General features: G+C 37.4%; 1 protein-coding gene across 3 annotated transcripts; it reads left to right on the top strand.

The window, feature by feature from the left end:
• The first annotated feature begins 19,950 nt into the window (after positions 1 to 19,950).
• LNPK (lunapark, ER junction formation factor) lies at positions 19,951 to 69,069 on the top strand. Of its 3 annotated transcripts, XR_005257535.1 has the most exons (14): positions 19,951 to 20,019; positions 23,796 to 23,877; positions 25,121 to 25,165; positions 26,342 to 26,529; positions 29,775 to 29,833; positions 33,061 to 33,101; positions 39,059 to 39,139; positions 39,226 to 39,277; positions 46,362 to 46,580; positions 52,149 to 52,254; positions 52,960 to 53,030; positions 54,324 to 54,494; positions 61,955 to 62,214; positions 68,600 to 69,069. XR_005257535.1 is itself a non-coding variant. In XM_038142247.1 (13 exons), exons 2-13 carry the CDS (start codon positions 23,851 to 23,853, stop codon positions 62,149 to 62,151), a joined length of 1,257 nt encoding a protein of 418 aa, XP_037998175.1. In that variant the 5' UTR covers positions 19,951 to 20,019; positions 23,796 to 23,850; the 3' UTR covers positions 62,152 to 63,349. The 3 variants fall into 3 exon arrangements, 2 of the variants coding, with proteins under 2 accessions (XP_037998175.1, XP_037998176.1); XM_038142247.1 differs by lacking the exon at positions 68,600 to 69,069 and having other exon boundaries at positions 61,955 to 63,349; XM_038142248.1 differs by lacking the exon at positions 68,600 to 69,069 and having other exon boundaries at positions 19,953 to 20,019; positions 25,124 to 25,165; positions 61,955 to 62,916.
• The last annotated feature ends 3,020 nt before the right edge of the window (positions 69,070 to 72,089 follow it).

The following is a 72,089-nucleotide window of genomic DNA, read 5'->3' as shown; positions in this document are numbered from 1 at the left end:
CCTAGCCTGTGCAAAATGTTGCTCTCCCTCTGTTTTATTAAATCTGCTTTAGGTACTGGAAGGACACAATGAGGTGTTCCTCGAGTCTCCTCTCCTCCAGGCTGAAAAACCCCAGCTCTCCCAACCTCCCTGAGAATGCTTCACAAAAAGTGCAGCTGCCCTGGGGGGCGTCGGGCAGGTGCTCTCTGGTGTTACAAATGCATTGCATTCCAACAAAAGGTTCTTTGTAACCTGAGATGCAGATACACCAGGTGTAACTGAAAAAATGATTTAATGAAAGGTATTTCATGGATTAGAATAGTATTCTGTCCTCATTGGGGAGTGCAAAAACATACATTTAGCTCCAGGCCAGCAGATGAAGCAAAATCTGGTTTACAGTTGCTGCAAGTGCCTTCATAATTTTTTTTTTTTTTGGTGGAAAGATCATTTTGTCTCTGTCCTCTCACTTCTCCCAAAGACAGGGTGGCCTTTTCCTTAGCTGATACCACTAGAGGCCAAATCCAACTGCCCTGACAGCTGAAGCAAGACCACAGCTCACCACACCCTGCCTTGGCATGGTCCTGAAAAACCTAAAGGATATAACCGGACATTTTGATTTTTCTTGTTAGGCTGATATGACCTTAATATTAAACTAATAATTTTCTCAGAATTTATGCATTAAGCCCTCCTTCTTTTTTCCATTAGTAGCCCCTGGAGACCTTTTCCTGTTCAGCATGTTTCGGTATGGAAATAGCAGGTGCCTGAGATTCCTTGAGATGAGTTTTCCTGGTGGAAAAGGAAGCATCAGTTGTGTTGCTAAAAGACTGCCTGGGCTGTCTTGTGAGGTTTTGAACAATTTCAGCTTTTGAGCTATTATTGCTTCTTTCAGAAGAGTAATTCAGAGTATCCAGCATTTGGAAAACACATTGTGCTTCATATAATGTACCTACAGTACAAAAATAGAACAGGAAAGTCAAATCTAAGCAGAATCCTTAAAGAATGCAGAACATTACAGGGAAAGTAGGAACTCAATAATTCTGTGAAGTGAGTATGAGAATCATCCTTCCTTTTGCTTTTTAAGTCAGTAGGTTTTCCTCACATATACAAATAATTTTCCATGCATGTAATGTAATTGAGGAGTATTTTTTCTTTTAGTATATTATTATCAAACTACTTGTCTAACAATGTGATGTCTCTATTTCTTCCCATTTCTCATATGGAGAGTTTAAGTTATGAAATACGTTATTTTTTGCATTCTAATTACAGTATCACTCTTCTGAAGCCCTCTAAATGCAATAATTTCAGTGAAATAGGCAGAAATGGTAGGGGTTTTTTAAACTTATTATCTTCCTATGATACAATTCTTCAGTCAGTGACACAAAACTATTTCTGGAAAATTAGAAATTCTTGCAGTAATGGTTGAAAACAGATAAGTTGTATTATTATTATCTGAAAAATGGAAAATGAGTGACCTGCCCTGAGTGACTAGACAACAACAGAAATTTCACAGCAAAACCAGAAACAACTTTTGAATCTCAAGGGGGTTCTACTTTCTTGTAGTAAACATCTTAAACCTTTTTCTGCCAAATAATCATAGCAGGGAAAAAAAATAGAAGACAAGCTGTATGTACTGCTATGAAAATGTTCAACATATTTGTAATGTTGGAATGTTTTGTAAAGTTCAAGATTTGTGAAATCTTGTTAGAGGTTTCATTTGTTCATGGCATGATCTGTTTCCATCAACTGCCCAGAACACAAGAAAATGTAGCAAAGGCAAAACTACAATTGAACATTAATATTTGTTAACTTTATTTCCCTCCCTGAAACTGAAGATTATTTTTTACTATTTTTATTTATTTCTTGTTTGTGAGCCCTTTCCCTGTAAATTTTCTCTGTAGCAAGTGGCTGAAGCACCCAGCCCTTCCAGAGAGCTCCGTGGTGTTGTAGGAGCAGAAGTGAGCCTTGGGAGAGGTGACACCTCTTGCTGAGGGCCTGAGCTGCAGCCTGGTGAGAGCAATGGGACCTCAGTTACACATCCTCCTTTGCAGAACACTCACCCAAGGGTTAAGCACAATTCAAAGCACCTAAAGAAAGCTTTAACAAGTGTAAGCAAGGCACAGTCCTAGGTGAGTCCCTTGCTAAAGGGAGAAATTTCACTCCAGGGAGAATCCTCCTACACTATAACTCTTTGTAACCCAGGGGAAAAACTAAACCTGTTAGTGATTCCTAAAAATTTGCATTCACACATGGGTAAAAATACAATGAATTTGGAATGAGCCATCTGAAATTATTTTCAAGCCCACTTGGCAAGCAAAGAGTGTTTTTTTTCCAAGGCACTTTATTGAAGGAAACATTCACTGGCCTTTTATCCTTTAAAGTCTGGTATTTACAGGGGAAGCTGCTGGCTGTCTAATTGCAGCTCACAAAAACATCACACAGTCTCATCCAATCTCTCTCAGTTGTTGCAATATTTAGTTTTCTGTAGGATAATTCACATATACCTGAACTGAATTCTCACTCAGGTTAGAGGAAAGAAAGAAATGAAAAAAACTGAAAAAAAATCCCTAATATGATTTGCATGCAATTTTTTCCTGAGCAAAAAGGAAAAGAAAACACTTCCATGTGGAGATACAAGGCTATCCATCCCTCCACTATATAGCAACAAATTAGATCTGGTGCCAGTGTCACCTGAAACAAGTGATAACTCTCCCTCAGAATGGACACTTTGATGATACTTGGAGTGGGAACAACTCCCAGTCACACAAAACTATCCTACCCATAGGGCTTTAAGTCAGGACAGATGCATTTTGCAGACCGGCACCATGTTCTGATCCACGTGAGGGTGTTACTCAGCTGGCCCCCCACAAGCTCTCCCTGGCTTCTGCCTTGCACCTTAGCACCACATCCTGCTTTCTGTCTGGCTTTGGTCAGCAGGAGCCCCAAACTTGGGTTATCCAAGTGAGAGAAACTCACTGCTGGTAACAACTGTATAATGAAGTTGCAAGAAACAATTCTCAGGGGTAAATACAGGGATCACCTCTTCACTTGCAGAAGGGAATTACTTTTATTCACCAAGGTCACATCTTCAGCTCCATAAATGAAGAAAAGCTGTCTGGACTTGAATTGTTCTCTGTACAGATGGAAGATGATCACTATCACTATTTAAAACCTTTTTCTGTCTTAACAGTTCTCAGTCTGGGGAAATACACATGGTGGGGAAGAGGGAGATGTCATGGCAGGGAAAGGATGGTTGTGGTATGTTCAGGGAGTTCGAACCCTGTGGTGTTCAGCTGTGGGGCAAATATTTCCCCCTGGAAGAACGTCTGTGTGTGGCAAAGCTGGTGGGCAAGAGAATTAAAATTTTAAATTCCACTAAGCAATCAAAAGACAGATGAAGAGAAACAGCAAGTGGAATCAAGAATCTGGCTTTTTGCTCTGTTTTACAATAAAATACCATGTAGTGGAATCAGCCAAGGTGTAGATAAGGAGTAAGAATCTAAATCTGAATGCTTTTTGTTTTCCAAGATTCAAATACCATTCATTAGTACTAATAACCTTTTGAAACTAGTTGATTTTCCTGGGGTATCTCTTTCACAGTAGGCAGTTTCATTTGCAGAGTCAACACATGTCAGTAATACATGAGAAATGCAGGACAGAAAAAGTATTTCACAAAACACAGTGACATGTGCTTACTTTTCTTTTCTGAATGTATGTTATCAGTTTGCTTTCTGGATGTTTGTGATGTTTTCAGACTTTCTAACTATGCATTAAAAATCTAGATAAGCCATGTGTCCTTTTGTTTTTCAGGTGCTGATTTTTTCCTGGTCTTCACCTAATTATTATTTACTTACTTGTATTTCTTTAACAGTAAATTCTGATTTATTTTCTAACATAAATTAGGTGATGCATGGTTATAAAGCACAATAAATTGGGAGATTATACGTGCTACATGAAGACTTATTATAGCACTTCTATTTCCTGTAAGTTCATCTTTGACCATTACTGTTTCTGTAATTAATACTTTAAAAGATTCTGGTTTATTTGCATTTACTACTGCCATAAGGAAACATTTAAAAGCAAGCTTTCTACTATTTTTTCCAACGCAGTTGTGATGCATTGATGCCTCCCCGTGATAGCTATGAAAGTTACTGTTCAGCATTTTGTCAGCATTCCATTTCATGACACTTCAACATCTACCTATCCTTGTTTTATTGGCCTTTAACTCTTTCCCCAATAACATACCTCCTAATTCTTTCAGCCAAAGTTTCTGACCCACCAGCTACTTTAACCTTTTTTTATAAAGACTAAACCTGAACTCTTTCGGTGCTCTCTAGTGCCATACGTTGTTAAAGTCCTTTTTCTCTGACAGTACCTGAAATGGAAGTATGAATTCTAGTATGTAGATTCTTCCTGAAGTACTTCCCTGAGATAATAGTTCTGTTGTAGAACACTGTGTTTCATAACTGCATTTTGAAATGATTTGGTAAACTTTCTCAGGAAATGCAGAAGGCCTAGTGCAGCTTTATTGCATAGGAGCTCAGCCTGTTGTCCATAATAGGAGTTTCGATTTATGGGCAAAAATGCTCTTAATGACACATATGATTTCAGCATACACATTTGCTTTTGATTAAACTCTGTAACACATTGGTACACCCATGTAGAACTGACATTTGTCTTTATGAATCTCATGTAAAATGACACTTTGAGTCATGCATAAGGAATTTACAAGAAGAACATGACAAAACAATGTCCTTTTTGTGAATAGAGCCCATATTGTAAGCTTTTATTGCTTTACCAGTAATACATAATTAAATATGTCTACAAAGTCTGGCTTTGATCCTGGGGCTTTCTTCCCTGGGTTTAAGCTAGATACAGTTCCTGTATCCACGATATGACTATGTAGTAGGTAAGGTTTATGCCCAGCCTGTACTTTTAAAATCAGCTCTCTTGTGAATTCATTGTTCTCTAAACATAATCCCAAAGAACAGTTTAAAGCTACAATGACATTAAGATTTTGAGTCAAAAGGTCTAAAAAGAGATTAAGAGTGGAACATGATGACAGATGGACGGCACAGCACACAGCAGTTGCTAAAAGACAGTACGTCCCATGGAGAATGTCCCTGCACAGCCATACCTGTTCAGAGCCACCAAACCAGCTCTGCTCCAGGGCTCCCTCCACTTACCCCACAGCTGAAACTCATTCCCAGGGTAGTTGTGGAAAAGCTGAACTCAGGTAAAATAATGTGGAATTCTGTAGAAATAGAGTGGAGGATGCATTGAAAATTGTTTGTGAATCTTCATCCTTTCCATGTCACTGTTTTGCCATATATGTTTTAAACTAAAAACTTATTAATAGCTGACACTTATTTTTGTTTTAGCTTGTCCTGAGCAATCTTTGCTGAGAAATTATATGGGGTAAATAAGAACACTTTTGAGAGAAAGCAACTAAGTGTTGCTACAGTGAGATGTAGCTTCATTTTCAAAGATATTCAGCATCTGGAGTTCCCGTCATAAAACCTCTGAAAGAAATAAATATCTATTATTTTCTCAAGAAAATTTAGTCTCCATTGCCTCTATTATATTTTGCTTTGTCGTATTTACTTTCTAAGGCTAACTGATTATTACTGTTTGATTCAGACTTATTGATCAATTAATGCCTCTTAGAAAATTTTGAGGTATCTGCCTATGGAACCTGATCCTCACACATACAATGACTGCAGGTATTTTGAAATATTTGGACCAAATTCCCTGTTTTGAAAATATTTATAGTAGGACAGGCAAGAGAGCAACCGGAAGAAAGGATTCAAATACTGCCAAGGAGAATTTGTCCAAGTACTAGAACATCTGAAAAATCCTGTCCCATACTTTCAAGGCTGTACTGTCTCCCTTCTGACCTTAGAGACAGGCAGACTGTGTATGGCAAGGTGGGGAATAGGAAAGGTGGTGGCAGCAAAACTGAATGAGAAAGACATTTGCTTCACAGCTGAGACATCTGCATCCAACGGAGACATTTCTGCATCACTGTAGAGTTGTTTTTCTCAGTTGGTCAGATGGATAGGAAGAACCAGAGGCTGGGAAATTCAGAAGTACAATCAGAGGCAAATGGATGAGTATTCATAGTTTTCTTTCTCTTCTAGGGAGAGTGTGGCAGCTCTTAAGTAAGATCTCAGACTCCTCAGAGCAGCAGCAGCCCTCTTGCAGAAAACCATTGCCAGCACTACCTCTTTGTACTGCAGGAAAGTCAAGGGTGTTTGATGAAGTTAAAACACTCATTTATTTTTATGTTCAGGGTCCAGTGTTCAGTTTCTAATTTTCTCTAGAGAGACAACCCATGGCACCAGCTCTATTGGTCTATGGCAAAAGATAGAGCCTAAAATGGAGCTGAAGGCTAAGCTTGATGGCAGAAGAGGAAAAACAAATTAACAAATGAAAATTAATTCATGACTCCGGGAAAACACCTGAATTTGTGCAACTACAGCCATCTCTGCATAGGAGTTTGAGTTTTCATTTTTGGTGCTGCAAATAGTACTTCGCAGAGCTAAGTACTCCTAGAAGATCGCACTGTCTGTTGCCCCCGATACTCAGACTTACACTGTTCACACCCAATCATCCTGAATCTGCCTTTGACCAATGTTTGAAAATTTTAACACCAAAATTGAAACTCTTGTATAAATCAAAAATATGTTGTTTTCTCTAAAGTAGATAAATAAATCCCAATCTTAAATCCTTTTGTTGGACAAACAAGACTAGCAGACTTGTCCTCAAATTAGGTATGTGCTTTTTCCAATTTGACCAATAAATATGCCTCTTATTTCACACCTCCTGAGTGGCAATGTGCAAGGGCTTGGTAAATAATTTCTCTAGAGATCTGTCAGCAGTGGATACATTCCACCTTCACATGGCAGACCTGCTTGCTTCACTGCATTGGTAGGTTTTCAGAGGTGCTTTGAATAAACCTTCCCCTTCAACTGCAATTGCTTGTAGCTGTAAGTGTGAACCACGTGGATCCAGGCCACAGGACTGAGACCTGAGACACTTGAATTTCCAAGCACTCAGGTTTTGTGCAAACAGTACAGGACAGGATGGATGAGGGTATAGGAATGCCTGTGGAGGATGTTTTGTGTAGGAAGAAAAGAATGAATGTGATACCAAAAAGATTGCCTTTAAAAAAAATCTTAAATCTTCATGTTGTCTCTCAAATGGTGTCCTGGTAACCTATTCAGATTACAATCATCAATTTTTGCCCTTTACTCTTTCCTTTGCCATCTATATCAGATCTTCCAGACATAGTCAGAGCACCACGCTATTGCACACAGCACTTCCTCCTGACTGCATTGCAATGTTTTTGCTGCTTTTTTTTTTTTTTTTTCTTTTTCATTGGACTTGCAGTGCTTTTAACTTTTTAAAACCCTCATAACGGGGATTAACTATTTATCACTATTTTACTTGATGAACAAATATATTGCTGGGATAATGGAGAAACATCAACTTAAGATATTTTGATAAGAGAAACAGTACAAGCCATGTGACCATTCAATTTTTTTTAGCATAGTTTATTAATTTTATAGGAAGGTGCACTTCCTATAGAAGTTATTCTTCTAACTCCCCAAGCAAGCAGATTGTTGCAATACCACCTTTTTTTTCAGTGCATAGCTTCGTTTTCTAGTCTAATACTTCGGTTTTACTTGGCCTGGATTCAAAAATGTTCTGATTTTAGCTTCTTTCCTTTAATCATTACAGTCCCTACTGTAATGATAAACTGGTCAACTCCTATTAACATGGCAACAGTCTTCAGATCAGGCATTTCTTTGCTAGGTGAATATTTTCTAGAGTCCAAGGGATGCTGCGTTACTTACACCCCTCCTTGATTTAATTTGTGGATATATCTCTCTGTCATCACATTTTTCCCTTGGAGTCTAAGCACTATTGACACAAGTACTTTCTCTTTACTTTTTCCTGCATCCAGTCTATTACAGGACTTCCCTCATTCCTCCATAGACTTTGTAGTTTCTCACAACTCTTGGTTCTCAGGTTTTGTGAAAAGGAGGCAGGATGCTGAAGGTTGACAATGAATTTTGGGCTGACTTCTAGTATGTCTTTATATGTAGGTCCTTTGTTATTATTGCTTTTGATTGAAGAGATGTTTCCTCTTAACATCTTATTATATTATGTATGTAGAGTGGCCATGGGGGGAATAAAAAAAAGTAAGAGACTAAAATTTGCCTGGAAACAGGAAAAGCAATGGACTATACAACAGAGAGATGTATTATGTTGTGAAAAGTACAAGATTTAATACTAGTAGTTTAAAAGAAGCTGCAGATAAAGTTGTCTTCCTTCTTATAGAAATCTGAGTCTACAAGCAGCGTGTGTGACATCTTAACAGTAGCAATTGAACCACATGTAGGCTAAAAACACTTCCAGAAAGACCATGGTTTTCCCAGAGGAAAATTTTTGTTGCACTAATGGCTGGCACTTAAAATTAAGGACAGTTTAAGAACTATGGATAAACCTGAATTAGTTATTTCATTAGGAATATTTGTTTTGTAAAGACTGCAAACATACCTGTGATTTATCCTAGATAACTCACACTGAAACTAATAGCTAAGCCTTGATCTAGCGTTTTTTTTGATAGAACAAGAAATAGAGAACTTTTCAGCTTAATTTGAGTGTGGGTATTTCAAAGAGTGTGAGTATTTGCAAACTCAGGAAAAAAAAAGACCTTTTCATTAATCCATCCTTTTGGAAACAGTCATACTAACCCACAACCACATACAAATACAAAAATCCTAATGGGACTATTTTCTTACTAAGCCTGTAATAGTTTACATTCACCTAATGGCCTGGGGTTATAAGCAAACTACTCAATTAGAGAATTTAGGCTGGTTGCCCACATATTTTAGAGCAAATTATCCCTTCTCAAATGCAGAACCCCCTATATAAAATGCCTAAACAGTCTTTCCTGTTAAAAAAGCAAAAATACTATTCCCTAAATTCCCACCTTGAGTCTACTAAGTATTTTTCTTTACGCTAGTGCAGCCATTTTATGGAGAAATATTTGTTTTTGCCTCACATACCTCAATCTAGACCCTTTTGTTGGAATGTTTTTAACCTATCAAGCAGCTAAAAAATGCTAATGCAACTTGGTTTTTTTTCTTCTCAGATTAAAATTTTAAAGAGTGGTTTCCCACTCTCTTTATTGGTGATACTGGAACACAGAGGTCATCTGAAGACTGGGAATTTTGAAGTTTCCAGGATAAGATCTCCCTCTTCTAAGGGCGTTCTGAATTTGAATTATCTTTTAGCAATTACGATTTCTTTTACTTCTTTTTTTAATTTAAAAGAGAGGTTGATGCTTTTAACCTATAAACACCCATTAAAAGTTCCTCACCCTATTATGCCAAACTGCTGCTCTTAATTGTATGCAGCTGGGTGGATCACTGAATTCTCATGTCAAAGACAAAGATTTAAAAAGTACAATTAATTAGGTATCAACTCCTCATAACATACCCGTTTCTGACATGTAGATAAGTGGTTTTCCCCATGTGCTGGGAATTAAAAGTCTCCCTTGCAGTGTTTGACCACAGCAGGGCAAGACCAGCTCAGGCCCAAATTGGGTGACCAGTGCCATGAACCTGGTTTTGGCACCAGTCTGGTTTTGAGGCTGTGGATGAAGGGGTTCCAACCTCTGTTAATCCTGTTCTTCCATGTGTTCTCCCAGTTCACCAAAATGACTTTCTGGGAGATGTAATGTGAGCTGAAGGGACTGTTGGTTGGTGGACGTGTAAGGAGATGAGACACAGATCTTTCTGGAAATGAAAATACTTTATATATGTGCCATGAGTGCTGTCACAGTTATGAGCACCAGTGAAGTGCCCTTTCTCTTGTTTGAGGTCTCTGGGTGAAGAATGAGGGTGGCAGCTCTTACTCTAGGATCTCTCTGAAACTTAGAAAGGCTTGTTCTGCGACTCCTATGAAGAGAGAAGCCTTGTGCTCTACCGTAGAGGTTGTAGATGTCCTTGCACAAAAATCTGGTGAAGTCAAAGAGCTCATGTGAAGACAAAATTTACTTCAAAATATGAAGATGTATGCAATGCAACGTAAGTTAATAACTAAAAAAAACTTTCAATAAAGCAATGAGATAGTGAGCAAAGTTCTGAATGTCCAAAGATGACTTTAGAGCAGATGAATCTTCCATTTTTGACATGTCTAACATTTTCAGTTCTAAGTGCCTCCATTTAAGGCTTCAAGTAGTCTACTCCTAAAAGCCAGAATCTCTGGAATTTCTTCCCTATGACACCCAACACAAGCTGCTGCTTTGGAAGGCATGGGTGTTACAAAATTAGACGGATGGGATAATCTCCTAGGCCAATGCACAGTTCAGATAAGAAAATGCAGGAAAGATAAAAGCATATGCCATCCTTCAAATCAGCTAGTCTTCAAACACTGTGAGGGGCAAGAGTTGGAAGAATAGATTAAAAGTGTCAAATTATTAAGATATGTGTCATGGAATTAGCAGGTTTCAGTCCTGTATTAGGGGTGGACCCTTAGCACTGTGTAGAACCCTAACGAGGTCTGGGGAGGTATGCAGATCAAATATGCCTCTACAACTGATGAGATATTAGGGTATAATTTCATGCAACACTCAAAGAATAGAGAAAGCATAATTTCTAAATTGAGGAAAGAAAATGTTAAAGAACGAAAGATGATGCCAGTGTAATAAAAGCACTTAAGTACAGTGTGAAAAAGCAAAGAATTGTTATAGCTATTTAGAAATTTTAATATAGTGTCAATATTATAGAGATACACTAATTAATTAATTTATTAAGGCATATACTTTTTCTGCTAAAGAAGTGTCTTCAGGAGAGTTTTAAAATCAGTAAGCTGCAGGTGGCTATTCCATTAGCAGGCTGCTCCTTTTGCTTAGGGAAATCAACAAAAGCTATACCAATGCAGAATCACATACTCAAGAAAATTCTTAACATCATCAGAAAAACAATAGGCAAATATACTTCATTTTCTCTAATGGGCTCATTAAGCAGGATTTATTCTATTAAGATAGAATTTCCTTACAAAGAATATGGTAAATTATTTACAAAGCTAAGATTATTATCAAAGTAATATGCAAGTATTTCAAGACTCAGAATGAGACCAGAAATTCTGGAGCAAACTGGGTAAAACCAAAACGCCCAATCTATCCATGTGACAGAATTTGATTAAGTTTAACTGGCTTTTTACTACCATTTCCAATTTGATTTGCCCTACTAAAGCTAAAATTGAACTTCATATACAAAGCTTATGTGGTTATGTTTGTTATTAGCATTGTCTTCCCTGGAGATATTTTGATTTTGTTTAACTGAAAAAATAAACAAGTTAAATGCTGAATTGCCTGGCTAAGACAGTTATATGATGTGGTCTTTTCCTTTCATTATAAAGATTGTGAGTTTTGGGATTCATGTTTAGGAGTTTGTGGTTACTTTACTTTAAATCTAATATCATGGACATATAATGGTTTTGTTCAATGTTCTGCTTTTTTCATATAAAGTTCTGTGTCCTGGCCAATTTATGGCCAGACTTATCCAATAAACAACTTTGTAGGAATGCATTTATGGATGGTTAGAAATATGTGTGGTGCCTGCACTTTTCTCAGCAATAATGTAATAATTCATTTTGACTATTAATTTTGAGCTATATTGTAACAAAAAGGGAAAATAATTTACATACCTCAGAAGTTATTTTCCTAAATTAGGAAAAAACAGGAAAGCACATAGGTCAAGATTAAAAAATACTTAGCAAGAATGAATGAATTCCTCTGCCCTTGACATTTAAACCCCCTTGATTTTTAAAGGTTAGACAATTAGCACTTGCTGAAAATCAGATCCCTTGCAGTATCCTACCTGAAGCCTTTCTGAAAGTTTTCTTGGTAAATCAAAGAGTAGGCAAACAATTCAAATAGTAAAGCCTATTACTTGTCAATGCATATATCAGAGAGGTATAATTTAGTACACTATAAAACAGGAGAGGGTTAACTGTGCTGTGGAAGGTTCCAGGAATCCTAGGATCTAATTTGCTAGCCATGGGTCATTCAAGCATAAAACAGAGACAGCGCCAAACTGTATATATCTTATATTCAGGGAAAGAAACTAAAAGAATCCATCAAGAAGACATCAATAAGACAATACCACTTAATTATCAATGTGTCAAATATTGTTATTTTTCACAGATCTTCTCAGTGTACTATGGAGTTAAAACTCCTGTGAAAATGAAGGGAGCTTGTGATGATTTCAAGAACAAGCTGCTAAGACAGGCAACTAACGATGAGAGTAACTAAGTTTTCATTGTACTTTAGTTTAATAGGTTTGAGATTAGCACCTATCCCCTTTAAAGTGAAGATAATTACATGAATGCGTAAAACTACTGTTCCTCATAAAGAATTTAAGTCACTGAAAAACGTAAAATGTATTACAGCAATTTTTTCTGATTTTCTGGCATGAAAGAACTGATCTAGTATTGATAAATGTATATCACTTAATAAAATAACCCAGATTAACAAAAATAGATTTTGCCCTAAAACAAAAGTCCTAGACTTCACTACATGCTATTTGTATTTTCTAGTAACTCCCTTTATTCTCAACAGGACTCAAATTGATGTGCTGCTTCTGCTGGAAAATCAAGCCTTTTCTAACACATTTTATTCTGGTTTACTTTGCCTACACCCTTAAAGTTTTATTCCAAATTCTTCTCTTTCCTCACGCCTCATCTGCATTTTCCCTTTGACTCATTACACCTTTGCCATTGCCTTGCTTTTCATGGGTTGATTATGGGTCAGTTTACAACTAGAACGTGGAGAGTACCCTGAAATGTGCAATGAACCCCAACACACACTGCTCCAAAAGAGTGTTTTTAAAACTCAAGACACATTAATTTTATCTAAGCACCTCTATGTAGCCAAAGGAGGCTTGAAATTATTTTGAATACTATAATTTGAAGTCATTGGAGTGATTACAGTAGAAGTTCTTGTTTTTGTCCTACTCCTGAATGTATTTAATGAAATAAATTCATTTTGAGAAAGGGAATATTTTGGACATCCTTCTAATATAATTAATTCAAGCTCTGCTTCAGACATTTTTTAGTATGACACACCATGAGAAAATAATTTTTCCTGGGAGTTTTGCACATGACAGTACTGTAATTTCAGATCTTAAATTTTCTAAACTTGAAGCAGTAATAGTTGTAGCAAAGGTTACTCAGTAACTGCAAAATGTTCAAAAATTCTGAACACTTGCAAATTTTGCATTCTTTGAAAAGTTATTTGAAAATCACATACGGAAAGACTAGCAGAGTTTATACCATTAAACATGAACACAAAGCAACTGTTCATTGTCCTTCAGCTTGCAAGACATATATTTGCTTTCAAGGGGAGCCCTAATATTTGTCATCTTTAACTGAAAGAAATCACAGATACTTTTACATGTGGATTTTATTATAAGAATTGGTTTATAAGCCTGCTATTTAACATGATTCTATGAATTACGAACTGTGATTTTATTTCTTTTATAATCTCTGTAGAGCTTGCCATTACTTTTACATGTCTGTGTCTGGCATTATGCACCTTTGAAATTGTGCCAGAAATATTTATTGTCCTATTTCTGGCATTCTGGGACTCTTGGTTCCGTTTGGTTTCCAACCAGAACAAGGCTTATTAGCAGATCCAGTTCTTCATATTTTACTGAAAACAATTTTATATGTAAATTTAATACTTCATTAAAGTAACCTCTTGTAACAATCAGGAGTATGTATGAAATGCATTCAATGTAGGTAATGTTCTATCTACCATTTGAGCAGTTATCAAAAGCAAAATATATGTACTAATTAGAACTTTCCTTCTCATTGCCTGTCTCCTCCAGCTTGACTAATATGAAAGCATTAAAATGCAGTCAGGTTGAGCAGAAATGGGACACCCTCCCTGCACTTGCCTGTGCTCTGCACACACAGGCAGTGCCCTGGAAGGAAGGCTTGCTGCAGTAACAACAGCACATTCTCATTCACCACTTGAATCACATTTACTTGGCTCCAAATTCCACTATTCTTAATCAAGTAAAAATCCTGTTAAGGTCAACAGAAGTTTCATTCAAATGACTTCATAATTTGGCCCTCACTTTGTTGGGGTAGTTTCAACTTTGCCCAGTAGGCACAACCATATTAAAAAGGCTTTTGGAAAGCATTCTTTACACCATTTAGCTTCAAGGAAATAGCTGTCAATAAAATTTAAGGATGTACTTACATGTTTATTGAATAGGAGGAATCTTGTTGGATCAGAACTCTAATTTCTTTAAAGAGCAAACTTCTCCAGGAAGCAAAAATGTAACTGACTTAGGTATTATACAGGTCAAATACTTTTAGTGAGAATAATCACACTTTTATTTGGAAACCAGGTAAAATTGATTTAATTTTTTTTAACAGAACATTGAGTTATTGTTTATATAGTAATTTTTATAACTATAAATATAAATTACTCATTATAGCCATTAAGGGTCAGAAGCTTGAAGTCAAGCCTATCATGGAAGGGGAGGTACTTACACATAAATAACAACTGCTTCTAAAATTTCGTACATGACCTGAAGCATGACTTATCCCAAACAGAGGCAAAACCATCTTTCTGCTTCTCATGTGACAATTTCACACTAGGCTTCTTCTTTTTGTTCATGAGACCTTAATGGCAGAACATATTCACTTCAGTATTTTATGAGAAATCACTTGCCTAATTTATTGTGCCACAAAAACAATCCAAAGTTTAACCATGGTCCTAAACATATTGCCAGAGATGTATAGTACTCAAATTAAGAAGAGCCTCTCATTTCTACTTTATGCTTGATTGCCTTCCAAGTATATGAGGGTATCAACCAAGAGGTTTAAGACACAAAAATTATTTAATTAATTAAATAAATAATTAATTTAATGCTTTTAAATGTTTACATTTGTGACGGAGAAATAATCAGTAAAATAACCATAGAAATAACAACAGTAACCATTGTAATAATAACTAACTACATAGTTATTAAATGTTCTGTAACAATACCAACAGTAACAGCAACAGTAACAGTTGCCATGACAATAACAAAAGTAAGTAGTAGTAATAATAGCAATTTTATTAACCAAAAGCAAAGATCTTAATCACAACAGGAATACTTTATGGAGTGGAAAAGTTGATCTTGGCTTTTTCTGATGACTGTATGCAACTGCTAAGAGATTTTTATATGAGCCTTTCACTTGATATTACACCTTTTGACCTGATGGATTATATACTTCTTTTTGAGGTAATAATTTTCTGGCAAGAGTCACAAGCAAAGGACTTTATGAAAGTGATGGAGCATCCAAATGCCCTATGTGATGAAATACCAAAAGGCTCAAGGAACTGCAGGCAACTGTAAGAATACAGACATCTGAGTACTCCAAATGCTACAGTTGGATCAGAACATCAAAAGAAACATATACTATTACATATGAGAAATTAAATCAAAACTAGAATATCTTTCCCAGTGCTGTTGTTGTAGAACACATTTTTGAAGCACATCTTCTCAAAATATGTCACTGAAGTCACCTCAGCTTAGGAGTTCCACCTTTTTTGTATGCTCTGAAATTATTTGAATGTCAGAAATGAAGCACAATGTATTTGGTTAATCCAATGTTGAGCTTTCTCACAGCTACCAATTTATATTAGCCTTCAGGCCTCAACTCCTTCCAGCTCAGCAATTCCTTTTACTAGGGCTCTATCTGTCCCTTGTAATATAAGCAATTTTATCTTGCTCTTTTCACAGTCCCAGTCCTAACTGGAACTTGCAACAAAAAAAGACAAGAAAATAGTTTGGAGTCATCATAATCAGTCACATCAGTGAAGAGCTAAGTAGAGGCTTTTTTTATTACAGATATGCCCCCACAAAATTAATGAATTCCATACATATTTCCTTGCATTGATAAAAAATAATTTCTTCCTATATTGCTTTTCCACACATATTATAAATAAAATACACACAAACATAATTACATTTTCCCCAAAGCTGAATTACATAGAACATTCAAAAATGTGTGTCAGTTACTATGTGTGTGTTATATATGAAATACCAGCAAGCACCAATTCCGGTCAAGATGTAGAGAAAACAGATTCCAGGCCTCAAGATACGTGGTCCAATGTTGACCAGATTAAATTTTGGTGTCTACTAACACCAGTGGCTGTGGTACCTTCCACTGAGGATGCATGTCAGGATGCTGCAGCCACCCAAACCTGGCACCACCTTTATTCTACCAGTGGTGGCAGAGCTGAGGTGGAGAGCAGAGCTGAGGAGAGCCTGGATTGTGCCCCTAAGAGCTTGAGACTGCGTCCCTAACAGCTTGGGCTTGTGTCCCTAACAGCTTGGGCTTGCTTTAATCACTGAGGTGCCCACAGGGCATGAGGAAATGGCCTGGAGTGAAGGTGAGGAAGTGGCCTGGAGTGAAGCTGTGCTCTTGAGGAGTCCCCTGTGGTGTACAGCAATGAGCCCAGAACGGCCAAGGCGCTCCAGGTAACTGGGGTACCCCAGTTTCAGCCTGAGCAATGCAATGTACAGCAGCACCTAATTCCCAGTGACTGGGATGTGAAAGAAATGGTGAGATGGCACAGAGTACAGTCACAGTGTGGGGAGTGAAGCTCGTGCTCTTTAGGTTATGTACATACCTTCATCTGCTGCAATCCACTTGCAGTGTAAACAAAGGTTTTGTTTCTCCATCTAAAACTCCCCAGCATCCACATGGCCTCACCAGCCAGAGAAGTCCAAAAGTGTCCATTTTAAATAAAAAACCTCAAGTAAATACAACTTGGCAACACTAAGTTCCTCTTAACCAGGCAGCATTATCCAAATGATGTACAGACCCATATTTTTATTTAGAAAAATAAATTGGACTACTAGGCTACATATATTGATAAAAAACAGGAATGCTACAAATGTTACCATGGAAAAACTTCTCAATAGCAGTCTTAGGGTGAGAGACCAAAACATTTTAAACTAAGCTTACTGTTTGATTTTTAAAATAAGTTGATGGTTTAGTGTTCTGCATATAGAGGGACTGAAAGTGCTAAATGCTGCCTATGATGCTGGGGGAAATTCTGAAGATGTACTCTGCTGCTAAAGTGGTTAGACAAAGTCAGGTTAAACGCTAATCCCACTGATAATGAAAGATTTTGAAGGGAATCTATTTAAGAGTTTTAAATACTCTGTAGGGGGCAGTTTTGAACCAGATTAATGAAAATTTTAAGCTGGCTGATTCAAAATTATGTTTTATACTCAATTTTACTATCCTCAGCAGCTATATGGGCATAATTTCTTTTTTTTTTAAAGGTAGATCTTGGTGCTTAAGCAAACAGGAAGTTGCATGCTATTGCAGCTGAGAGGCTTATCTGCATGTAAGGCTCAGTAATGATAGCTAACAATGCTTTTTTTAAACTAGTAGTTACGGAGATCCACAACTGAATAGCAATGATTAGAACTTCATGGCAGAGGCCTGCATAAAAGCCAGCTCTGCAAAAAGGCCCAAGGACAGAAGTAGAGTTTGGGATCTCCTTCACAATTCTGGTTCAGTCCTGAACTAGGAATCACTTTTGTTGTGACTTGAAAGTATTTATGACATTTCTGGAAAAAAGAAAAAAAAACCCAAAAAATGTAGCAGATTCTTGGAAACACTAGTATTGCCTGCAGCATTTCCAAATGCCTTTAAACATGGTATCCTCATTATTTGCATTTATTTTAAGTGGCTATCATGCTAGACTATGGAAAAAGATGTCAGCACACTTCAATGTGTTAGCTTAAAAATTAAGATTTAAATCAGTGTCTCTCCAGCAACACACTACTTTGAAGTATCAAAGTCAGAAGTGGACTATTGATCTGAAACAAAAAAGACAGATATCCTCTCAGCAACGTGATAGTCATTGTTACAAGGATTTAAGTAGAAGTGGCTCTAGAGTGCAACGTGAAGAGTAGGAGAGGCTCAGTCATGGAGTCTTTTTTCCACTGGAAAGGAAGGAACAGTCTAGGCCTCAATGAGAAAAAAGAAGTTGTATATGTAGGTGAGCTCTGTAATCGATAGCAGAGTATTTCCAGCAGAGTCAGTGGCTCTCCATTGATCCCCATCATTTTGATTTGAACGAAGTGTCTTGAAGCCAGTTCTAAACCATGATTCACAGCTAAAGGTATTACTTATCTGATACTGTAATCATGTGAGCAGCAGGATTCACACTGAGCACTGGTGGGAACTAAACAGATCAACTTGCCAACGTCCAGACAAAGAATGAATGCTTGCAGATGATCAGACTCAGCGGCTCTACCACTTAAAGCTTGAAGCTGATTGTGTTGCCTGGACAGGTGGTGGGATATCTTTTTTGTCCTTTACTGGCCTAAAAGCTTTTCCCATTCTTTTTGAGTTCATGTACAGGGTCTGGCTGGGATGAAGTAATTTTCTTCACAGCAGCCCATATTCTGCTGTGTTTTGTATTCTGTGACTAGAACAGCACAGCTGACACAGCAATGTTTGGGCCATTGCTGAACAGGCCTTGCACAGCATTGAGGCTTTACCTTTTCTCATGCTCTGCTCCCTTAGAGAATAGGCAGGGGGTAGGAAACAATTTTGGGAGGGGAAACAGCCAGGACAGCACACCCAAACTTGCCAAGAGGATATTCCATACCACATAATGTCATTCTCAGCAAGAAAACTGGAATTGCAGAACAAGAAGGTGGGAAGGGGCTTTGTCTTCCAGAATCATCAATTGCTGGAAGACTTGCTGGGCACCAGTCTGCTTGTGGGAGGTGGTTAGTTATTTCCCTTGCATCACTTTTCCTTTCATTCACTTACTAAACTTTTCTTTAACCCAACCCATGAACTCTCTGGCTTTTCCTACTATGTCCCCCATCTTCCTGAGGGGGAAGGAGCAGGAGGTTGTGTGGGTGTTTACCTCCTGACCAGGGTGAACCAACTCAGCTGGAAAAACCCCAACATTTGTAGGCTGTATTATGATGCACTGTTACATACAACAAGTTCAACAATGCGGGCCAGCTGAAGATGTACAGCTTTTGTATAGGAATTTTTACTACAAGGCACTTGAAGGACTTTCTTCCACATCTGCATATGCACTTCTGTTACTGTAGTGGTAAAACTTCTGAACGGGGCATTTCAGAAACACAGTGGAAACAGAGCAAGCATTTACTCTCTGTTCCTGCGTCCTTTCGGCATGAGGCAAGGGATGGGAGCCAGCGACGTAAGAAAGCTGGCGGAAGTACAGCACCAAAGGAGAGGTGTTGTACTTGTGATTACAGTAATAGCATTTAAGGAAATTCAGAGTTCTGCTTCTCTCCAAAGGCCCATGCCGACTGGAAGGGGCCGGTGAGAGCAGCCCTGTGCTGTGACCCTGAGGGGACTCCGCGCCTGCCCGCAGAACACACACGGCGGCTCTTTCTCAGCCCTGCTTCACCGGCTGAACACCGCTGTCAGGAGGCCTGCAAACCTCCACACGACAGTCTGGCCCTCACGTTCCTCCGTTTTTGCCTTAAAACACCTTTATTTTCTGTAACAGAGAACAGCGGGAGCCGCAGGAAGATGGTGAGCGCCTTCCGACACCGCCCGCTTGGACTTGGCTGGGCAGAGCCGCCCGGGACACCGCCCGGGCCGGGCCGCGAAGCGCGGCGGGAGCAGCGCATCGGCATGTCACGGTACGGCCGGGTGTGGCACGGTACGGAGCGGCACGGCCGGGTGTGGCATGGTACGGAGCGGCACGGCCGGGTACGGCACCGTACGGAGCAGAGCGAGCAGCGGAGCGAGCGTTCGGGCACAGCAGCCCCGCCCAGCCCGGCCCAGCCCCGCCGCAGCGCGGCCCCGCCCCGCTCCAGCGCGCCCCGCGGCAGCGAGGCGCTGATTGGCTGCCGCGCCCGCGCGGGGCCTGGTGGGAGCAGCGCCCGGGCGCCGCGCTCCTCCTGCGGCGGCGTTGGCGGCGGGCGGGATGCGCGGCCCGGCCCGCGGCAGGTACGCGATGGCGCGGGATGCGCGGCCCGGCCCTGCGCCCAGCGGCTCCGCGGTGGGAGAGGGGCGCGGGGTGGCGGGTGAGGGGCGCCCGGCGCTCCCCATAGGAGTACTCAGGTGCCGGCCCCGGGGCACGAAGCGGAGCGGGGCGGCAGGTGCCCCCTCCCTGTCCCTGTCCCTGCTGGCCGCGGAGCAGCGGGGCGGGGCGGGCCGTGGTGCAGCCTTGGCGGAGGAAGCCCCCGGGTGCGGGGAAGGACGGCGGGCGCCCTGGGCGGAAGCGGGGAGCGGCGCGGCTGTGCCGGCCGGGGAGCCGGGGGCTCCGCTGAGCTCGGGCAGCGCCTCCCGGCCCGCCGGGCCCGGCGCTGGCCGCCCCTCGCGCAGGCTGCAGGGGTTGGGTTTCAAAAAAGAGCGCCTGACCCTCCCACTTCTCGCTCCGGCGCTGTGCAGTCCGTGTGGGAACTAATTTGCGTTTTTAATTAAGGCTCTACAAAACATAGGAGGTCTGTGGGATGCTTCCGGGCGGAAAGAGCCGAAAATGAGGTTTAAATAGAAAAAAGTTTAGTATTTTGTTGTAACTGAAGCGTCCTAGGACAGGCTAGCAGTAGGTGGTGGGTGATGCTCCTGGTTTGGTTTTGCTTGTTTCCTTGTCCGCGGCAGTCAGCTGGAGAAACTTTTTATGGTCCCAGTGGAAGTTTCTGAGGTCAGTAAATTTTGAGTAAGCTGTGAGCAGAACTAGAGATTCAGTTTGAAAAGCAGAATTTGTGTTCTTTTTAGTGGTAAATATCTAAAAATACTTTCAGGAAGTGGAATTACTAAGTTTGCAGAAAAGACCTATTTCAAAAGCATTGTCCATTCCTTAGGGGAAGAAATCTGTCTGACTGTGTACAAGGCCTTGATTACAAGTTTCTAACTTCATTTTTTTTCTTGTAGTATGTCTTCTCTTGATGTTATTCAGTCTTGAATTTTAGCATGTCAGTTATTAAAATTTACTTGGGAGACTGAGTTTTGGAGAAGTTTTAATCTTTAAAACATTAAGAAGTCTGAAGAAATTTGAGACTGACTTGATAAAAGTGTAATGAGATCATGAAGCTATTTTCTCCACCTGTGTGGATGGGTGTGGATGACTTAGTGGATTTATGCCTCATTCAAAGGAGAAGCTTTTTCTGCTCTGGTCTCTTAGTCTGGCACTTCTGCTTTTTAATAAATAACTTAAATGTTTTGGGAGTAGAGGAGCTGCTAGAAATATTTTTTTGAGAGAGTCAGGTAATGAAATTGATAATAGTGTTTTCTTAAGCTTCTCTGTTCAGTGTTTTTAATGCTTCTTTTGTCTGTTTTAAGCCTAGGACATGTTGCAGCTATCTTACATGTGTATTGCATCAGTGATAACATGTGTGGAAATAAGTCCAACTGCTCTCCTGCTTAGTCAGTGAAATGCACAGCTCTGTGCTAGAGTGCAGTCTTCAGAAGGGAAAAGTCCTATGCAATAATTTGTTGTTTAGATCATGGCGAGGAAGTAACTTGTGGATGATCTCTTGCCGTGAAGAGTAGGATTGCTATGAGTGTTAGCTATGTGGAGTGGCAAGTGAGGAGGAAGGAGGAGAGTTTGAAGCAGTTGAAGACAATTTGTGTTGCCATGTCAAGAAGAAGAGAGGGGAAGAGGGAAAACGTCTGAGGCACTCCGTAGTAATCATAGAAAATTTTCCACCTCCTCACTGAGGATTCAGTGACTGAACTGTAAATATGAATCTAGTGGCCCTAATCCTTAATCCTAATACCTCTTTGGGGAAGGTTTTTGGTAGTATTGCAGACTAGCAGAGCAGCATCTGTAAAGCCTGTCATCATCACAGCTCCTGTAAAATCAGATGCATAGTGACACTTGTCGAACCTGTTTCTCTTCCAAGTGTTTACCAGATATTAAAAAAAACCCTGTGTAGCAATAGCACTGTGAATGTGTTATTGCTGTAAGCCAGAGTCACCAGTAGCTCATGGACAATTTGTTCCCAAAAGATCCTCTAACACTTCCAGTGGAGAGGTTCTCAAACTATGGTTTGGAGTAAAATGGCACACACAAAGGCCATGTGAGCATCTCTGTGTTTCTCTATGTCCACAACTGAGAGCCACCATTGCTCCTAAGGGCAGTGGCAATGATGGGGAAACAAGCTAGATTTGGGAGCCTTGTGCTGACTTTACAGACTTCTCGACTGGCTATTTGACACAGTATCCTTATTGCAAAGCAATGTAAAAGCTATCTATGTCTGTGGAAATATCTGGGAAGAAAGTGTAGGCTCAGACCTGCTGCAATACCTGTCATGCAAAAGCTTGCCTGGATCTGCAAAGTCACAGTTGTGTAAAATTCTTGGTGTTAGATTGTGTGTTAAAAAAAAAAAAAAGACTGCTGTTTTACTGAGGTGAGTTGCTGCAGTAGTGATTTTTTTGAGAATTTGTTAAAGTCCATGGGGTACTTGCTTTTTCTATATCTCACCCCTTTGTGCTCCTAATTTGGCAGCAACAGAGCCAGTTTGCCCATCTCTTCTAGCTTTGTTCTCGTGGCATTTCTGATATGGATTTTCTTATCTTTAAGGGTTGGTTTCTGAAACCAGTAGGGCCTATAGTTCTGAAGTCCTTGGCTTTCTTAAAAGGTGAGGAGGTTACCAGACTACAGGAGTGCTTGTGCTAGTGAGCAGTGCATATCCTATACATACTGAATTGCTCTAGCGGCCTCAGACAATTTGAAAACAAATTTGGATTGAAATGTATCTTTCCGTTTTTGGCCGAAGGAAACTTATTAAGAAAGATAATGATCACTTCTATTTCTGTCTAGCTAAATCAGTGCTTTGTTTTAATAAGTGTTAGTGTTTCATTCCAGAACGAAAAAGGTTTGAGTCCTGGTTGGGATTGAGCATTAGTTTACTGTCATGGTTGTTTTGAACTGATTACTTTTTTTTTGTTAAATAGGTGAAAAACTTGTATATTAAATGGATGGAGAGAAAGTCTGCCATGCTAAGGTTCAATTGATTCAACTGTCTTCTAATTGGAAATTGCTTCAATTTTGTTTCAGGAGGTTAGACCCAGATCATCAAATTAGTGTTGTTCATGGGTTCTAGGTTTGTGTAGGGTGAGGTGAGCTGCTCTTGCCCCTTTGGAATTGTTTTAGGGTCATTTGGTGTGCTGATGACTGGGTTGTGAGTTGTGCAGGGAAGACCTGACAGTGTAGTGCTTTTGTATAGCAAGTGAAATTTTTAAAACTGATTCTTTGAACTTAAAACTGAGCACACAACATATTCTTTTTGATGAGAGCATGAAAAAGAAATAGATTATTTGAGAGATTTTCTCATGAACAGGATGGTATGTTAACAGGGTGTTAATGCTGAATGCCTAGAGTTGCAACTAAAAAGGAATACTGAGTTATGCTTAGGGGCAGCAGAGGAAATAACTGGAAATCAGTATCTTAAATAATTGTGCCCAATACTAAGCTTTTAAAATTGTTTTTCTGCTGGAGTATTTTGGTGGCTCTTTTTGCAGTTCATTTGTGTCTGTATTTTTGAGAACTCCCTGCTAGTTAAGTATTTCCAGAAAATAACTTCGGCCACATCTGGGCTGATAAACTGACTTACAGGGTGGCTATGAATCAGAAAACTGAATTTAAAGATAGCACACAGGTAGATAGGTAGACATAGGTGGATAGCTTTATAAGTATTTTGATAAGATGTTGAAATGAATTTGAGAATCTTTGATTATGTTGTTAGATTACTCCTAAGTGCTTAATGCTTTATTTCTAGCTGTGATTTCTTGTAGAAGATTGACAGCTCTGCCAACATTTGTCCACAATAGAAGATGGGTGGATTAATTTCAAGATGGAGGGTAAGTAACATTGTATAACAATGTAATAACCTTTAGTCTGGAAGATGGGAGTATCTAGGACATGTTGACTATTAATGCTGGCTGAATGATAGTGCTGAACTTTTCCTGTGAGTATGTCACTTAAAAGTCCAGTAGTGAGAGATACAATGACCAAAAGTATTCTCTGCTAAATTACCAAGCTGTGAAACTCTGCTGTTGTGCCTCATTTCCTTTGGATTACCAGTCTGACACTGGCTTGATTAACTTAAAACCGTATTTTTTTAACTCTTTCTGTAAATCTAAATACTTTTGTTGTGCATCATTGGAATAGAAACTGCAGCATCTGTGACTTGAAAGGTTGGTGACCTAGATAAAAATGGGTATGTGCAGAATACATTTCTGGCTGTTTTAACAAATGGTTTGGTAGCTACTTACTCCTGCACAAGTCTGTCTTTTCTATCTGCTTTTATTGGTTGTTGAGTGGTATGCTGACTTTATGAGGAAGAATACGTGTGAGGTTTTTGACTACTCTCCGGGCAGGTGTGAGTTGCTTGAGTCTAGGTTTGCCTTTGCTTATTAGCAATTGACTGCAGAGTCTTCCATACAAAACTCCATTAAAGGTGAAACTTCAGGTGGAGTGTCAGTTTCATGTAATAGAAATTCACTTTCAGGGTGATGCAGTTTGAGCTATGGCTTTTGAATTTGTAGTGTGAAGGGTGAGGAAAGATTGTGGCTTGATAATTCTCAGAAATTAGGGAAGATTTCCAGAAGGTGGATTTCCAGTTGCTTCTATAGGGAATTTTACTGATGGTGACAGCCCTTATTTGCAGTTGCTTATGATTTATTTACACCATGTGTCCTTATATGGAATGAATAGTAATAAAAAGCTGGAGTATTCAGATTAGGGCTTCCTCTCTATATTCTCTGTGTTTTGCCTATTTCTGCTGCTCATCAATTCTGTTCTTGTTTTGCTTTCCACCTACACATTCATTATTGCTGTAGAAGCATTATAGATTTTCATTTTTTGTGATGTAGGAGAGGAGCTTTCAGGTTAGAGTAATGCCAGCTGTAAAATAGTCATTCATTACAGTCCTTTCTATTTGTCACACTAAAGTAGGAAAACTTCTTACCTTAATGTAAAATAGATAATTTATTAATCTATTATGAATATGTCTTTTTGTTAGGAAACGGTTAATGTACAGTAATCCACAAAATACTGAGCTTTTAAAAGTGAGATTAATATTCTTGTTCTTTCCCTTGTAAGCAGGCAAAGCCTTCCACTGTAGAAGTATTAGAAAAAATAGATAAGGTATGTTTTTGCTTTTTGGTGTTTTCTTTGATTTTTTTTTTTTTTTAGAAATATATGTCCTTTTTGTTGGCCATGTATTTCTCTCACATTAGGTAAAATACTGTCATGAATTTTAAATTATTTTGGTAATTTTTCCAGTGGTAGAAATTCTGCATATCAGAGGATTTGTTATAATTTTTCCCCTTACTGTTTAGTCATTTAAAAAATACTAATACTGTATAACAGATAGTGAGAAACTGCTAACTAGGGTAAGTATTTAGAGAGCCTGAAATGGGAATGAATATGAAGCTGCCTCGATTACACAATTCAGTTTTAACTGTTTAAGTCCCATGTAAAGGAAAATGTCACTAATGTAAAGTTCCATTCATCAGGTTGATAAGAAAAGCTTCAATGTATGGTTTTATGTATAGAAGTTGTAACTGTGGTGGTACTAAGTAAGATCAGGGGCAGAATAACTGGATAGGTAGTTCAGTAATCAATTGTGATTTTTCACCAGCATTTGTGACAGATGTCTGTACTCTGTGGGGAAATTAACTGTTTTGAAATATGCTGTTGGTATTTTTCTTTTCCTTTTAATGGAGCTGTGAGTACTTCTGTTGTCACTTGAAATACAGTCAGAATGTTTAACATAGCAGAGCACTGCTCCATCACTTATTAATGTACCATCATACAGATGTTCATGATTTCACTCTTAATGTGAGGAAAGTACTGAAAGGAAAACAAGTAAAATGGTGGAGAGCTTCCAGCAGTTTGCCATGTTAGTAGAAAAGTGTCAGAGGCATTTAACATTCCACAGGTACCTGATGAAAGCTTTAGAATGCTGAGTATGGTTAGTAGTGACTTATGTTATAGTAAAGACTGCCATTCATAAGATACTGGTATTTTTCACTTGTCCCAGATATACTAATGCATTACAAATGTGAAAAAATGCTGATTTTTAACTTTTCTTACCAATTGCTAATGAGGTGCAAGTGGCCCATATCACAGCCTTATTAGTATGGAGTATTTATGCTATGAAAGTTATCTTTGGGCAAATATTGTCATTTATCCAAGAGCTGCTTGACTTTTCTAATCAAGTGTCAGACTGATAGGGCTGATTTTAGCAAACATTTAAAGGCAGCTCAGTAAAACCTCTTACTAATTTTGCTAATAAGGCTGAACCCTGTTTATTTGCAGGAAATACAGACGTTGGAAGAATTTAGAGAAAAAAATCAGAGGCTACAGAAACTATGGGTTGGAAGGCTTCTTCTCTACTCCTCACTTCTTTACCTTATTACTTGCTTAATTGTGTATTTGTGGTGTCTTCCTGATGAATGGACAGCAAGGCTGACAATGACACTTCCATTTTTTGCATTTCCATTGATGTAAGTAAATATGCCTTTTTTATTTTATAACTGCTGTCTCTTTGATGAAAGCAGATGGAAAATACATCTCAGCAGGGGTTTGGGTTTGCTTTGACAATCCTTGAGATGTCATAACTTGCTGAATTTTTTCTTCTAAAATAGATCCAAGTAGTTAGGCAGATTCTTTGAGGGAAATGTCTCTCGTGGGTCTGGATTTAATATAGAGCTAAGTCTTATCATCGACAGATAATAGCATCTAAAGTTACTTGGCTTATCAGAATTATACTGGGGCTAGAGAGCTGTGTCTGAGCAGCTGTAAGGTAATGTAGTATAAGCACGAGGGTTTTATTTTTGCTGTATTTCTTGGGTTTTATTTTTACTGCAATTTGAGAAGTAACATTACTATTCAGAAGTAACCAAAGGTATGTCATCTACATGTAAAATGTAGTGTATAAACCTGGGAAAAATACAAGAATGAATGGAGAAACTTCATGTGTTAGGTGACTCTTAAAACAGAATGGACTTGAAAAGTTGTCACCCTAAGTGTGTTGAAAACTACTTTTACATAATTAGCTGTTTTCCGGGTAAATCATTGACTGTTTTCTTCAACAAGAAAATATACAGACTTCATTGTATGTGAACTGGAGAAAGTATTACTACATATTTGTTCCACTGAGCTGATTGGCTGCTTATCCTGATGAGTGGCTTTTGTTGTCTAAGGAATCCACTTTCCTAAAAGTAACAAGAAGGGCTCCCATCTCACTGAACAGCTGCTTTGCAGCCTCCCCTTCCTCCAGACCATCAGCAGGGTGAGAGCAGCCTACTGAGCATCTTTCCTACTGGGAAAGCATGAGGAGCACAGTGCATTTACTGATTTGCTGAAATGATCATAAGTACTTCCATTTGTACAGCACCTTTGTGTGAAGGCATGGTTTGTAGATGCCCTAGCTTTAGACTTGAAAGGCAAAGTAAATATTTGAGGCTTTGCAGGTTTGATGAGTGTGGGTCAGCATAACGTAACACATGGAAAACCCCCCAGGTGAAGATGGTGTTTGTATGTCATACTGCATTATCCATAATGCACTGATACGCTGCTGTTGTGGACTCCTGTGGAGAAAATACATGGGCAACAGGATCTTGACTGGAAAGGATTAATATAGAAATTAGAGCTCAAATTAATCTTTGGCAGCAATATGAATTAATTTTGTTCTTAAGGACAAGCATTTCAGTCTTTGTTGTTAATGTGTGAGGCTTGCTCATGCTGATGGGAAAGGCTTGTAAAAGAGGAAGTATTACCAGCCTCCTTTCACATAGGTGTGTTAGAATTAGTGTAGAAATGAAAGCTTTTATTATTGAAGGTGATGGCTTCTAGTGCTGTGGTTTGAATTTACATGTTGGACTTTTATTCTCTAGTTTGTCTTCCAGTTCTGCTTATTTTTCTCAAGATAGCTCTCTGTACAATTCTGATTTAGATGTCAGCTTACTAGCACTTAGAATCAGTCTGTTGTTCTCTTATGACTTGCAACTGTTTATCAGATTTTTTTTTCCTTAAGCTATTCCCCTTCAGTGTTTTTTGGCAGATATGAATGGCAAGCAGCTGCCAGCTTGTCTTCGTTCTCGGTCAAGAGGTGACTCCATGCTGAATGCCTGGTGCCACCCAGTAATAGCTCTAGAGATTTTTCAGACCTAATCAAACTGGAGTGTGTCTGCCTTTTCCAGCTTGCAGTCAGTCACCAACTTATTTCTGCCTTAGGTCAGTCCCTCAGGGTCTCAGCAAGTTACTGATATTGGTAGAGCAAGTTAAGTTTCAGGAATATAACTTCATTAATTTTAAATGTGTATGGAAATGCCTGAAAAGTTGAAGTATGTTAGCATTTTAGAAGGAGGCTCTTCTTGAACTGATTTTTATTTGAATTAGTTTTAATTTGCATGTTCTGATTTTCAAAGAAATATATTTTCTTTTTTGTAAAATTGGTTGAAATGATCTGCTATTAAACTTTTGTCTCGGACTTCTTACAGAGGAAATGCTTTTTTATTTCATGATGTCTGACTTAATATTGAGAATACAGCTTTAGGTAGAAGACTATTAAGCATACATGTAAAAAGAAATAATGCTTTTGCCTGTGTAACAAGGTATTTAAGGCAATTAAAACCCTCTAAACATTTATTTCTTCTGGTACTTTAGAAAGACACATTTTGTGTTGTGTAAGCAGATAAAGCCACCTGTATTATTAGATCAGTTATTATAGCACACCTGAACATGGAATACTTAAACTTCTTTGTTTCTCTTACCTTGGATAGGCTGCTCTCAGATTCTGGGTGCCTCATCCAACTTGCCTAACTTGGGCTGTGTTGTTAATACTTGAAGGCATTTTTAACTGGGCAACTGTTATATAAATACAGAAGATGTTCTTATGAATTAAGTCATTATGAAAACTCTTAGAGCCTTTTGCCTGCTTTCTTATGCATGCTTTTAGCTAGATAACTTTTCTAGCCTTTATGTTTTTTTTTTTTTTCTTAAATGAAACATTGCTAATTTAGGCTCTATTATTTAATTAACATTAGGAGGGTTTTGGATGCTTGGAATGGCTTGGTGTATGAGGTTTGCCACTTGGCTTAGACTGAATAACTTACCAGGAAAAGTGTCAGCTTAATATTTAGAAGCATTTCTAAGCTTTTAAACAAATGAAGTCCTGATGATTGCAAAGAGAACTTTCAAATGTAAAATGAAAGATCAGTTTAATTTCATCTTGACATAAACTGCTCCAGCTAAGTCAGCTGAAACCCTACAGAAACTGGGTAGACTGAGGCCTCTCGAAAATCAGAATTAACAGGTCTGTTAATTCTGCTTGGGAGAGCGTTTGTACAATAGCTCTGTCACATGTTTGTCATTGGTATTAGAATCCTTCCCACAAATCTCTTGGGCCTTAATTTTGGGTCTGAGCTGGTAAGTTTCTTCTTTTGGATAAAATGCGTTATAAATCTATCAAATAAGAAGTAATGACTAAGTAATTTTCATTTAGTATTTCTGCCTTAAGTAACAGATAATTTCAATTAAAAAGATGCTTTTATCTAGAGTAATATTGATGTTTTGTTGACAAGGTGCTAATTTAATTTTTACTTTTTATATGAATACTGTTTGAAGGTTTCTGTCTTTTGTATTTGTGAAATAAAATCTCATCTGCTAAGTATTGTTTGCTAAATGACTTCAGAAATGGCTACTGTAATGTATTTTAATTAATATAATTTTCCTTTTTGTTCCAAAGAATCTGGTGTATAAGAACACTGCTCATTTTTTTCTTTTCCAAACGGACAGAAAGAAATAGTAAGTACTTTTTTATTTATTTAGTTTTTTTATTTTTTGAATGTGTAGCTAGTTGAGAATGATGCTTGCTATGATAATGTAGATGCTTTTGATCATTTGGCTTCCAGGAAGACAAGAGCAGCATTTTAGTTGATACTGAAATGGGTAGTATTAGCTAAACGTTTTTCTACCACATAGTTCATGAAAGAGCAGAAAGCAAACTGCTTAATCTTTCACTTCACTTATAAAATTGTGCTAACTTTCTCCTGTCTTTGCATGTGTCAAAAGTGTAATGGAATAAAATATGATGTAGAAGTAGGATCAAGGGGAAAGGAAGTATAAACAGTAGTAGTAGTAGTTCCCTTGATACTTGCATCTCACAAGTATTTCAGCAGTCATCTGTTATCCTTATACAAAAGGGGAGAGATTTATAGCAGATGTGTCTAATTTATTTGTCAGGATATCTTTTCTCTCCCAAGTTCTCCAAAGCATACTTATGTTTTCCTGAGTGAGAAAGGTATAAGCGGGTGTTTTTCTGCTTTTTTGAGAGCTAAGGAAAATTGGAAATAGTGTAACAAAACCGAGCAGTAATGTAGGTTTTCAAATATATATAAAAAGTTGTTAAATTTTGCATTAGAATGAATCTGCATGCTATTTAAAAGCAGCATCTGTGGCACTTGTCTGCAGTAGTTAGAATTCATTTGAGACTTTCCTTGAAAGCAGTCCAGCCTGTAACAATATCTCATGGTGATGTGAGCAATAATACAGGCAAACCCCAGTGTTGCACTGTGTTTTATGACTTGCAGAGCAGCATGATGTATTTAATTTGTGACAGCTTACAAGTTAAACATCACTTTTAGAATTTTTCTTAAACCAACTGTTTGCATTTGATATGCAAGCACGGAACATACAATTTTATGTAGAAATAAAATTGTCCATATATTCTGTGGTGCTGTGTGATTCATTTCTAAGGTGAAATGAATGATTTGCATTTCATGGCTGAATAAGAAAAGAAAAAGTATATTTTTCTACTTTGCTTAAATGTCTTTATTGCTGTTTTGAGCATACAGGCAAGTCTAGTGCTTTTGTTGAACCCGTGTTTAAAGGGTTTAGTAGATGATAGAACATGCCAAAAGGGATTATTTCTGTGTGGTTCCAGAGACTGGATAAAAATGAAGTGTTTTAGCTCAGAGATAAAAGTCCTATATTTGAAAAAGAAAAATTGAATGTAGGGTTGAAGCAGTAAAGCAGGAGAAAGCATAGCTGAGAGAGCAAACTATCAACCAAGTTGCTCAAAACCAAATTTTTATTCTGGGATAAGTTAGTATAACGTACTGAAACACTGGAGGTGGTTATTTAATAAAATAAAGCTCTGTGCTGGATGATCGGGATCCGCCAGATTTGGGAATGATGCTGTGAATGAAGAAAATTTGTAGTTAGACTCCAGGGAAGCGAATGCAGAGAGATGATGGAATTTCAGTTTTTAGGACTGGTCAGGCAAACGACTGTTAAAGATTTAGGCTGATCTGTCCCAAAGCTGGAGAAAATAAATGAGGTATATTGCAGATATTGACTTCTCTAGTATGAATTCTTTTTTTTTCTGTAGGTTTAATTAAGATGAGATATGTTGGTTTCTTGAGAGTACTTTGCTGTAATTGCCATTTGGCCATGTTTAAGGGGCAGGTGTTTTTTGAGGTTCCTGTTGAGTACAGGAGGGAAAGTGATCAGAAAGAAACACCCACAGTTGAAACTGATGGCCTTGCTTTGTGGAAGGCTATACTTGAAGGTGTTCTAGGCATTTCTGTACCAAAAGCACTTGCAGTTTCTTGAGTAACCATTAATAGCTGGCTGTATTCTGCTGTTTATTTGGTTTCATGATACCACTCTGCATTGCAATACATTTTAAGCTATTAATCGGTGTGGGGCAATGTGTGAGACTGTGTTCTAATGTAAATGTAACATTTGGTGAAAGGGGGTACCTTAGTAATTTGAAGATGCACATTTTCTGGAATTGCCCATCTTCTGTGGTCCATCCCAGGATTAAATATTGTCTTTTTCCATGCCCTGTAAACAAATGGGGATGGTTGTTGTTACCCTTTTATTGTATAAATAATAACCTTTCAAATATGTGCATGCCAGTTTTAGTATTTTGCACATTTAATAAAGAGGTGTATTTGATCAAAATGGATTTATGCATTCTGGAAAAGTTCAAGTAATTATTTGTTCCCTTAATTTTAAGTAAGAGTTTTCCTGAAGTAACTTTGAATGGTATGGAACACGTATTTATAAATAGTAAAAATAAAAAAAAAAGTGTGTTTTGTTTGGTTGAGTGTGTCCTGTAGTTCTATGAAGCTTTCTCTGTCTTTAAAAATGGGTAAGAATAGGTATATTTTTACAGGAAGTAAGCTGCCAGTGTTCAGTAGAGCTGAGAAAGGGTAAAAAGTTGTACAGTTTATTGTTAAAATCTTCTTGTTGTGAACAGAGGTACTAGAAAGCTAATTTGTTGAGAGAGTATCTTCTGCATTAGGTGATGGCTTATTACAGTGAGTTTTCCATGAGTGTCAAGTTCCAAACATGGACTTTCAGGAAAATCCCACATGCATTTGGCCTTTCTTCTTTCACTTCCTCTTAGAGAGGTTAGCTGTTCTGCCTACCAGTTGCAACAGTGTCTTAACATTTAGTAGTTAGATGACCTTCTGGTAGCTGTTCTTACAAAACTGGGAGCTTTGCTGTAGTCTGAGAATATAGAAAGGGGGAAATAGATTGAGCTTTGAAGCTTGGAATTGACCTGGCATTTGAAACTAGTATGTGTTAAGAGGTTTATGTGAAATACTGAAGCCAGTAAATCTGGTACTCAGATATGTTAATACTTAGACCTCAAGCTTTTTTCTGTATTTTGAGTCATGGGATTAAATGTATTTGGTCCATTGTTGTACCAGTTTTAATGTAGGTCAAAGCAGGGCACTGGCTAGAATTGGTTTGCTTAATGAGGAAATGGTACATAAAATTTTTTAATAGTTATAACTGTAAAGTGATAACGGTGGGCTATAATTTATAAGCAGTTTCAGCATTTTAAGTGATTTATTTTCACATAAAAGCTCTAGTTATTTTATACCAAGTTTACTGATGTTTAGAGTTGGTAGTGGTCAATGCATAATTTTTCCTGATATCTCAAGGCAAAGTCAATGTTTAGAGTGTGCTGAAATTAATTTATATTTGAAAACTAATGTATAATGTCCTTCTTTTAGATGATGCACTGGAAGATTTAAAATCCCAGAAGAAAAAAATAGTAAGTAAAATTTCAAGAAAAAATCGTTGTTATGGTTCACTAAAACTGGTGTATGCCAGATATTTGCACCAGACTTTATCAACAGTTAATCTCAGTAAGAAAAATTTAGGATGGACAAGATTCCACGTCTTGGATAACTTGCCCTCTTTGTGAAGTTTGTGGCAGCAAAAGTTGTTTCCTCTCTGTTTATTACTCCCTAAGAAAGCTTGTTGAGAGAGGAAGCTGGTTTTTTTACATGGTTGGTTTCACCTGCCTTGTAAGGCAAAATAAAACAGACACAACCCAAACACTCTCTGCCCCCAACCCTACCTTGCCAAAGCAACTCCTCCTCCCTCCCGAAATGCCAAAAATTCTATTACGAGGCTTTGTTATTAATGAGTTTCCCAAAGTGTTCACCTCATACCTTCTGGATTTTGCTGTGGTAGCTAAATTAATAAAAAAACCCAGAAAAAAGATACCAAAAATGAGTTGGGTAGGACTGTGGTATTAGGTCATGATCTGTGTTTTATCGCTTTTAAAATGTAGATGCAAAAAGGATAACCTGTTACCTAATTATGTCATTGTCCTTTGGTAAAGAGGATTTGCTGATATTTAAATGGATGTGTCCTTTGCTTGTAGTGGTGATACCAAGGGTTTCGGGAGGCTTACATTTGCTAGGGAGGAGAGACATGAGCATGACAGCAATGTTAAGTTTATTTTATGAAAACTGCTTAACTGAAATCAGTTAAAATTTCCAGTTAACATGGTCATTTGGTAGCCTTAAAGGAAAAGTTCTTGAAACAGAAAAAGCACAGTGGAGAACAAAAGAGGTTTTGGAATCTTAAATGTGAAGTCTGCATTTCAGTTTAAGTTTAGTTCTCTGTAATCATGAAAATATTTTTTGTAGAATGACTAGTAATACTGAATTTTTGTGTGTGAGAAGCAATTAGGACAAAAGCCATTGAATAAAAGATTAGTCAGGAAAAACCTAAATGTGTATTTTGCGTGTGCAAAGCATCAAAACAACACTGTAGAAGAACCAGGATGAAACAGTGCGCAATACAAAAATGAAACAACTGCATAAATATTTTGTAGACAAGAATGAAATTATAGTGTAACTATGGAGAATTTAAGTCAGGAAGTATAAATTGCCATGAGTATATATGCAAGTCAAGCTTTAATCATTAAAGACAAACTTCTAGATGGGATTAGTGAAACTGAGTTCTGGGAAGTCGAATAATGTGTAAGTCAGCTATTTTTTAGAGTCTATGATTATCACATGATCTTGTGGGTGCCTTGCTCCTAGCAAGGAACCAGAAACAGAGGACTTGCTGCAACCTCTTGAATCAGTGCCGTGTTGGTATTTTTTACTCAGAAGGTGGACTCAGGAGGTTCATCATAATTTAAGATATTCAATTAAGCATTAAAATTAGATAATTATACATGAAACAGAACATGTTGAAATGAGCTAGAAGGAGATGCAGGTAACAAGGCAGAATGTAATTAGTGTTTTAGATAAAAACACTGAATCAATTGCGTTCTGTAAAATTTCATTTTGGTAATACTCAGATTTGATTTTGTTTTGTTTGATTAACTTCCTTAGGAGTGCCTTTGGCTAATTTTTAGTAAAACAAAAATCAAGTGAAATAATGGGGAGAAAGAGGATTTTTTTCTTGTTGAATTCTGATTTGCTGGTGAGTTTGCAAATAGGATTAGTTACTAAGAAATTTACATTGTGGTTCTCAAAGTATTTAGGGTAAGTAAATTATGCGTTTCCTGTTTATTTCTAATGCAAATTGTTGTTTAGGCACTGAGCCTGCTGCAACATCTGTGCTTTTTCACTTTGTTGCAGCTCAGCTACCTAATTGCTGGATAAATCTTACATTGAAGACAATTGTCCTTTTGAAAAATGTTACAGTATACTTGTGTTTTACAGTCATGTGGCCCACCTTTTCCCTGCAGACATTACTTGTGTGCTGAAGGGACATAAAGCGGTTACAGGGCTTACCTGTAAATGGTGTAAGCTCCTCATCTGCTATAATGCCCTAGTGCATTTGCAGTGGCTGCTCAGTAGAAATTAATTTCTAACTTATCTTCTGGCTTTGGTGACATAGTCATGTGTATACTCTTGTGGGTAAATTACTTGATACATCATCTGGAAATTGCCATCAGTATTATCTGTCCTGTACTTTGACTCAAAGTTTGTGTAATACTGATTTCTCACAGAACTGACTATGCTGGTTTTTTCCTAGTGAATACTTTAAAGCTTGTTCAGTTATTAACTGGGGGTAGGGATTAAGTTAATCAGCTGTAATTAAGGCACTACTTCAAGATACAACTTTGTTTCTGTCCTTGATCATAAGGAGCAATGCTGTGGTTGTGTTCGTGACTGTTTAGCTGTGATTTTGGCCTCAGAGTTTCTCAGTTAATGAGGATGTCAGCCCTTAAGCCTGAGCATGGGTAGCTGAGCAAGTTCAGAGGGTTAAGCATATTAAAGCAAGGGTACAGGACATGTATTAAGCTGATACAACTGGGAATTAGTGGGGAGTTTACCTGGAGCAGCAGTCTTAAAGATGGGATAATTCTTAGCCTGAGGACAAAGTTGTGAAGCTAGTATAGTAATTACCATGCTAATTTTAGAATTAAACTTTGCTGAAGCTTGCTTGGCTACTCTGAATACTAAGTGTAATATTAGACTTTGACAGACTTCCAAGCCATTTGAGGTAAGAGTTTAGAAACTGCATCTGTTAATCTAGGAAAAAATACCCTACTACTCTGATTTCAAGACTGTCTTGGAGTTGCATTAGCAATGGGAAAAAAAATGCAGCTTATGAGTTCTGTTACTTAAATTAATTACTCTTTAATCAACTTTGTCTTAAGCCTTTTGATGTAGACAACCATTCATATTTTGATGACTTTAGTATGTGATAAAAGCTCTGCTAGGAGTTGGTTCTTGTATAACCCCAGTTTTGTCTAAAGTACTGAAAATATGCAACTGGAAACTCAAAATACAGTTTAAAATCGTATTTACTGACAAAGGGTCAGTTATCTTGGTGGTTTTAATGGTAGCATGGATCTGTTCAGAGTTACTTAAGTACTGTGACTTAAATGGTGTATTTCCGATTTTAATGAAATTTTGCTACATGTGCTGGTATATTTTGAATGGTAGACTGAAATGAGTTTCATGGCTTTGTGTGACTATATAAAAAAGCCTCCTCATAGTTGGAGGTAAGTAATTCTCAATTTATGAACTCAGGTAGTATGGTAAATAATGAGTGGTTTGCACCATGCCAGTACTTAAATCTTTGGTTGCTAAACTGCCTTTACAAGAAGCTTAAAATACATTACTCATACTATTCAATTTAGGCAGCTGATGTGATTCCCACAGGAATTCTGTTTGGTTGCCTTTTGGGAAGGAGTTCATCCATACAACTGTTCATAGGAAGAGAATGTGGTACCATGCTTCTTTATTAAAACCTGATTAATTCCATTAAATAAATCATGCTTAGGCTGGTATTACTTTTCCTAGAGAGTTCACTTGTGATTTGGGTTGCTCAGCATTATAATTTCATTGATAAGGATAGACTATGAGTTAGTCCTTGGCAGAAAGTAGAAAATGATTTTGTAGGAGAAGTTTTGGATCTCAGAAGACTTTATTATGGAAAAAGAGTAAGGTGTTGAGCAATTTGCTGTGCGTTCATAAATGAGCTTCCTGTGTTGGCACAAAAGCCAGTTTGGTGTACAAACACAGAAGTAGTATTTAAATTTTACACGAGTTCTTACTTTATTCTGGTAATTATGCTGATTTGCTCACAGTAAGTAAACTTGGACCTTTTTGATACTTTATTTGGTATTGTCAGCCAAATTTCAGTTTACTTTAGAAAAGTATGAGTGAAAGCACAAGAAATGTGAATGTGCCTGTAGAAATCCTGAATTTCTATATAGTTTCAATAAATTTGTGAAGAGTTAGTTGTGATACTGAATTCTTGTTCAGATTCAGCTTTACTAGAATTTTGAAGCTATATATGAATTTCAAAATAGGAAGAGTAACTCGTTGAATTATCCAAAAACTGTGTAATGTGGAGGATAACTTCAACATCTGAATCTTGTCTGAGAGTTGAATTATGTTTCAAAATAATGTAACTGTTTTTGCAGAACTTATGTATCCACAAATAGCTACTATACTATCTAATACTTCTGCGGCAAGAAGTGCTTTAGATAAAGAAAGTGTCAAGTGATGGTGGAGTATTCTGGTTTTTCTCTCCCCTAAAGGTCACTTTGTCCTGCAGAAAGTTATTACTTATTTTTCTTTTTGGCTATACAGACAATAGTAGCATTTTATGTTCATTGATGTGAATTGGGTTTTTAAAATTTTGATTTGGCAGACAAATATTAGCACTGACAAAGCTTCCCCACTTTGCAGCTTCACCTCACTAGCCTTACCCCTTTGTATAAAAGTCTGTCTTACAGTTTTTACTTTTATAAGCAATGAACACTTTATTTTTCCTATTAGGTCGTTAATTCTGCTCTTATTGCACTGTGTGGCATTTGTTTTACAAAGTTAGTGGCTTAACTCCAAAGAGATGCTGAAATACAAGTCTAGGAAATTGATTTTTACTTCCTTCTTCACTGCCTTTTGTTTCAACAGTCCTTAATTAACAGCCTGGATAGTATTCCTTGCCTCAAACTTCAAGAAATGAGTGGAGGAGTGAGTGTTAAATGAATACACAGTAGCCATTAAACGGAGTGAATTTTTATTTAGCTTCTGAGATCTATTTGTAATCCTGAGGTCTGTCTAAATGCAAAACTCCTGCACAGTCTGTGTATGCAGAATGGCTGAAACTTTAGTTTCTCACTAGCTAAATAATGGCATAAAATTCATGTTAACCTGCACCATTTGTTATTTTAGCAGTGATAAATGAGTTTGAGAGAATTTAATTTTTTGACCACTGACCTTTTCAGTTTTGCAGTTTATGCCAACAGCAAACTTCAGAACAAACAAAGTCCCCACTTTTAGCTGAACATGGCCATTAGTCAGCATATCTAGGAAGAAAGGTCTGCTTAAGATACTGTAAAATGTATTATAATTTCTATCCATGTTAGGTATTTGTCATAACTTCAGCTATCTCAGTTTTAAAGTTAAGCTGCTTCTGATGTTGCCTGTTAACCACTAAAATGATACTTTACTAGTGATTACTTTTTTAAATTAAGCCCATGTATTAGCTATAAAGCCACTTGAGTGCATTGTAAATAAAACACTGTAATAATGAAGTGCTTTAATTACACTCTCCAAAGTATGCATAGTTCTCAGTAAATTTTTTTATTTAAATTCTTAACATGTTCCTTTTTTTCTGAAAAGCAGTGTGAATTGCTCTAAAGATGTAGATCCAGCATTTAAAGTCATTTGAGCAAATTCCATGGCTGTTCTCTAGTTAGTGAGTTTTCACAGCATTTGCAGCAAGCTAATTGCTTCTGCTAATAAATAATCTAAAATCGATGCTGACAGCAGTTAATTGGCACAGGGACTTTATTCTGTGAAGCACTTGGCTAACGACCTTCCTTAAATTAATAGCATTAAGTGCTATGAGGAAATAAATCTAAGGAATTGCCTGTCATTTGCTTGTCATGTCTAATAACTTCCAATAATGATGGCTGATAGATTTTTGCACATTCCATTATTGAAGTTGGTGCTTGTAATTATTCTCCTCATTATATGTAAACAATTAGCAATATTTGGTGTTTCCTTGCAATAAAGCTGTTAAGTACAAGTAGTCCATTAGAGTTTGAAAACTATTTTTGAAAGCAAAATTTATTTTCCATTGAAAGTGGCAAATCCTCAGGTATCTGAAAATGCTACTGGTTCATGGAGGAGCTTTGCTTTTTGGTAACATTGATAGGATGCTTGTAAATAGGAGGCTGTGGTGGGGGAAATGCTTTGAAAAATTATCTATTGATGTGTGGAACCTTTCTGTTTCCAGCTTGAGGAAGTAATGGAAAAGGAAACGTACAAGACTGCTAAACTAATCCTTGAAAGGTTTGATCCGGAATCAAGTGCAAAGGTGAGTCTTGTTATTGATACTGATGTAATATGAAAGGTACTATGGAGCTGAGCATTCAGATAATGTTATTTATCATTAATTGGCAGGAGACTGAACTACCATCTGCTGGAACATCTGCAACCTCAAGACCTGGACAAGGTAATAGCCCTGTAAAATGGGTGCTCTTTAGCATAGATACTCATCTTTCACAGCAATTTCTAGTCTAGAAGTCTGTCTATGATAAAATTTGTAGATCAATTGACCTTTATTTAGGGTTAATAGACAGTTCATTAGGCTATGCCCATTACTGTTCTGTGTTTTTCAGGCAAGGGATCTATTACTAAAGCCTGATGTTCTAGACAGCAGGATATTTAATGCTGCTTGATGTTAAAGCTGAGAGAAAATTAACTTCTTGTGGCATACTTGCAACTATTCTAGAATACTAAGGTGTTTTCAACTCTTGTGTAATATTCATTGACTTAGCTTTTCAATTGTGTTTCATTTATGGCTAGTTAGACCTTTCCTAATGCAGTGCTTAAGCTAGATCTATTTGGTGCCCAGAGAGGAATAAGAAAGGGGTGCATAATTCAACTACTTTCTAGTTGCAAAGAATGGACAGTTCTTTACTGGTTTACATTGTTCCATTTAAAGCTGCCATTGAGTAAAATAAAACTGAAAAACTTGTTAGAAGGAAGCCTTGTTTCTAGGCTGCCCACACAAGTTTCAAAACACAACAGATCTCACACACAGTAGAATGCTTACATTAAATAGGTGGTATTTTTGCAAATATTTATGCAGACAGACAACTGTTAATTTTTTTTAAGGTTGAGTGTAATATGCTGTAGTTAAACTGAAATTGCTTGTTTGAACACAGTATGAAGGCTGCCTGGTACTCTAATATTGAGGATTGTACTCACACTTTGAGACCAATCTTTGTCATTAACTTGCTGTTACTACCTGAAAGGGCTAATGCTCAAAATAAACTGCAGAATCTGATATGCATAGTTTTTCATAAAATACAGATTGCTTTAGAATTTAGTATTAGAATTGACAACTTTGTGTTTAACTCTTGTGGGTAACCAAAATTCTATTTTTCCTATTTTTCACTTGGAGTATTCGTTCAGTGCAGAGCACCTGGATTTGCTAACAAAGGTGTTTATAAGCTGCATTATCAAATCCGCTGTTTGTTCTTCTTGCTTAGCTTTAAATTGCCATGAAAATATTTTAAAACTATCCTTACTTGTTGGCATTGACATCGAATAGTTGCAGTGCAACTCAGTTTCACCTCAGTAGTGAAACTTTAATCCCTTCTGTTGTCTTAGACACAACAGCTTTTTTTCAAGTTTGCTTCTTACCTGTCTTTCCCATGCTCGATTTCTGCAGCATTCATAGTTTTGTTCAGTCTGAAGGGCCATTCTGACACCCTCTTCTTTTCTCCACCTTAATACAACTCGTGGGTGGTTGCCAAGAATTTTCTGCTATACCTGTAATGTGTAGGTAGTCTGTTTTTGGCTCTTTTTAAACTCTTTAAAAATTCATCCTTCTTAAACTATGTTAGAAATCCCTCCAGTTGTCCAGTAGTAGGGTGACAGATCTATTTGCAGAATGCAAGTAACATTGCCCAGTGGATGAAACTGCCTGGAAATGTGTGTTTCTATATAGTAATCTACAGAAAATTAGCTATAAATTAAACAGCGGTAAGTCTTTAGTCACTCTGGCTTTATGAAGAGAGAGCAGCACCAGTTTGGGAACTCCTTAGGAGGTACATGACTGATCTCTTCCCCTCTACCTCTGTGTAAGGAGCAGTGGTGAGAAGTGAGTTGGTCAGTGTCTGTTAAGTGACATTGTGTATGTGTGTGACATGCATGTGCATGTTTGGGTTTCCAAAGTGTAGTGCCCCTGCTTTTGATCCAGTCAGACAAAAGCAGATCAGTTGGGTCCAGCTTATGCTGTGTTGTGTTGATTGTGTCTTGACTGTTAATAGAGAGGCTGGGAGGGAGAGGTTCTGAGACAGAATTCTTTCTGAGAGCCAGTCACTGTAGGCTGTGGTCTGCGTTAATAGGTGTGGTGTGCACAGATATGTGGAACAGTTGTTGCTGAGGAGTTTGCCTACGTTATCTGTCCTTAGAACTTTTTATTTAGAGCTAGCTGTAAATTAGTCTCATAGGCATGGTGGAAGGAATCTTTTAGTACAGTTTCATTTGCAAAGAATGCTCTCTGAGACTGTCATGGTGTGAACCAATAACCTCTAAGTGGGGACACAAAAAATGTACAATTCTCTTTCAAACAGATTCAACTTTTTGGGGTGCATGGGCATTCTTGATTGATCCTGAATAAAAGTGTAGTTTAGCTTTGGAAAGGATTTTGGAAAATAATTTTTGTAAATTGTCATGGCTTATGGTTGGATTTTATGATCTTAAGGGTCTTTTCCAACCTAAATGATTCTATGAGTCAATGTTAATTTGTTCATATGCAGCACAATTTTTTTTTTCCCATCTGTTCTCTAACACATTGAATTTGGAATTGGTGCAGCTTTTTTGTCCCCATTTATGTGGTTAATCAGACTATTCTATTTTGGAGGTGCGTTATAGTTCAAGAGGGACAAGCTGTGCTTACCTTTGGCTTGTGAAATTAGGAAGACTTAATTTCCAAATGAAGTTTACTTACCAAATAATTTTTGTTATATGCAATAATTATTTCAATTTTTAGCTATCAAAAACCTACTAGCTTATTGCTGTTCACACTAAATATCTGCTCAAAAAGAATATTAGCTTCTGTTTTGTGCAGTATATAACTTACTGTAACTAGATTTTATATAACTTACTGTAACCACCTTTATGTGGTTGTGGTATAATTTGGTGTATATAGTATGTGGTAGAATTAGAGTTTGGAATAATAAAATACCTGTTAGCAAGTTAACATCAAAGGTTCCCTGGTCTTCTCTTTGCTTGCTTTGGACACAAGCTAGCCAAGCAACAGAACTCATTTTCTTGAGCTCTGTAATGGAGTCTTTTTGAAAAGATGATAAACAATAACTGATATATAATCAAGTTGGACAATGTTGTTGTATGAGGCAGCTGATGAAAGGTTAGTTTGTTTGTATGGTAATTACTTACTGGTTGAAATGAAAGCTTGCACATCATACTAATTGGTACCAAGGTTTAATCAGTATTGCATAATAGTTGGTTCTCAGAAAAACAACTGGTAGCAGCCCAGTCTTCCTGTGTGTTTAGCTCTTCTTGCAGTTTTTGTGATTTTGACATGCACTGCTGAAATAAGTAATGGTAGTTTTAACAGATGAAATAGGTTGATCTTGTGTTAGGCATAAAAAACATCACAAAATCCAGAAGGAAAGGAATTTGAAAATTTAAGTGCAATTTTGTCTGTTCAGAAATGTTTTTTGACAGGTACAGTTAATGAATATATACTTTAGTACTTTGGCCATAGAGAAAAATAAGGTAAGTATGTATTTTCACTGAAATATTTATCAGCAATATCCTCTTGTTGATACCTGCTCTTTTCATTTTAATATGACTGTTAGCAGGGGCGTATTGTAAATGAGATCACTCTGTGACCTGAATTAAAAATAAAGCAATAAAAGATGGTTGCAGGCTGTGGGATGGATAGAGGCATGAGGAGGAAGGAAGAAAATGCTTGGTTGATCTTCAATACCAAAGCGAACAAGTTATGTAAACTATATATTGACCTGCAGTGTAGTGTAGCTCTGTGAAAATAATGTATTTTTCTCTACAAAAATCAAGGTATTTTGAAGTGAGGAAAAAATAAAATAGTTATGCTTGTAAACATGAAACATGGCACTGCCTCACCACTGCAGTAGTGTAATAGTCTTTAAGAGCTCATACTGAATCATCAGTTGAGTAGATACCTCTTAAGTAATGTGTCTGCTTATGTCTGAAGTGTCCAATGCTGGTAACTGCAGAATTTGAACTGGAGTGTGTTTGGAGAATGAAAGTTCTATTTTTAAGCTATTTATCTGTCTTCATGGCGTTGGCTTTTTGATACACAAATATCGTTACTGAAGAAAGTCCTTGGAAAATGTCAAAACTTTATTAAAACTGCATCAGTAGTAGTTGTAAATCATGTTAGTGTTGAGGTCAATGGACATGTTTCTTAGCTAAGTTGTGCAACTTGGAATTATGGAAATCTGGAACTTTGCAAAAGGCTAATTTTTAACACATTGCACCTTAAGGCAATTTGAGAAGTATGTAGATCATATTCAATTACTTCAGAAGACTATTAGGGCTGTTATTGTGGTAGTGCAGAGCAGGAATTAGGGGAGTTCATGTGTAAAGGGTCTGTATGTGATACTAAAATGATGAGACAGGGCTGTACTCTCCTTGTCCATGACAATGCATTTATGGATCCTGAGGATCGTATCAGGAATGTAAGCATCAGAAATTCAGGTTTGTGTGTTGTCACTGAATAACATCTGCAGCCACTCTGTGAAAGGAAGTACTGGAATGGATGGGCTGTTGGTTGTGCCAAGAAGAACATTTTTCTCTTTCTCATAATGCAGATTCTGGTGACTTCTCTTACTTGGGGAGCAGCAGAGTGTTGGCAAGTTCTCTTAAGTATGAATCACAGAATAGAATGAAGGCCAAGTGGACTTCTATGTGAAGAGGGGAAAAAAAGCATTGTAAATAACCCAATATTTTGTGGAAACTAGCAATGAGTCTTGCATTCTTAACTCTGTAATGGAACTAAAACTACTGAAGCATATCTTTCTAATACTTACTGTGGAGTACTGGTTCAGCATCTTTATAGGAACAAAAATATGGGGAAGAGTCATTAAAGTAGCAGTATCTTTTTAACTGAAAGTAGTTTAAGGAAGACTTGCCAAAAATGACCCTTCAGAAGGAACAGGCAAAAGGGGCAAAGCTCTTGCGAGTGGCATGGAAATTGCTTAGAAATAGTGCAATATGGGCTCAGAATAAATGTGAATATAGTCATGACCTATTGAAACAGACTCAGCACTCTTAAACAATTAATATGCTTAAAACACATGATCTAGAAAGACAACCTTCAAAATGTAAAAGTAACATCCATATGTAGCATTTACAGTAATGGTCTTGGACATTTTTCTATGTAAAACAATAATTAAGAGGATTTTGTGATGAAAAAAGAATGGACTAAAATATCTTTACTGATGTTTAAAATGATCTCGGAACAAGTGGAATTAGGCTTTATATTTATCACTCATTTTTTGTACATATATGGACCTGAGAAGACTTGAGAAATCACATACTTTTTAGCTTAAATTTTGAACCTAACACATGACTGGAAACTATAGTGCAAACTTGGGTTTTAATCATGGGTTTATATCAATATTTTGTATTTGGAGATGGGCCATGCCTGTTGGTCAGATGGCATAGAGAGAATGCAGTTAGCCTAATGTAGTAAAACTTGAAAGGTTACTGCTTATGGCTCTCACAAAAAGATCTTGAAGACATTTGAATGGGGAGGTTCATCATAAATGAGTTCTTACTTCATATAAAACTCTCGATACAGGAGCAGTTTTCAAACCAGAAGCAAGTCATCAAGGAAATGCTGCAACTACCTCACCAACTAATCCCGGTTTCCAGATTCTGAACAGCTGAAATAGTGAGGGGGCAAACATACTTGTTAAAATCAAGTTAAAATCCAGAACCTTCAGACTCATTGACTGATGTAATTTGGACAATGAAGTTGTGTGAAGTAATGCAGCCGTGCACATGATGTGGCAGGGGAAAAGTAGTGATTTGTTCTGCTTTGTAGGAAACTTAACTAGATGGATTTTTAGTGAGAGTGTAGTTTTTAAACTTGTAGTTTTTAAAGTAGTGATTCGAAAAAATTTTTAATTTTTTCTTCTGTTGTGTATTAATCCTATTTATATGTACAGATAAGTAGGCAAGACCATAACCTATGTATGTAGCAATTTTCATGGCACTAGATTGGCTGTATTCTCACAGAACAGTTACTTTTGACCTAGAGCTTCAGTGATAGCAGCTCTTTCTTAGCTAGTGCCAGCTGACGTAGCACGCTCACCTCCTCCACCCACAGCAGGAGCTTAGCATGCTAGGATTGTACTTTTGGGGACAGGGATCATTCCTTCAGACTCAGCACACCCATCTTCCAGTGGCTGGTTGCCAGTGGACCTGTAAACTGCCTGCTAAGCATTTAAACTCTTCCAGCCTGACACAAAGTCAGCAGATAAAAATCTCTCTAATCTTGAGACTCGTGGAAGTGATTTTAAAGTCCAAATGTAGTGTTAAATTCCACTTGTTGTGGAGGAAGACATGCAAGCTGGTTCAAAGTGACGTGGTGCTATACGCCTACAACTCAGTAGGGTATTACAGCCTTAGATGTGGGGTTATTGGGGTGTCCTTGTAGAGACTAACCTGCTACTTGTTAGCCATGCAAATATCTGCAGACCTAAAGCAATGGTTACATTTCTGTTTGATTTGTTGCAATGGTGTGTGAACCTCAGGCTTGCATGACTGTTACAACATTCAAAGCATGGTATATTTCTCTGGTGATATTTGGCTTCATGTAAGAACAACTGAGGAAATATATTGAGTTTTTCATGATTGTGATTTAATAGTAACTGGTAGTGGTGTGAGAAGAGGTAAAAGCAGGGATGTGTTCTGGCAAAGCCCATTCTTGCTTTGTGAGAATCCATGCAGGTGGTTTGATAATGGGGTTACTGAAACAAGTCAGTGAAACTATATCACCTGAATGAAGCATTTCCTTTTCTTCTGGTTTTAGAATTGTTTGATTTATCCAATCTGATTTTTTTTTCCATAACTCTGGGCCTGTAACCTGGGCATATTAGATACTGAATGAATAGTTTTGGTCCCATGGAAAGCTAAATACTTGAAAGCATTTTTAAGCCATGGAGTAAAAAGTGGTCAATTCTATACATTATGGTTTGAGTCTAGCTGTTCGTATGTCCAATGTTCTGCCTTAGCAGATACTTTGTGATTCTGTTCTCTAATTTCCTTCTAGAAGAATTTTGCCCAATGTATTCAATGGTTATGATAACTGAAATATAGTACTCTATCTGGTATTTACTTCTGTGTGGTATTTACTTCTATGACACACTCAGCTGATGATGTTAAGTTTTAGACCTTCCTGGTTTTGTTTGATTCTGTAATTTGCTAATTGGTATAACAGTATTAATGCACTTTTACAAATATCTTGCTTATGCTAGATATTAAATCCAGTATGTACGTATTCTTGTCAGAAATTCGTCAGAGGACTGCAGCTCAAAGAAATGCTTCTACACCCCCACCTGCGACTCCTAAGCAAGGCTCTCCAAAGTCCCCTCCTCCAGCATCTCCGAACCTGCAGAGAGAGAGCCCAGCTCTGAGCGGGCTCCCGGAAAGAGCTGCTGTGCCATCCTTGCAATCCAATGTTTTACCACGGCGCCCTGGATCCCCTGCTACTTCAGTGCCTGGAATGGGTAAACACAGCACTTAATGTTATTTACAGTTTATATTGTTTTCTCTGGTTACCAATAAAAGAGGCCATTTTCAGACAGTATGGAAATGGCATTTCATTTGGAAATAGCAGAGCAGTTATCTGATTAAGCAGGAGTTCCATATTCAATTAGCCATAACTCTTTACAGCTGGCACCTTTTGATGCTGAAACCTATTGCCTGAGCTCATTTAACTGTTATGGCTTCTTTGTTTAAATGGCAATAAAACTTTGCAGTATTCTGTAGTCAACAATATAGCATACCTTTTTATGTTCTTAGTTTAGAAGAGCTCTATGCTTGTATAAATCAGGTGCAGAGGAGAACACTTTCAGAATACATTCATGCTTCTCACTAAACCCTGCACATATTTTTTTTAACATGGATCTTGACATTTATTTAAATTTTTACTCTAGAAGGTATAGTCATGCAGCCTAAACTCATAGATTAAAGTGTGGAATACCAAATGCAATAGAAAAGTTGTCTGTGTTGTAGCTGAATACTAAAATGGAATTGTTGTTTTGGTACAAGAGTCCAGAGTTTAGCAACAGGTTGAAATCTGGAAGGAATGAGTAGTCCTTAAAATTTGGTTTTATTTCCTGGAAGTGTTTTTCCCTTGATTTCTTATTCGGTTCAGATGGGATGGACTTTTAATAGATAGAATATGAACTAAATTGCATTGGAAAGATCGCAAAATTTGAGTTTTGGGTGGGCAGCACCGTTCTTACTTTCCTTGTGGGTGGTAAAGCTGTGTGTGGATTTGTGCCAGGCCTTTCATTCTTTGTGAGATGTTTGACAAGTTGGATCACAAGGCAAGAAAGGAGATGAAACGCTGTCTTGAAAATAGAAGGGGCACAACTTGCCAAGAATCTCATGAGCACCAGTTTAATATGGAGTAATTCTTTGTTCTATGTACAGGGATCAAGAATATTTTTCTCTGCCCTGTGTTCCTGATTTTTACTTGAAACTACTTAAGTTTTACCGTTTGTATATCCCACCTTACTAACTTCCATGATATAATCAAAAAGTAGAGCTCTAGATACTATATTGACACCTGCTCTCTAAGCTTCTGAATGGAAACCTGAATGTTAAAATACCTTTTCCTGTTGTTTAGTGTAGTGGAATAAACTTGTCATGAAAAGTTGTGATCTCCCTTCTCTGTAGAGTTCCTTAAGCCTTATTTGATGTTAGTAATTCTTTACCTGTGTTATGAAGCTGCTAAATTTGTTTTTGTCCCTGAAGTGAACTGTAAAGGCAAGTTATTAGTAAGTCTTGATTATCCTGAAGTACCAGAAATTAGCTTCTTGCACCAGGAAATTGGTCATTTGGTTGCAAACCACATTTACTGGTATCTGATTACCAGAAATTCCACAATGAGTTTAAAATTGCATGCTCCTTATTAAGGAACTGACTGTAGAATAAAATATTAGCTGTATAGTAGCTTTATTCTTAGGGGAAGATTCAGGCATGTTGAATAAGCTGGATGAATTCAGCCTTTACTGCATAAATGTTTTAGAGGAAGAAGGAAAATCAAGTAACTGACTTGTTTGAAAGGACAGTTGCCAATATTTGTGATTTAAAATTTTAAATGTAGTGTTTATGATAATGCCTTACAGGCACTTTTCCCCCACTAAATAACTGGATTTTTGACCCAACATGTTACTTTGCCATTGATAACAATGGGAGCCACTGCAATTGTCAGTTAATATGGAAGCCCTCTTTTTTTCTTGAATTTCCCCAAACCTTCAAGGCGTATAAAATCTTAGTCATGTAGCTGTAGTGAAAAGTTCATAAATTCAGTATCTATAAGAATAATATGGCATCTGAGTTTATGCTTGGCCTGCAACAAATATGAATAGCCTTAATTATCTATATTTTACAGAAGATTAATAATTCATTTTCGTTGTACTATATTTTGTAGGGGAGAATCAATTTAACGTGTATTACCACAGAGCTCCCATATGTTTGAAAATTAATAACCAGCAGGTAGTTGAGAGTTTGCCAAGCTTTGCAAAAGTGACCAGTCTTTCTACAATGATTGCTTTTGATGTTTATATTAATTACTGGTGTCCATAACAGCATGAGAACCAAGATGGTTGGTTTGAGTTATTAGTAGGCAAGTAATTGAAGTTGTTGATGGAATGTGTTGTGATGTTTCATTCTATTTTATTTAATTTTTGCTTTGGTTATTGACTTTTAGAAGCTTCATATATTGATGATTTACAAGTTATATGAAAACTTGGTCTTCTGAATAAATAAACTTAACATTTGAGTGTAAACCAGGTATTCACAAAATTTTTCTAGGGCTTTCATTTTATTGCAAATTGTATCAGCCTTTTTGATGGAAGTATTGGATCTTTCAGGTTTTTGTAAAGCTCTAGGAAATTAATTTTGCCTGGCCTCTAATTTGGACAGCTTCAGCAGAATACAGTTTATATTGCACTAAATTTATTCCATTCCCAGCTGCTGGGACAATTTTCTTGGTCTAGGTTCCTACTTGTGGAGAGAATACAGGGATAACTTGGAAATGCATTCACTGATTCTTATCTCCTGAATTAATTTCTCTTGTTTGTGAAAGTAAGGCCTGTTTTAAAAACATTTGTGTTGAGTATGGAATTTTTTTATACTTAACTGATGGGTTATAAATTACAGTATTTTCTGAATGAGTTTTGTTGTTCTCCTAAATATTAGGATAGTCTGTTTAGGTCAAATATCCAATATTGACAAGATGTGTCTTGAAAGATGAGCTGTTAGAAATAGTACAGCCTTAGTTTCAAGATTTAGTCTTGTTCTATGTGTTGCACTACAAGAGGGCATTGCTGAAAATATTTGATTCCTACAATGTTTAACATTTGCCATAGAGGATGGAAGTTAGCTGTATGTGACATTGAGAGTGTGAGGTTTACCACAAAGTAATACATTCTGCCCTTAGTTACTTTTTCCTTTCTGCTTCTATCTGTGAAGATTAAAAAGGTAGGAGGCTTGAAATGGTAATTTGCTAGCAGTTACTTTTAGTGCTGTTTAAACATGAAGTCCATCTTGGATCAGGTTATTGAATAGTAAGACTTGCTGTGTTGTCTTTGCCTCCTGGTCTGGAGTCAAAGATTTACGAGGAGTGGCTGAGATACTTGATTCGTTCAGCCTGAAGAAGAGGAGAGAGGAGACCTCACTGTGGTCTTCAATAGCCTTCAACAGTGAGGGGAAGCAGGGGGGCAGGCAGTGATCTCTTCACTCTGGTGGCCAGTGACAGGGCCCAAAGAAATGGCACAAAGCTGAGCTGGGGAGGTTTAGGTTGGGTATCAGGGAAAGGTTTTTCCCCCAGAGCCCTGGCACAGGCTCCCCGTGGAAGTGGTCACAGCACCAAGCCTGACAGAGTTCAAGAAGCGTTTGGACTGTGCTCTCAGGTACATGATGTGATTTTTTGGGGTGTCCTGTGCAGGGCCAGGAATTGGACTCAATGATTTAGATGGGTCCCTTCCTATTTGGCATATTCTGTAAATTGTCTGCTTAGGAGATACATGTTACTTCTATGTGTATGTTTATCTAGGTGCTGGAAGCTAGGACTGTGCGTGTCCTGATCCTGTCCCTGGCTAAGTTGCTATAAAAAATGAAATCTTAACAATCCTGAAAAGCTTGAAGTCAACTGTTTTTAACACAATATCTTTCAGTTAAATGTCCTTCTGAATTAATTCAACATACTAACAAACTATACTCACTTAGTTGTCCTTTGTTTGGATTTTTAAAAAATCCTATTTTGCATTTTTAGACAGTGTGTTTAATCTGTTTTATTTTTGTATATTGAGACAGTGATTTTAGTTTGTGTTACCCTTTATCTTCCTCTTTGCTTATTGGTCATTATGGGGAATTCTGTGAAACATACCTCAAGAAGAGCACTGGAAACATACAGCAAATTGAAAAGAGAATTGTTGGCTGACTTCTGTAGACACTAAAGGCTTTCTTTTAAGCCATGCTGTTTCTGTCTTTGTTTTTACTGGATGGAGTGAGAATAGTGACAAGCCAGAACTCTTCTCAGAGAAAACACTGGTCTCTTTTTGCACTTTCAGTATTTCATTTCCATGAATTACATGTACTTAATTCGTACAGGCCTTCAGGTTGCCATATGCTCATCTCAGTATGAAACCTGCTAATACTTGCTGATTTCTTTTTTTTTTGTCTAACCTTCTTAGCTATCTTAAGCTTGTGTAGGACTTTTTGATTTTTAAAAGTAATTTTGTCAATGGTATAAACCAAGTCTTATTTGTAAGGTGTCACAGTTTTGTCTTGGAGTGGCTTGAAGCTGAACCATTTTGTCCCAGTTGGAGAGTTCTGAAAGACTGGTTCATTGTCCTACTCAAACGTTGTTTAGTTAGTTTTGTGGACTTTGAATGTAATTCATAAAGGTCTTATGGGAATAGGTTTTAAGTGTTCCCCTCTCTTGCCCCAAGTGCTGCATTATCTTACACTCAGGATTGTTTGTTGAAAGTACTGTAACATAATATTTCCCGTGCTTAAATGTAAAATGTTTCCTCTCCACAGTTACTTGAATGGTCGCATTGGAATACTCAGACTGGAGTTTCTTACACTAGGCCTCGCTTATTCTGTTTGAAGGCTGCAGGAGAAAGTAGAGATAAGAACTCAAAGCTATATAAATGGAAATTGGTAGTTTGCAGTGGTCTTGTACTACAGACTAGATGTTTTAAAACTTTGTGGAAAGAGAAACTTGTGCTGGTGTTTTGGTTTAACTGCTGTATGTAGAGGTGAGAAAGAACCAACCATGGCTCTAATCTGCTCCTTAAGGAGTTTCATTTTGGTAGTAGTTTGTTAAATACAAGGGGGAAAGAGTATCTTTATAGCGGTCTTCTGGCTTCTTTGATTAAGCATCAGTCTGAAAGCATCCAACTTGTCATTAAATGTGGGATTTACCGAAATGACAAACAGCTGGACAGGTTTAATGTATAGACTCAATGCACACTGAGGGTATGCTCATGTGATATAATAATTACACATAAACCAGGGGTTGTTTCTGTGGTGACATCTTCATAAAATCATAGAATGGTTTCGATTTTAAGGGATCTTTAAGATAATCTCTTTGAAACCTCCACGACATGGACAGGACACCTTCCAGCACACCAGGTTGCCCTGATCTCTAGTTCTTCTACTGTTGCCATTGATTTTGGCAGATTTATTGGTGTAAACTACAAGGGTAAATTTGCAGAGTTGAGTGTATATGAAGATGATTTAGTTAAGTTGTTCTTTCTTAAAAAGCCTCTATTTGTTAACAATTGAATACTATTGATACGTTAAGTTCTTTAGAAATTATAAATTTAATTGCATGTCCAAGGTGTAAAAATGGAGCAATTTAATAAAATTATAAGCGAAAGGAGCAGCAGAAGAATTTTGAAATATTGTGGGTTGAAGAATCTTACAGCTTTCCTAGTGGACTAAGAAATATATCCATGTATATTAAGTAGATGTAATTATTTTGTTACACACACAATAAAATATTATACGTATTTATACAGTGGAAAATAATTTTGATATAATTCATGTTCTAGGTCTTCATCCTCCAGGCCCTCCTTTGGCAAGACCTGTTCTTCCTAGAGAAAGAGGAGTTGTGGATAGAGTTATTGAATATTTGGTTGGTGATGGTCCTCAGAACAGGTAAATGTTCTTTAAGAAATACCTAAACACTTAGGGGAAAGGAAGCTTCTTAACCTTTTTATTTAAGCCATGTCAGGGTTAAAAGAGTTGTAAATAAACTTGTCCAAAATGTTCATAATTGAAAAATGGCTCCTTCTCAGTGCTTCACTTGAAATATCTTTGCAGGGAAACTGGTAATATTTGGGCAAACCTGACCTCTGTTCTGAGTAATATTAGCTGTGTGATACAAAGAAAGATCTGTGCTCAAGTGGGTGAATGACTTATATTTTGAACTAAAAAAAAGGAAAATATTTGCCTCCGCACTTCAGCTTTATATCTGTTATAAATGTCTTTCAGGTTGCCTTCAGAACTGTCCAAACATATCAGAACTTAACATGTTTACTATGGTTACTTTTCATATTAACTGTATTCTAATGAAATAAAGGCTTAATTTGGATGTTATTTTCTGACACTGATGATACTAAAAATATGATGAACTGTAGTTTAAAGTGTAGCTGAAACTATTTCTCTGTGGTTAAAACAACTTCAAAAAGTATTATTTAATCTACAGACTTAGTTTACTTTCAAGGTTAATAATTTCATTGTGGAAATCACCTTTTGGAAGAAAAGGTTTAAGGTATTAGTCAATATGTGAGGTAAAATACATCTCTCTTGAGCGTGCTATTACTTCAAGGTATGTTACTATATATGATTCATGTTTTCTAGGTATGCCCTTATATGTCAGCAATGTTTTTCTCACAATGGTATGGCTTTGAAGGAGGAGTTTGAATACATAGGTAAGAGCTGATTTTTTTTTTTTTTAGACTGTATTACTTGGCTAATGTTTCATAACAAGCATGCATCATACTTCATTTTGGTTGCAGCTGAATACTTAGCTGACATTGTGAAGTACCAGTTCATGTGGGAGCATTTTTTGGTAACTTATTACTCTGTTTTTTAAGATTTACTTCAAGACTTAAAGAAGTACTTTATTGCAACCTTCAGGTCATGGGTTTTATGTGTAGAAAGCTATTCAGTAGGAATAAGCTTCCTCCAATACATCCCTGAACATTGCTACTGGCTACGAATGGTTCTCAGAAGGGTTTTATGTTGAGAAACTATCTGACATTAAAGTGTGCCTCTTTTACCAGAACTTAAACTAAATTTTCCTTTGGCAAGAAGATCTTGGGGACGTATTGGAAAAAGAGTGGGAACAAGCCCTAGGGGCCTATATGTGAATTTATGGCTGACAATAACTTAAGACAGACACAGCTCTTTATTGAACACAGATGTTGTATATTGCCTGCTTTCTACCATAAGTGTAAGCCTGATACTTTTGAAACTAGGGATTCCTAGATAAATTCTATATTTCATTTTGTTTTGTTGATTTTTATGAGTAAATATACTGAATTGTAAGAATAAGCTAAATGTTTCCTATGAAACCAAAGATAAGTAGTCTATATGTTATCTTAGTTCTTACGATTTCACAACTCAACTGTACCAGAAACTGCCACTTCCCCCCTTGTCTTAGTGAGAGTGGGGAGGACAAAAAGAGTTATTTCAAGTATTAAATGGTATCCAGTACTTCTGCAAAACAAAACTGCTTTTTCTTAATTAAGCACCACTGGAGCAGAATGCTTCTCAGAAAGCAGAGTGAGACTTACCTTCTGGAATCCTTTACATCTCCTAACACTTCCATCAGAGTGTGAGGAAAGTGGTATCTTAAGGGTAGGGGAAAAAATAATCTGCCAACTTAATTCTTTTGTAGGAAAGAATAAACAACACCATGTGGCAACATCTAGTGCTACTGAATTGCATTATTTTGTTCATTGTGGTCAAATCTTTCACAGTGTTGGGCAGTACTCAGTTCAGCAGAGCTGAAAGCAAGCAGGTTTGTGAAAACGAAATGTCTGCTGAATTTAAAAAAGGACTTAGATAGAACAACTTATGTAAATTGGTGGAGATGCTGTCTGGTACTGATAGTTAACTCTGGTTTTAGTATTTTGAACCACCAGAATACAGTGTAGGAATAAAGGTGAAATGTGAAGTTAATTAGTGAGGCTGCTTACTGGGTGTGCTTTGTGGTGTAGCATTTAGATGTGCCTACTGCTTCTTCCTGAATCCCGCAAGAAAAACTAGACCTCAAGCTCCACGACTTCCAGACTTCAGTTTTGAAAAAAAGCAAACTACAGAATTGCGATCTGAAATTGAACCTCTAGAACCTAGAGAGAGAAGGCCCCAGGAGACTCAACAGACAAAAGGTTAGTACTAATCTCATGAAGTCTGCTCTTTTCCAAATGGCTAATGAAATTCACTGTCATGTAGCTCTCTGTTGAGCTAAGTTTTCTCATAAGAATGACGACAGCTGAATTACTCAAACACTGCTCCAGCATGGTTCCTGTTGAGGTGATCAGTGCCCAAAGTCTGTCAGTATTAAAGGCATTTGGTCAATGTCCTTAACATGCTTTACCTACCTCCAGTTGGTCTAGATGATTGTTGTTGGTCCCTTCTAATTGAAATAGTATGGTTTATTCTGATTTCATAGCAAGTGCAGTTTATATTTTTTTTCAGCTCTTGTCTCTGCTCCCAGCTTAGGTTGTTGATGGTAGCTTTCCTGTTGACAGTCTTCTTTCCTGTACCCTAAAATTTCTTCGTATTTGTCATTATCTTATGCAAATGATGGCATAACAAATTTTTTCACTCTAGTGTTGCTGACAATCGAAAAGAAAAGGCACTGTAAATTACAGAAATAGTTAAGGAGGGAGTATGTCCCAAAGTAGTTAACTTCCACTGTGTTTGGCAAGTCATTTGATTGAGGTGTGTTGGAATTTCTGCCTTTGTTCCTTTTGCACTTTTCCTCAGGGCAGGAAAATCTAGTAAAACTGCCTTGTTTAATTTCAGGTAGTTCAAAGACAAATTGTCAATTTTAATTTAACATAGTTCCTTTTGAGACATTTTATAGTCTACAGATACAGTAGGCATCTGGTGTACAGCCAACAGGAAGATGCAGTGTTTTAAAAGACTCCAGAAATCATAATTTCAGACCAGAGGATCTCCAGTTAGATGTGCTGTTGAGTGCTTGATGGGACTTTACGTTAGTTTAAGCAGGGATCCTGGAGGAAAACTATCAGATAGTGTGCAGCCCTGAGGTTCAGACTAGAAACCAACTGTGGGAAACTGTCAGGGTGTAATAGAGTGCTTCTGCTTGATTGTTTTTAACAGGGAATGCAAAATAACATTGGGCATTACTTTCTGGCATGAGAAGGCTGCACAAAACCAGTAGGGAAGTTGTGTTTAATGGTGGCAGTCTCTGAGCATGGCCTCATGAGGGTGCATTGTAGTGAAAACTTGCTTTCTTTTCCTGTACCATAGTGCACTCTTACCTCAGTAAAAGTGCTGTTACTGGCATGAAAGACTGAAATGAAATGGATGAAACTGAGACAATGAAGGTATCTCATTTGCCCTTAAATCCCAGTGTCATTTTTTTAGCAAGAGGAGGGTAGATTCTTGGACTTTTAAACTTAGAAGATTCTTACAGAAAAAGGCATACTTTGTTACTGGGATCTTTAAATGTGCTTGTTTCTTTTGTCTGACTCAAGTAGAGAGGTCCTTCAAGAGGGATACTCAACTCTTGGAGGCATGTGCCTCACGGGTTTTTGAATACTATCCATTACTGCAGGTTTTTAGAGAAAGGTAAGGAGATGTGCTTGCTAATTAATCTGGTATTATCATTGAAAGAAATTATTATGAAACTGTGCTTATAATGGGTCTGAGCTGCTGAGTCAGTCTGTAGATATTGTAAAAAAAGTCAAATCTGAAGAATTACTGTGAGGTTGCAATTAACCATTTCAGATGTAGGAATGAAAACTGTGACATAAGTTGCTTTTTAGGGAAGCAGAATTTTATCAAACATTGCAGCAGAAAAATAGGATGGATTTATTGTAGTAAATATGATTTTACCAATTTACCTTTAACAATGAAAATTACTTGTTTTTTTCTGATGTGGTCTTGTATTAATATGCTGCTCTATTTAAAAACAGCAGGAAAAGAAACAGCTGTGAGCTTCATTGTCCAGTTGTCTTTTCCTGATAGGAAGTATATGGTAAGATTTTGCACAAGAAGCATAAGAACTAAGTAAGTGGTATACAGACTTTTGGTTTTCGATGTTAAATAGCAGCTCTTTTCTGAATATTTATTCTCCAGGACGATACAAACCATTTTGTTTTGATAATTACTAAGCAGCCAGAAATAGAGTGTATCTTAGTACTTTACATAGCTCTGAGAAATGTCTTGTTGATTTAGAGGAGACCGGTGCCTGCCTGTGACTTGCCACAAAGGAATCTCTTCTGAATGAGAAAATATTTTCACTAAATCACTTTTTCCACTGGAACTATAATATGAAACATAACTGCTTACGTGCAGTTGGGTTTTATTAATAAATGAACACATTCCTTGATTCTAAGTTTTAAGGTATGAAGCTATCATTAAGGTATAGCTCTGGGGAAGGTTTTTGTTCACCACAGTAAAATAGCTGCTGTCATAGCAAGAATAGAGAATATATCTTCACTTACAGATGTATACAAACATTAACATCAGGAAACCAACTTCACCACAATGCTGGCAACACCGGGGACTACAGCTCTTATCTGTAATTCATTTATACTATAGCTGTATGGCTCAAGGAAACAGCAAAATAATGTGATAAAGAAATGCTATAAATACTTTTTACCAGTCAGCTACTTTAGCTAATGGGTAGAGCATGAAGCTCAATCTTTTTTCCAGTTGTGTGCTCATGTAGTGACAAGCATGTTACATGCGACTCCTGTGGATAAGAGATTTGAAGAATGCTTATGGGGAGTGCCATTAGCACTGAACTTCAGTATTTTGTTTTAAACCTCTGGAAAATGGAGTCATCAGCTGTCAGTCTGGTGCAAATTACTGGCACAAACATCATGCTTCCTTATTCAGCAGATTAATTTAGGAAATTTTAGTACCAGAGTGAAGCAATAAACTTCAGCTCTTTTCTTACCTTTCCCATAAATGGCTTGATTTTGATCTCCTCTTCCTCCCATCAAAGGCTGGTTGGTTCTCTTATGTACTTATCTTAAATGTATCCATGTTTGGATCATATTGAAAGAGCCAACAGGAAGTACTTTTAGCCTCTTGATACATTTTGCCTTGCTTTTATTTAATGCTGTTATCCTGTATTCTTGATTAGCAGGTTTAGCATTTCACAGTATTATTCAGGTTTAGCATTTCACAGTATTTTGAAACAAATTTATTTTCACAGTATTTTGAAGAAAAATAAACTGCATCAGTCTTTTGTGTTGAATGTCTGGTGCTGATATTTAGAGGTCTTCATTAGATGAAGATTTGAACTTTAGACTTCACCACAGTGGCCAGCACTTCAGGGACTACTTTATGTGATGTCTCCAGATTTGTATGGAATTCCTTGAACATCTTTCTCAAATATTTTTATGATTATTTATACTGTCACTTGAAAGGGTTCTGGGAATACAGCTACTGCTAGTATGTTTGAAAGGGTTTCCATTATAAAGGCAGGTGCAGAAACGTGGCATGTTCAACTGAAGGGGTCACAGTAATGATCTCTGCCAGAAATAATGACATTTCAAGTGTGTGCTCACCGTGAGTTCTACCATAAATGGAGCTGGGCTTTGGGTAAGTGTTGCAGAAACCTTTTCTAGGAATAAAACTGATGGAAGACAAAGGACTGATATGTCTAGAACTCAATTTCTCAAGCAGACATAAGTCAGCTCACCTTGACTTTAATAACTTGCAAACAAATTCTTGTGATTTAAAAATGTATTATGTTTCCAGTCAACCACATTTCAGTTTTGCTGAACAACATAAGTTGCCTTTTTGCTAAAGAGAATGCTGTTGCTATTATCTGACTTGTTTCAAAGGCTTCACAATAGCTTTCTGTGACACCAAAGCCACTAACAGATTACTGTGAGACATGTGTTCTTTAAAGGCACTTCAGACATGTGGCACTATGTGAAGATCTATCTTAAAGGGGAGCTGTAGTAGTGAAGAAAACTTGTGTGAAAGCACAAGCAGCTTTATTTTAGAGCAATTACACTATTTTTATGAATTCCCACTTAATAGGCATTTTCTACTTAATTTAATAGTGATGCAGTATTATGATTTCAATGGTTACTCAGTGAAATACTCTCTGCAACAAGAGCAAGGGTGGCAGACTTCTTCCAATGTGAATTGCATATACTGTCTAAGCACTAAGCAGGAGTGTTGGGGGGGAAAGCTGCTGTAGCCAGGAGCAGGTTTTTCAACGTTGCATTGTTGCAGCTCTTGAATATGCAGCAAGCGTAGGGCTGTGTTTGCTGTTAAGATCATGTGGGTGAAGCTATATTCTGTGCTTAAATGATGAATTAAGTATTCCTCATCAAGAACACTTAAATTTTCTTTTGTCATCTTTTAAAGCTTACTGTCAGAACTTTCACTTGTTGGCTGCTGCTCTTACAAAGACATTATTCACGCACTATTTAGATCAGGTTGACTTTAGGCAAGCTTTCCATTAATTGCTGTGTTTAAAATGGAATCACTATATATTTTTAATGAAGACTGATCATGTTTGTGGTCAGAGTTAGCATCACTTACTCTGCATGCCCTGGCTACTCATTTAAGGGACCTACTCCGTAGTTTCTTGTAACTTTCTCAGACTGAATTGCAAGACCAAAATTTTCCTTGTAAATTTGTACTACTATATATTTTGGAGAGTTTCAAGAGTTTGAATTAGTTTACCCAAGAACAGAGTGAAGGGAAAAGTCATAAACTGCCTGACAATTTTTTGTTTAAATAAGCAGTGTCTCCATACCTTTTAGTAGAATATAAAAATGAAAGCACCATCCTGTTCCATTGAATGTAGTGAGAATATGCATTTCTTCAGGTTTTCTCCTTTCCATTAGAAGCTTCTGCTGATGGCTGTGATTGTCCCTGGGTTTTACATCAAAGATATTATAATTGTTTGGCACCCTTCTGATCAGACTGAGCAAAGTCTCTTTACTTTGTTTGACTCTAGCCTGAAGACCAGCAATAAAGGAGTGTAACTCAAGTGTGGAGGGAGTGGAGCAGGAAAATGCATGAAGTTATTCATAGAATTTGAGGCTGAAGAAAAAATGCAGAGATGAGACAGAAAGAAAACTGACAGTTGAGAGATAAAGATTGAGCACAGACAGAGATGGGATCAAGATGGAAATTAAAGAGCAGAAGGAGAGAGTGGGATGGCCTGGAAAATAACTGGGAGCATTAATTTGCTTGGGCAGAAATAAGAAGGTTGAAAAATTTTGTAACAAGAAGCCAGGGCAGGTGTTGAGTAGCCTGTGGTTGAGAGAGCAGGGAAAGAATCAGGAGGAGAGTCAGCTACAGACTTGCTAAAATGAAAGATCAAGTCTGAGAAAACAATGGAGAAGCTGGGCTCATCTGAGCAGTCTGAAATGAAGCCTGGAACTAGCTAGGCAGAGGTTTGTTTGGAAAGAGGGGTCTTCAGTTCTTGATGACAGATGGCTTTTGTACAAGGTATGCTGCACAGGGGTGTGCAACAGCTCTTCTACTCAGTCATGGGCCAGGAAGCCAGAGCAATGGTTCTAAAACTTTCAGCTCTGCTTGAATTCTGTATCAGCCTGAAGCAGTCTGATTACTTTCAGACTTTTACCCAACCTGTTTTGATCAACATGAACATGTGGCATTTGACTGGCACTGTTATCCTGAGAGGTTGGTATTGGGACCAGCACTGCTTGATATCTTTGTCAGGAACGTGGACTGTGGGCTTGAGCACACTTCAGCAGGTTTGCTGATGATACTGAGCTGTGTGGTGCAGGGCAGGGATTCCATCCAAAAGGACTTTGAGAGGCTTGAGAGGTGGGACTGTGAACCTCATGAAGTTCAACAACGCCATTTCTAAGGTCCTGCGTCTGGATAAGACAATCCCAAGCACAAGTACAGGCTGAGCAGAGAATGAATTGAGAGCAGCCCTTAGGAGAAGAATGTGGGGATGTTGGTTGGCAAGAATCTCAGCATGACCTGGCAATGTGTGATTGCAGCCCAGAAAGCCATCCATGTCCTGCCATTGTATTTGGCATCACATATGTTTAATTTTTTTCCTTTCTCTTCCTTCCCCCCCTCCTCTGCTTAGATACAATTATTTTTGTTGTAGTCATAACTATCTTAATATGTTGAATTATTAGACTGCTCTAATTTGGACCTAGGGATTTAACTTTTATTGTGATTCTCCTTCCCATCCCACCAGGCTGGCAGGAGGGTGGGTGGGGAGTAAGCAAGTGTCTGGTCTGCAGCCCAGTTGCAGGCTGGGTTAAACCACAACAGGCCCCTGGCATAAGGAGGACATTCTCCTTTTGGAGCAAGCCTGCAGGAAGGCCACAAACAGGGTCAGAGGGCTGGAGCACCTGTCCTGTGATGACAGGCTGAGAGGATTGGAGCTGTACAGCCTGGAGAAGAGAAGCCTTCGGGGGGACCAGAGAGCACCATAGGATCTAGAGGGGCCTCAAGAAAGCTGGAGAGGGACATTTATACAAAGGCATATAATGATAGGACAAGGCAGAATGGATAGGAACTGAAAGAGTAGGTTTAGGTTAGGTATTGGGAAGAAATTTTTCACTGTGAATAGGGATGAGACACTATAACAGGCTACCCAGAGAAGCTGTGGCTGCCCCATCCCTGGAAGTTTTCAAGGCTTGGTTGGATGGGGCTTTGAGCAACTTGGTCTAGGGGAAGGTTGGAATTAGATTGATCTTTAAGGTTGCTTCTAACCCAAACCAATCTATAGAGTTAGAAACATTTGATAAGGCTAAGATTTTTGAGCTGTAACTTCGCATCAGTTTTGCACACTGTTCCCCTTCACAGTATACATTAGTACTGTATATTATTGAGTAATACTAGTCAATAAATCTAGTCAAATTGCCATCAGCAATACCATTCTACAGTACCTTTGCGTCATTTATGCAACACTACGTTGTTTTTAAGTGCTTATGCTTACTTCAAAATATGACACTTCTCATATGCTGCTGAAGTCCTCTTGTGAAGCTAGAATATACTTCTTCAGAGGCAGTACTTAAAATAAATGGTTTTGATCTTAAAAATATGCTGGTTATCAAAGAAACTCCCATCCTAGATGAAGAGTAAGTATACTCACTCCTGTGCAACCATCCTACACTACTCCAGGGAAGACAGAATATGTAATAATTTTCATTGACTGGTTTGGAATATTTGTTTGTTTTTTTCCCCTGATTATCAGACTCCTTATGTTAAGTTGTTTCCATCAAGAAGAATGTTTTAGTTTGTGTATGGATTGAGCCCTTATTAAAAAAAGTGAAACGGTTGGTGAAACTGACATTACCGAAGAAACTAAATTGCCATCCTGTTTTTAACATCTTGCTTTAGTAAACAAGTTTAGAAGGCTTCTGTTGAGGATGAACACATGCAAGTAGTACATAGTATTTTCTTAGTGGGAGCTAAGCTCTTTTCCATGGTATTTTTTCCCTTAGATTTTAATTGTTCTACCTGTGACTGTCTTAAAAAAAAAATCAAAGTTTTTATGGGTTGAGAACATCATGCAGTTACTAGTCAAAACCTTTATGCAGTTGCAGAATGTTTCATTTGCTTTTTAAGAATATTAGCTGCCTCTTAATTTCTGCAAATGGCTATTTTGTCATTTTTCTTTTCACAGAATCTGAAGATGATGGGGCCCAGCTCATTGAGACAAATGACACAGATGATACAACACCAATTTCTGAGCATCTAAATGATAAGCTAGCTGAAGAAGTTGAAAAAGAAGAAGCAGAAAGCATTTCAACAACTGAAGAGGCTATTTCAGAGTCTGCTTCAGCTGAACAAAGTGAAGAATCTTTAATAAAAGCAGAATAAAATACTTCAAGTGCCTTCTGTAGCTAGTTTTTAGCTTTGTTCATGCCTGTTGTTACTATTCAGGTGAGCTTTTTTTAATGGTACAACTTAAAAATCTTGCTTGGGCTTAAACTGCCTCAACTGCCACAGTGTGTCAAAGCTATGTGTAGAAGTGGGTATTGTAAATTCAGCATGTCTCTTTAAGTTAACACATAGAATGTGTAGTTGGTTGAAGTCTAACAGTTGTAGCCCTTGTTCAGTTTGCATATTTAAAAACGTCAAAGTACAAGCTTTGCTAAGGGTGACTTACAATTTGACATCCCTTTAGCTGTCACACATTAAGAGCAATTACTGATGGCAATTGACCTTGTAAGTTAGGTCTGGTGAACTTAAGATGCTTTTTAAGGCTGCCCTGTTAAAATGGATTGAGTACACGTTTAATACACAGATGTTTACAAGCTAAAGTGTCATCCGACATTTGACTTAAGCATATGGAAGTGTCAATGCAGCGGTGTTAATATTATTCATTGTCTAACTTCTTGACAGAATTCAGTTAAATGGCACTTGGATAAATGGCATCTCCTTTGGTGTTTGCGTTGCAGATGAACCAGAGGCACCTACATGCAAAACTGTTTTGTGTTTACATAAAATATAAGAAGTCTCTGCACTTGATTGTACTTGAATACAAAGCACTATTTATACCTGTACTATAATGACAAGATATAAGTGAATTTTGTGCCTTTGTGTATTTTGTTAAAAGGAAAATAAAGACATCTAGCAGCAATACTTGCTTTGTGATTCCTAAAACTGAAGAGAACTCATGTTCTGCTGTATGCAGCTATTCTACAGTTACTTTGTGCAAGCTCAGAAGGAATGTGCCACCTTAAAAGGAGCATGTCTATTTGTAGCTAAGGTGGCTTTGATAGAACAGAAATAGACCCCTGATGTAAAGGGGAAGTGCATGTGCATTTGTCAAAAGGCTTTTCTAACTGTGCCTAAAGCTAGTTGATACTATTCAATGTTATGATTGCAATGAATATTTGCTGCTGGATTACTGAAAATGTAATTTTTTTATTGCATTGCTTTTTAAGCTAAGGACACTTCTTACACATTTCCTGTTAAATGTAACAGCTGGGATCCTGGATTAGAAGTATTCTGGTGTCTGTGAGGTACCTAAGTCAATCAGATTTTTTTAGAAATAAATGCTGAACATATGTAACTTGCTGGATTTAGTAATATTTATGATAAATGTTTTATTTTTTGCAGTGTTGTATACCTTACTACAGGGAGAGGCAAATTTCAAAACCGTTTTTAATCTAATGTCTTGGTTCCAAAGGGAAATTATTTTTACTCTGTAAAACCCCTCAGTCTTAGTAGTTTGAGAGTCCTCTACAAGAAAAGAATGTTTCTCAATGTGACCTTAGTATCCATGTCTTTATACAAGACATAGTAATAATTATGTGAAGAACATATAATAAGAATATAATTACATGAAGAACAATGATTAATTTTGTTGCTTAACTACATGCTTTATTTTCTGATTCTTTGGGGATAGTTTAGAGGCTCAGCCTTGCATCAGTCAGAATCAAGTGTGGTCTGTATTTAGATTAAGAAGGAATTTTTTTTCTGCTTCACTATGTTAATTGCAATTAATATTTTAATTGGTAGTCTTAATAGACAGAATGTAGGCATGTGGTTAAAGGTGTTTGTCTATATTTACATGAATAATTAGCAAATAGGCATTTTATATGTGTCTATCTTAGTTGGGAATACAAAGAAAACAGTCCCTTTTCAGGACATGTCTTACAGTATGAGAAAAGTACAGGGTACAAAGTGATAGGGAAATTAACTTTTAATACTTTTAGAGAATATATTTTAGATTACAGAATTTATTTAAAATGGAAACAATTTTGCCTGAAAGGTGGCAAAGCTTACTTATTTTTTTGTAAGTTGCTAATCTCTACACTGCATTTTGTGCCTCACTGACTTATCTGCTTAAAGGCTTGTTTCTTTGGAGAGAAAAAAATCACAGACCATGTGAGTAATTCAGCACAGTAAATTGTTGGATGTACTTACATTAGAAGTGCTAAAAAGAAGTAAAATTTGATATTCTGAGCCATCAAATGGGAGATGGAGGCATGAATTACTATCAGTGCAGAACTTAAAGTTACTCTAGGCACAGATATTACTTCCTTTCAAAAATGTGCATCTGAAGTGTCTGGTCTTTTGTAGAGTAATTCCAGGTCCTTTCCATGACAAGCAGTGGCTGAGCTGTAATATCTGTAGAATTGACTGAGAAAACTGTTGGTATTGGACCTACATATTAAAAATGTTTTCATTAGCCTTGGACATGTATATTTTCACACGTCCTGCTTTTGCCAAAGAAACTGATGTTTCTTAGGATTTTGGGAATATGAACTTTTTTTTGAAAAAGGAGCCTTAGTATTTGGAGGGGTTGGGGTGGGGAATTATTTCTTCCAAGAGTCTTAAATGCGACATGAGAAACTTTCCACAGAAGTTATTGGTACTTTTTGTTTAATATATCACTGAATATATCAAATACATTAAGTAGAGACAGTCAATCTGATGTGAAAACAAACACTTCTTAGAATGTGAAAACCTGCTTTGTGACCTAAAAATACCTACAACCTTTGAGCACAGGAAGATTTAGCTGTTTTAAGTGCATGACAGACTTTTCCTAAAAGACTTTCATACTTAAAGTGTATGAGCAGTTGTTATCATTAACTGCTTCAGAAGGCTTGAAGATTATGTAAATGATGTCCTAGAATTTTGATAGAGAAAAAGCTATTTTTAACTTTCTAATTTTTCAGGGTTTTAAAGCAGCTCTAGTAAATGAGGGCACAGGGTTAATCTGTGGGTGAATTCAGTCTCATGATGATACATATGACCACTAAGGACTGAGCTTTTCTCTTTTTACAGTAAGCATTCACATGTTACTCCTGCCAAGTGTGGGTGCCCAGTCCTGATACAGATACGGGAAGAGGATTCTGTTTCTGCAGCAGTTGCTTCTTGGCTTCTGGGTACTATAACTGTGGCAATAGTAAAAGGCACCTGTCCAACAGTTATTGAATCCAAAAATACTTGTAAATGCACAGCAGTAACCACACTTAGTCATGTCTTTGTAATGCCAAAAAACCTTGGAAGTAGGAGTGTGTAGACAAAAAAAGTACAGCAATTGTCATATTTAATCCAGTTGCAGTTTCCTTCTTAAGAATGAGGAAATGGAAGAAAGTAGAGGGAAAAAAAATTAAAGAAATACTGTGGTTCCATATTTTGTTGTCTTCTGACTTCTTGGCATGTACTCAAGTCTCAGTTTTTTCAGAAGTACTGAGATTTCTCACAGGACTAGGCTTCTACGATGTCATAGGAGCCTCCTTTCTTTCTGTGGCCAGGATGAAAAGCAAAATTGAGTGGGGTAGTAAAGTAATACTTAGCAAGCTTGTTGATGTAGTGCTTTTTATTGACTCTGGAATATTATGAATAACTGTAGAAATGTCCTTTATTCACTTACAGTTTATAAATTGGGGAGGAGTTATCTTGGCTGTGTAAAAACTCTGCCATGAAAGACAAATGAGTGTTGTAGTTCAAAATAAATTGAAATGAGGCGGTCAAATTTACATTTTACTTTAGAAGTGAGTTAAAAAAGGCAATAGTATTTCAAATTCTAATACTTCTAAAGGAGAACACAATTGGTTGCCCTTGGACATTTTGAATTAAAACATTAAGTGGACTCTTGGTATGTCGATTCCTCAAGAAATCTGTTTAGCCTCCATGCAGGAAAGAGGCGCTCCCAAGGAATGAAAAATGAAGGTAATGCAAAAGTTGGTGGTTTAGGAATGGTCTAGAGATTATCAAAAGCAAGTGAGTGAGGGTGGTTATGATTGCCTTGAAGTTAAGAAGATTGAACCCCATGTGTGGCATGAGTAGAAGCCAATGGAAGGATTTAATAATGGAGTGAAACAGTTGGAGGAGAGAAGGGATAGTGTTTTTTTTCTTTTAGAACCAAGTCTTAAGAGATAAGAAAGATGAGTTTGAAGAGGTTTTTTTTTGTTTTTTTTTTTTTTTTCCAGAAAATAGGGTAGGATTTGGCTGTTACCACGTGGCAGTACATAACTCAGGTTATTATCATGTTCCTGTGTCAGAAATAATAAGGATGGAATTGACAAAGAATCTTACTGGAGAATTTTGTTTGCTTTTTTAGAGTTAATTCCAGAATAAGCGTATGACAACTTGGTAGAAAAAGCTGCCTGGCTATAATGAGAGACTTACAAAGTTTTTTAACTTTCGAAGGCAAGGAGAAACACTTCTTTGTTGGTACATGGTTCTGAACTTAGCAACATTTGTGCACTTGTGGTTTTGTGGTGCTGGAGGAGTGAGAAGGCTAGAGGAAACTTAAATTAAAGTCTTTAATTTTTGTAAAGTCTAAACACATTCGGTACAAGAGTAAGAAAATGTGGATGTAAAGAAAGTTTTAAATGAGCTGCTTCTCCTTATTTATTTTGCTTCTGGAGTGAGGTTTTGTTAGGTATTCTTCAATGAGGAAGACTCTTCATGGGGTAAGGGATGTCCTGTCTGTTAATGTTGCATTAGAACAATAACCTTGAAGATTAATTTTGTGTCTTTGGCAAATAATCATTTGACCAGTTCCCTGAGTGTTCTCAAGCAAAATCTCTAGGCCTTCATTTCCTTCCATGTCTTACAGACTGTTTTTGGTTTCGTTTGGGTTTTTTTTTCCCCCTAATCTCTCTTAAGAGGTTATTTTGTGTCCAGTTATGTGGTTGAAAGTTAATGCCTCAGATGTCAGCATCTCATGTTTCACTTCTAATCTAGAATTGGTAAAATGCAGCCCTGTCCAGATTTCTGGTGTAGTGAGCCTCTGAAGGAGACTGTACAGAAAGCATATCATTAGTACAAGCTAATTTAAAAAAAGGCTGCAGATACATCAAGTGCATAGACATTAGAAGGAGAGTAAGTTTTCCAGGAATAAAGACTGGAAGTTTGAAAGTTCCTAATAATTTGGGCAAATAGCCTTGCAGAAGGGATTAGATTTAAAATGAGAGGGCAATAAAAGATTACTCCATGACCAGTGGATTGTGTTTGATTGATGGCATGTAGTTTCTTATAATTGCTTAAGAATGTATTTAATGGCAGTATATGGGTGACAGAGATTTTTGGTGGTTGTCAGAAAGTTTTGATTCCCTGACAGGAAAATGTATGTGAAATGATTACTGGTCTTTGGCAGTGCTCCTCTCTTCCATGGTGTGGTCTTTAGGTGGAATTCATATGTCTCAGGTTTGTGGAAGGTGATGAAGGCAAGGAATTACAGCTGGTGGGGTTAACTGGCATAGAGTTGTTGGCTCCAGGTCCTGGTGTGTAGTCATGCACCAATGTTTCTGTCAGAGGACAAACTGTGAACTTCCATCAGAAATGTGTCTTAGTTAAGCTTGTCTGGTAGTCTGAAATTCAGTGTATTTCCTACTTTGGATTCTTGGTGTTTGTAGGAAAAGAATGGCATCCTGAGTAGGTGGGAATTTTAGCCTTGGATTTTTACTAGAGGTTTGTTTACACAACAGATAGGATAAGCTCCAGTGGTGTTTAACAATGGGAACTGCTACCCCCCAGCATTTAAAAAAATAAGAAATTGAGTTGTCCCTTAAGATGGTGAGTCTCAAGGAATTTGACTTCACCGTTGCTTTTGATTTGTGGGCCTCTTTGGGGTCTTGTCAGGTCACATTCAATCTTTTCTCTGAAAGAATAACGATTCTGTGATTCTATGAAGAATAAGACCTAGAGAGGTATATGATAGGCAGGATAGTGAGAAGCGCTTTAAAATGAAATGTATTGATTATACAATAATTTGTTCCCAAACCATGGGGTTTGAGATTAAAGCAAACACTTGAAAGATTCTCAGTAGGTTATTTAACTTTGCAACAGTGAAAAAATTTAAAGCACTGTATCATAATATAACTTTCAAGGTTGCATAAAATCAATTTGATCATGACTTAAATTTTTTGGGTAGAGGGGATGTCCTGACCAAGTCTTGTAATACTGGTTATTTCTCACAGTAGTCACTGTGGGAATAAACCTATTTCAGAACTGCCACTGTATGTACCTAGCACTGTACTGCTAGGATTTTCAGTAAACAATTACTAATGTTTTTCAGGAGGGCTTCATAAGCCTTTGCCACTGTGAAATCATGTATTCTCCTTTTGTTGTGTGACGAAAATAATTTGTGAAAGGGAGATTGCGACTGCCAGAGAAGAGTACATGCAGCAAAATCCCATGATAATCAGATATTGGAGAAAATAAGGGGTGCAGATACTGGAGAGCTGACAGTTTTGGGTGTTCAATTTGTAAATTCAAAGTCATCTCTAAATTTGTAAACTTATATTGAAATAATCATTCTTTCTCTCTTTCTCTCTCCGTTTTGCTGTCGCAATGAAAATAGAGAAGCTGGATTTGTAGAAAACTCAAGCAACAAAGACCTTCCAGCTCTTCTCAAGCGGTCTGCCCTCTAATTCCTTGCATCACTTCAAGGAGTTCTGCTCAGTTGATGAACCTTAATTTTTGACTTATTCAGCACTCAAAAACATTTTACAAAACCACCAAGAAAATTCATTTTAAGAAAACTGTTTTGAATTATGTTTTAAAGGAAATGTTAAAGTTATTTCTTTAGGAATGTTTGTACTTGCTTTTTTTTGTATATTGAGTTTTTATTTAAACAGGAGTTCCTGTATATTTATAGATGCTATTGTTGTAATAGCCTTGTTGCATTAGTAAAGGGTATGTGTGTTTATGTACTATAAATATTATCTTTAATCAGAAATATTATCTTTAATCATTCTAATCCTAGATGTAGCCTTGACTATACATCACCTGCAGTTGAAATTCCATTAAAATCAATGGCAAAAACATTAATTAGTGTGAATTCTTAGGCTCTACTAGACTTACTGAAATGTCTGTCTTAGCTTTTCTGCTTGTAATTGAGAAAATATTTGAACTTGTGCTCCCCTTTTGAAATTTACTATTTTACCAAATGAAGCAAATTTTAAAGCATATGAAATGAAATTGCATAGCTTGTTATTTGAATATATGCTGTCATTGCTGTGTATGTAACTTCTTGAGGAAAAAAACTGATCATGAAAAAGCTATTTATTTACTTGAGCTTAATTGATGATTTGAGGCGATGATTTGAGGTGTTTAATAGTTCCTTCTGTGCTGGCTGTACTTAATCCACTTGAGTTTTGTAGTTATTTGGGTATTTTTGAGGAACCCCATATGTTACCAAACAAGGATGGGGGAGCCCCTGCCTCTTTAATGCAGCCCCTGCCCCCCAGTTGGACTGGCATATGTAGGAGAAGAAAGTTGTTCAAGGTTGAGTAGTTTCTGATAAGACCCATTTGTCTGTGCTGCAGCCAATTGTGAGAACTCCTGGCTCATGGCATGAGCAGCCAGCTCTTCACCCTCAAAGGTCAGCCTGGCATGGGACTGCAAAATTTTGTGTGTGCTGAAGTAGAGGCAGGAAAACCTGCCTTGACTCAGGATTGAAAATATGTGGCAGCTTCAGAGAGAATTGTGGAATTGAGAAGGTGCTGACTTTGGCCCACGATTCCACAGGCGTTTCAGGGTGGGTATTGCAGCTTTTATTGTATCTAAATGGTGATTTATGTCCTTATTCCTCCATTATTGTCCACAAGGTACTGCCCTGTGTCACAGGCCTGTATTACCTAGCTTTTTCAGACGGTTTCATTTTCATTAGCACAGCTGCTTTAGTTTGTGATCAGTGTACTGCACCTCATTGATAATCTAAGAGGGTATTAGATGCACAGAAGTGACACGTAACCCTGTCAGTCTGGCTTGATTGACCCCTCAGCTTCCGAAACATGGGTTCTTTTTTTTTTTTTTTTTTTGAAATCCAAGTTAGCCTGCATCCATTTTCACACAGATTCCAGGCAGTTTAAAGGTTGGTCGGATTCGAATATTGCTCTTTCAAATTTGATAATGTATGAGTACAGAACTGTGACCTTTGATACGTAGTAATACATCAACATGACACGAGCAGTAAGTGCAGCAATTACCTTTACTGCACTTCAGATTGTGTTTTAGTTCTCATCTTGCATGCAATTATTTCAGGAAAAAAGGAATGCCTTAAAGTTAAATATTTTTTGCAAATAGCATAAGTGCAGAAATTAATCTCTGGGGACTTTCTGATTTACAGGTAAATGTTTTCAAATGAATCTTGGCTTTTAAATTAACATTGTTTTAGTGGTAGAAAGGAGTCTGGTGCCATTGGCTTTTACATACTTTTATTTTCTAAAAGAGTTTCTTTAAACATTTTTGTTGTGTTCTAATGTAGTCTAAATTTCATATTCTAATTTATGGCCAAAGCCTGATCCTGCAGGCAGTTGACATGTCACTGTGTTCATGTTGGTCCCATGATAATACTCATGAGTTGGTTATGTGCATGGTAATAATGCAAGTTTACATGCTTTTAGGTGCCTTTCAGAACATCAGAGCATCTCAGACATGCATCACATATTGATTTAAGAGGCTCTTTTTCCTGAGCAGATCAAGATGCATTTGGTTTATTTCCAGATGTTCTTTCTCACTTGTTGTTATAAATTATTTGGATAATGATAGTGCACAACCACTACCTGGTAGTGCTATAAAAACACAAATCAGTACTCCTTGCCAAGGGGCATAAGGGCTTGAGAGGACTGATAGCAGTTGTGGTTTCTGTTCTGTGAGCTAAGAATCAGAATAAAATTACCATGTCATTCTGAGCAAGCAATTGAGTAAGCATTGAATGGTGACTCTGTCAGTGTTGCCTGTCACAACCTAAACTCAAAGGAATAATTTGAAGTAGAACTTCATGTTCTTGTAAAATACCTGCCTCCTCAGCAGCCAAGCACTGAGTGGTGTTGGTATGCCAGGGTTATGCACTGAACTTTAATTCAGGAGCTGGAGAAGTGCTTATTTTGTTCTGTATTGAAGTGAAATCAACACCTTTTGGAATGACATTCTTTAGGCTGTCAGAAATGTAAAAACCCCTAGTCCCCAAAACCATTTGGCTGTGCTGAGGCACAGGAGGCAGCTGACCCCAGTGGCTGATGTGGAATAGGGACTGAAAGGAGCCACTCCCTTCCAAACCTACCATGAGCAGAGGGGTGCTTTTGCTAGGCTGGTGTTGTCTTTTAATTCCTGCCTGTGGAGGCTGCTCACTTGCTGTACATGTGCACTTGTTATACATTGATAAAACAAAAAGCTTTTCTAATGCAACAGAAGGGTGTCTTTTTTTTTTTTCTCACTATTTTCTAGCAAGTAGCTATTGTGGTGTTGTTTGTCCCCAGGGAGTAAAATCAAAACAAATTTATTAGATCACCGTATAACTTACTCCTAAGCAATTTCTTGACCATACAAATTGTTTTGCAAAGCCACAAGGATGGTGCTACCTGGGGACAACGTGCAAACGTTTTTGTTTTGTTTCTTGTTGCTTTTGGCCTGTGCCACTTAAGGGCACTTGGGACCTTAATTCCTTTAAAATATGCAAAAAAGTAGAGTTGTTGGGTCTTTTTGCTGTCATTACATTTTAAATGTTAATAGGCAGTAGTAACTTACTTTGGAAAAAAAACCAGCCAACTTACTTTTCTGCAGTGTTTTCCATTAAAAATGTAAATACTGTATATATGGAAGGCTTGAGTATATGCTGCTGACTTAGCAGGTGATGACAGCTCAGTAGGGAAGTTTGTTTTTCAGCTGGGGCTCCATGTTTGTAGAAGGTTCCTTAGGCTGAAAGGCTGCCCTTGTGCAGGTAGGGAAGTGAATTTGTTCCTTGACTGCAAGTAATAAGGGGATAGCAATGGCAACTGCTAATTGTGTGTCATTATTTGTTGATTGTTATTTGCTCATGCTGAATTTATTACTTCTGGTAACAACTC

Source organism: Motacilla alba, chromosome 7, assembly GCF_015832195.1.
Source record: "Motacilla alba alba isolate MOTALB_02 chromosome 7, Motacilla_alba_V1.0_pri, whole genome shotgun sequence".
Classification (NCBI taxonomy): Eukaryota; Metazoa; Chordata; class Aves; order Passeriformes; family Motacillidae; genus Motacilla; species Motacilla alba.
The sequence above is the reverse complement of the archived record's forward strand: the minus strand, read 5'-3'. Positions and strand labels throughout refer to the sequence as shown.

Bases quoted from the DNA above. Each gene is read 5' to 3' on its own strand.
- LNPK (XM_038142247.1), top strand. From the start codon at position 23,851: ATGGGTGGATTAATTTCAAGATGGAGG. The intron at 39,140-39,225 runs GTGAGTCTTGTT...ATTAATTGGCAG, and splicing joins ATCCGGAATCAAGTGCAAAG to GAGACTGAACTACCATCTGC. The intron at 39,278-46,361 runs GTAATAGCCCTG...TATTCTTGTCAG, and splicing joins AACCTCAAGACCTGGACAAG to AAATTCGTCAGAGGACTGCA.